General features: G+C 46.6%; 1 protein-coding gene across 3 annotated transcripts; it reads left to right on the forward strand.

Moving 5' to 3' along the window:
- Positions 1-239: 239 nt before the first annotated feature.
- LOC310669535 (gamma-aminobutyric acid receptor subunit alpha-3-like) lies at positions 240-43,495 on the forward strand. Of its 3 annotated transcripts, none has more exons than XM_083423816.1 (10): positions 240-631; positions 11,726-11,856; positions 15,111-15,235; positions 19,457-19,524; positions 30,225-30,445; positions 31,343-31,425; positions 33,251-33,385; positions 34,480-34,632; positions 35,330-35,541; positions 36,852-43,495. In XM_083423816.1, exons 2-10 carry the CDS (start codon positions 11,768-11,770, stop codon positions 37,209-37,211), a joined length of 1,446 nt encoding a protein of 481 aa, XP_083279942.1. In that variant the 5' UTR covers positions 240-631; positions 11,726-11,767; the 3' UTR covers positions 37,212-43,495. The 3 variants fall into 3 exon arrangements, with proteins under 3 accessions (XP_083279942.1, XP_083279943.1, XP_083279944.1); XM_083423817.1 differs by lacking the exon at positions 240-631 and adding an exon at positions 2,554-2,818; XM_083423818.1 differs by lacking the exon at positions 240-631 and adding an exon at positions 2,862-3,073.
- The last annotated feature ends 23,900 nt before the right edge of the window (positions 43,496-67,395 follow it).

A 67,395-nucleotide genomic window follows, 5' to 3' on the forward strand; every position in this document is an offset into this window, starting at 1 on the left:
AGGGTCTACCAGTGGGCATTGTGAAATGGTGAAGGAACCTGTTGGAAGGACTGGCTCAGACACCCCTGCTGATCTCTCTCGTCTACGGAGGTCCCAGGTGGGCCATGCAGTACCCACCATGAGGCTAGCCGCCTGCCTCTAGCGGTGTGGGCAGAAAAGAGAGCGGTTGGAAAGAAGACCCTCCCCAATCTTTGCTTCTAGTCAGTAGATGGTGCGCCATTGATGCGCCTTTTCTGTTTGTTGCTTTTGGGGAAGACGGGAGGGAGATACAGTATTGCTAAACCCTCCTCCAAGGAGGAGGAGGGGAGGGAGGAGGCTGCCTTGCTTTCCTTCATATTGTCAGTCTCAGGGTAACAGCGAGCAGAGAGTGGCGATAGAAGGCTGATCTTGCAACCCTCTGGAAGACGGAGAGACCACGAGGTTCGCGCGTCAGCCGAAACACCCAAGGTTTAAATGCGTTCATCTCCTCCTCTGGGTCTGTCCACCGCTGGATCAGCCGCTGCCACAGTCTGCTCCTCGTCACCCGAGACAGAAGCGCCAGACTCTCGGGGGCGCAAAGGCAGGACTGAGAGAGAGCAGCCGCGAGTGCCGCCCCAGTAGGTTTCTGGATCCAGCAGCAGCTCCGCAGGAGGTAAGGACCTGGCCCTCGGCTGTTTGCTCTTCGGGGTTGGGATGGGGCTGGCGTCGAGGGTCGCGGGGGATAAGCCACCCGCTTGCAAGCAGCCGTCGGAGCTCTTCCTAGCCTCGCCACCGAGCGGGAGCGCCTTTATTTGCTCCTCCTCGAAAAAATTGAATATGGGGCCACATTGGCCTAAATATTCTGAAATTATAGTACAGGATGGTGAACAACTGAAACTGAAAAGTTTTGAGGAGTTGAAAGACAAGGTGAGAGATTGGCTACATTATAGACAAATAAATGAAGCATTTAAACAGGACAGAAAGATAGGCTTCCAGATGGAGAGATCCAAACTAGAAACAGAATTGTTAGAACCCAATACTAAAAACCTATCAAGGATGTATAATTTGTTGCTGAAGTGGAATACTCAAGATGAAATGGTGAAGTCTAGTATGATTAAATGGGCACAAGATATTGGACATGATATTGAGCTTGCTGACTGGGAGCAGTTGTGCACCACTGGTGTTAAATTTACGGCATGTAATGCCTTAAGAGAAAACATTATGAAAATGATCTACAGGTGGTACATGACTCCTGCTAAGTTAGCGAAGATTTATCATTTGCCCAGTAACAAATGCTGGAAATGTAATGAAACTGAGGGAACCTTCTTTCACCTTTGGTGGACCTGCCCGAAGATTAAGGCATTCTGGGAAATGATCTATAATGAAATTAAGAAAGTTCTCAAGAGAACCTTTTTCAAGAAACCAGAAGCTTTTCTCTTGGGCATGGTGGGCCAAATGGTGTCAAGGAAGGACAAGACATTTTTTATGTACGCCACAACAGCAGCAAGAATTCTCCTAGCAAAGTATTGGAAAACGCAAGAACTACCCACGCTGGAAGAATGGCAGTCGAAGGTGATCGATTATATGGGATTGGCGGAGATGACTGGCAGAATTCGAGACCGGGGGAAGGAGGCGGTGGAAGAAGATTGGAGTAAATTTAAAGAATATCTTAAAAATCGTTGTAATTTGGATGAAAACTAAGGTTCAGGGCAATAAGAGGTAAAGAGCTACAGCTGTTAATACTAAGTTAAAGAAAATTTAATTGATGGAAAAAAAGGTATACATTGTTTGACTAAAAAGTTGCTGAAAAATCTGAAATAAGGATGCAGAAAAGGGGTGGTATGGGGAGGTCCATTTTATATGTTTGTTATTGTTTTTGTTTATGTTATTGTTATGTTTGTTTTTTATGTGGAAAAATAAAAATTACTTAAAAAAAAAAAAAAAATATTTGCTCCTCCTCTGCGTGGGAGTGGGCTCGTGGGTTCCTCGGCAGAGCTAAGGGGTGGCCCTGAGAGAAGCGATCGAGTGCGGTGACTATCTGGCTCTCGCGGTCCCGAAGCCAAAAGGCGAGCAAAATCCTGGCTTGCGGCCCCTCTCTGCTCTCCCGCTGTGCAGCGCAAGCAGCAAACGCCCAGCAAAGTTGCAAAGGAGGAGATCAATCTAGGAACTGGGGAGGGGTCGGGGAAAGAGAGGTTGTGTGTGGCAGGGGCGCGGGGGGACACACAAAGGCCGGCTCTTCCCCTGCTCCTGCGGGCGGCCCTGCAAATATTCTGGAGCTTGACGTGGCCCCAGCTCAGCCTGCAAAACGCACATTGCCGGCTTCTTGCTAAAACGAGTTAGCCCAGAGGACAAAGGCGCGCGGCAGCCGCTTTATCCGTTCCTTTCCTTGGTTGGCATATGAGGCGTAGCGCTACAAGCCTTGGATTTACGCGCGTCGGCTAGTCTGGGGGTCGAGCTGCTGAGGGTTTCTAGCAAAAAGCAGGGGCCCCGCCAGTTCTGCAAGGGAGACTGGGAGGGTCTCTGCGCGTGTGGCGCGGCGCTGTCCACGGTCCTGAATGGGAGGCGCGTCTTTATCTTCCTGGCTGACGCTTTTTCCAAGGGCCCGGTGGACCTGCCTTTGCGCCCCCGAGCGTCTGGCGCTTCTGTCTCAGGTGGCGGGAAGCTGACTGTGGCGGCAGTGGCTTATCCAGGGAGGAGATGAACGCATGCAGTGGGGCTTGCCCGCCCCTCATTCCAAAGGCAGGCCCGCTGGCTGGTGAGGGGGACTGTCTGGATTGCCCAGGAGTGGAGCCCACCCCCTCGCCTGCCCGCCCGCAGCTTCCAGGACGCTCTGCGTCTCCCCAGCCGGACAGCCCTCTGGGTACGGCTGATTAATGTGTTGCTGCAAAGGACGGGGAGGGAGTGTTTCTCGGTTCTTCTCAGTCAGTATAGCCCCGGGCTGCATGGAGGAAGGAGCCGCCTCGCAGGGAGGACGACTCTGGAGGGCTACGCCGAACAGGCAAAGGCAGGAAGTGGATGACGCCACTGAGCCCACCGCCTGCCGTGGCGCTTTCCGCCCCCTCCCCAGTCCAGAAACGTTCCCTGTCTTGGGATTCGGAGACCGCTGAGATTTGGGGTGAGAACTGTGAGGGCCGCAGGCTCCCCGGACCATTGCGCCCTGCCAGAGAAGGAACGGCTTAGCCTTAGGTGGGAGCTGTGGTGAGCAGAGGCTGAAGGGCAGGGGGTGGTGGGTGGGCGAGGCTGGTTAGGATACAGACAGAGTGGGTGGGAGAGGAAAGGAGCAGCAGCTCTGCAGGTGGGGGGGGGGAGAGGGGGACAAGAGAGCCAGGCCTCTGGAGGCTGCATTTGGGGGCGGGGGCGGGAGAGACGGGAAGGGGGGTGTGTGAAAGTCCAGGGATGAATGTGCCCATGACCTTAAGCTTTAGCACAGACAGGTTCCAAGGGAATTAAAAATAGCTCTGGGTCACCCAGGATGGAGTAGAGAACAGCACCAGCAGCAGCAGCCCAGACTTCACAGCTTCACACAGGTGACTGATGAGAGAGTTGGATGGCTGGGCTCTCAAGTGTGCCAGCTGAGGTTGCTCCTGCTGCTCCAGTAGCAAACTGGAAAAGGCTGAGCAGAAACAGATGAACTTTCCAGCAGCATTTTGCTCCATTCAGTTTTCTTATAAGGATTCTGGAGGCTTTGCATTCAGCAGCAAACACAGAAGAGCCTAGTGACTTCAAGCGGTTCTGCATGGATGCCTGGGCAAAGGTCTGTACCTTCACCATGGAAGTTCCAAAGCAGGTGCAAATCTCAGGAAGTCCCAGGCCCCTTCTGGCTTTGCCATGGGCAGTGTGGTAAATGAGCCAGCAACCCAGGATTCAGTTGCCCTGTCCTCTGGCAGCTCCAGGGCCAAATGAACAGCAAGAGCAGTGGTGTGTCTACCGAGAGTCCAGACTTTGGAGAGATGGGCACTGGGTGGTGGGGCTGGTGCAGGCTGCTAGCCCTTAGATAGTACCAGGAAGTACATGATTCAGAAAGCAGGGGCTTGCTGGTGTGTTATTTGGTGATGAAATAAGCAAGGGGGGTTAGCCAGAAAGTGATCATTTTGTACAATGACTTTGATTTATCATCACAAATAGGATAGTAGGGGGGTCCCCCATGTGTGACTACCTGTGCTCTCTCTCACATATACTCACTAACATACTGCTTCTCACTTTGTGCCTTTGCATGAGGCTGCTGTTCTTTGCAGAGGACACATTCTTCTCTTCCCCTCTTGCCATTGAGCACCATAGGCACATCAGGCCACCCAGAATGCCTGCCCATCCATCTGGAGGATATGACCTTTCCCCTCCCTGCAGAGGGTAGCGTACATAGGATTGTTCCTTATATCTGAGGAGCACACAAAATAGCAACCTGCCTTGGAGGACTGTGGCTGGCCTGGCCACGGGGGTGGGGGTGGGCGGCTCTTGCTGCATCCAGTGCTTTCTGCTTTTTGTCTGCTGATGCATTTCTTCCCTGAAGCTGCTCTTTCTGCTGCCTTTATTCACCTTCCCATTGCTGTGTGTTGGCTGCCTTTGCCTACCTTCCCATTCAGTCATTTATCCAACTCACTCTCTCTCACACACATAAACACACACACAGCTCTTTTCCTCTCGAGCCAGCTTCTCTCTCTCTTTCTCTCTCCATTCCACCCTGCATGCCCCTGGCTGTCCTCTTGAATCCCCTCAACCTCATCCTTTTGCTGTGTCTCCAGCAAGAAAACCCGTCCTACTCTCTCTGTGGGTATATCCCTGCCAAATGTTTACAACAAGTAGTTCGATGTACAGACTGAATCCTGGCATAATTATACACACAGACGGAGACCGCATAGTAAATAAGCCAGCTGCTGAAGACGCCCACTTTCCTCCTCACTTGCTTTCTTATTAGAGCTGTTGCTGCCACCGCTGCCACTCTCACCTCTTTTGCCTCTCTGCCAAACCCCATTTCCAGGGCATCAGTGAATGCTCGTCTGGAAAAGAGCTCCTGGACAACCCCCACATCTGGGGAATGAATCGGAGTCGGGAGCAGAACCCCAGTTCAAATGGGTGCTTCTTGTCTTGTCAAGCACCCACTTGCCTGGCTCAGCTTCAGGGAAGGTGCTTCACCTCCCCTGCCCCCCACAGAGCTGGCAGAGGACCCCTGGAGTTGGAGAGGTGGGGGAGTTGGAGGCTATGGCTCCCCCTCCCCTCCCCACCACCCCACCCAACTGACCTCCTTATTTTACTGCTCCAACCGCAAGAGGGGCAGGATTACCCACAAGTCCACCATGTGCCCTTTCCCTTCTATTAAGCAGCCTTCCTAAGGAAGGACGGCCAAGAGCAAAAATGGAGGGGCTGGTGGGATGGGCAAAACATCTGGTAGCTCAGCACTATCTGTGAGCATGAGCTATGACTGCTATGTGTGCAGCAGCATGGTGGTGAGTGGGGTGGTTTTTTTTTTTGGCCAGAGCTGCTTATCTTCAGTGGCAGGGGTTGTGAGTCTGGCTGGCTTGTGTTTGCCTCCCTCACCCAACCCCCTGGTGTCCTGGACCAGCGGTTGCACTCTGGGACCTGTGCAGAGTTGCTGTTGCTTTGCTGTCAGTGGGCCCAGGTGGAGATTGATCCACTGACTTGGCTGGGAATCAATGTCCTCTCCTGGAGGAAGAAAAGGACACACACTGGTGTCTTATTTTTGTTTGGTGAAAATGCTGTTTGCTCAGCCTCTGGCTTGCACATCGGCCTCACCTTCAGGCAGGTGTCACCAGATAAAGGCTCTGTTTGGGCATCCAATTCCCACTAAAGGCATTAGAGTCACAATGTGCCTTGCCTGCTTTTATTTTTGGGACCGGATTCTATGCTTGATGCAATGAAAAGATTTCAAGGTGCATGGTGGCTTCAGCATAGATACAGTTGCTACCTTTCAAGAGATGTTTTTGAGCTGGATGCAAGATGTAACAAAGCCAGATGGTTCTGATCTATTTCCATTTCTGCTCATGGGTGACTTTAAGTGCCAGAAGGCCAGGGATATATCCAGTTGCTGGATGCTCTTTAATTCTTGTGTGGAACATCCCTTGGGATCTGTGGCAAGGGAAGGGAAGCTGCAGACTGCTTGGTCACCACCAGCAACTGCAGTGGGGGCGGCTCCATTAGGGCAGATAGGGCATTGCCTCACTAGTCTCAGTTAACCCTCCAGTCCAGAGGATGACACCTCCTTTTCCACCTTCTCCTCTGTCTCAGCGTTACCCTTGTAGAACTCAGCAGGGAGGAGGAAAATGGGAACAAAACTAGATTTAGGACTTGTCTACACTTCTGCTTTCCCCATGCCCAGAAAGCAGGAGTATGAGCTATTTTCCCCTTTACCCCACTGCTTTCCAAAGGAAAACCCACTCTTTCGTGATAGAACAAATGGCAATCATGGGGAAACCCAGATTTCTGTTTGCTCCAGAGCAATTTTCCTTGGGGAGAAAGTAGCAGGACAAGATGAAGTGTGGACAAACCCTTAGTTGACTCTGCCTGCCATTGGCTCTGGCTCCACCTGTGGTTGGTCTCCTTGCCTTCCACCATACCAGCCACCACTTCCTATGTATAGAGTCAATAGGCACATCATCTCAAAGACTTTAAGGATAGCATGATGCTCCAGTATCTGGTTCTTCTTGTTCTGCTTGGCCCAAAACTAAAACAAACTGAAATATGTAAGAGTGAGGAAGCATAGGAAAAAAGAACTGTTGTCATACTTCTTACTTGGTTGTATGACAAACAGCATCTGCTAAATGCACCCACATAGTCAGAGGTCTGCATTATCCACAAACAGAAGTAAACTCATTCATCTAATTGTGTTTGCCAAGGTAGCACGTAATGGGAATAAACTGGGGGACCTCATTCAGCTGGATTCCTGAGTCAGACAAAGCCCTCCTTCCCCTGATCAGGTGGCTATTAAGACTAATTACCATGAGTACCAAAACTCACTTTTCATGGAACATAAGGCTGTCATTGGCTGCTAGCCATGATGGCTCTGCTCTGCCTCCACCATCAGAGGCAGTCATGCTTCTGGGCTTGGGTCCTGTTTGAGGGTTTCTCATGGGTGTCCACTGTGAGAACAGGATGCTGGACTAGGTGGCCTTGTGCAGCAGGGCTCTTTTTTTTGCTCTATTGCATTCACTTGTCACAAATTCCAGGTAATGCTACTCCCTCCAAATCTCATTTCCTACTAGAGAGGCTGAGAAAGGAACTAAGAGGGCAGCCTCATAATCTTCCCACTACAGGTCCTCCTGCTGAAGGAAAGCTGGACCTTGGTGGGCTTGGAGGAAAGCTCTGCTCCTCCCCAGCTCGCCTTACAGATTCCCTTGAAGTGTGATGATGAGCGTTTGCAATTCATCACCTCTTGATACAGCTTTGCATCTGGCTCAGCTAACTAGATTTGTTAGACAAGAAAAGGCACTAATAGTGTGGGGTTTTTTAATATTCAGGGGGTATGCAGAGGCGGATTTAGGGCAGCATGACTGGTTCCTCACACACAAGGTGCCGAACAGAGAGGGCACCTTCCTGCCTCCTTCCCAAAGCCTTGTAAGCACTTACTTTGGGAAGGAGGTGTGAGGGCTTTGACAGGGTCCTAGAGTCCTCCTTTATCCTTCCCAAAGCATAGTTAACACTTGCCCAGCTTTGGGAAGGATACAGGAAAGTTGGATGTGTGTGTTAAATGTTGGCCTTGTACAGGGTATCATATTACCAAAGTCGACCCCTGGGGAGTGGTTGGGACTTGTGGGGAAATCGCAAAATTATAGGCTGCAAATATTATCCACTTGGGTGCATGATTTCGGCTTCCTCAGCATTTAGCATTTCTTAACAGCATTCCCCAAATTTTGTTCTACAGCTTTTCAGGGCTCAGCATAAACTACAAGTGTTGAAGTTCTTGGGGACCTGCATTATTGATGCTCTTCTGAATGGGCCGGTCCTGAGTGACATTCTTTGTGGAGGATGTTCCTGTGTTGATGCTGTCAAGAATACTGCAGCTTTGCATGCCAGTATTCCCCAAATTGCCTTTCCTGTGGTGTCTATCCCTCCCTCCTTCACCCAACCCCATCCTAACCCATCACCAGAACAGATGCCCCCCCCCCCACTCCCCAGGAGATGAGCTCTGTGCGCCTGGGTTTCCAAATTCTGAGAATTTCAAAATGTTGCTTAGAAAATCTGGGCTTGTCCTTTTTGTTGTTCATTTACTTTAGTGCAAGGTTATGAGACATGGTGAATTGGTATACCGTATTTTTTGCACCATAACACTCACTTTTTTCCTCCTAAAAAGTAAGGGGAAATGTCTGTGCGTGTTATGGAGGGAATGCCTACGGGTGGCATGCCAACGGATTTTCCTCCTCTAAAAACTATGTGCGTGTTATGGTCGGGTGCGTGTTATAGAGCGAAAAATATGGTAAATTACCTACTTAGAGATAGGCACGCTAAAGAGTGCCTTCAGGAGAGTAACAGTGAGAAATCAGGTAGAGAAAAGAAAGGCAGAAATGAGAAGGAATTTAAAAAAAAAAGAAAAAGCAGCACAGCTTATTTCCTTAAAAAAACAAGAACAGCATTTGTCTTTCATATACCTGTCCCAGTTAAGGGCATCATCTGTGATATGGGTGCACTCAATCATGGGTGAGATACTCTGTCCCTTTTCCTTCTTCCAAAAGGCAGTCATGGCTTCCCTAGTTTGTCTTGGGAGGAGCTGCTGGTCCTTCTTGCTTAGGGACATCACTTTTTCCACCTATGAACAATTGAGCTTGGGTGGATGGGTGGGAGAAAGTGGCCACATTTAATTTCCCCAGTCCTTTCCCTTCTAGGATCTCAGTGTTGATGTTGGTTTGGGCAAACTCAAATGCCTCCTTTCAGCTGATCCCCAAACCATCTCAGTAATGAATTGTGGAGCACAGAGAGAGCTATGTTTTCGTATTGCCACAGATTTGCAAGGGCTCTCTAATGGGACATGTGCGGGGGGGGGGGGGGCATAGTGAAACACAGGCTTTACTGGTTTATTGTTGTTAATCTGCCTGCAACCAGTGTTGTGAATACATCTAAAATTTGTTTTTATGATGCACTGCTGTTTCATATGATGTATTATCCTCTTCCTCTTTTTTTGGGACACTGCTTGGATAGTTTGACTAGTTCAGCTTACTAAAAATTTTGCACACACACAAAAAAAAGAAAAAAGAAAAAAAATTCCCAAAGGGATCAACCGAAATGCCACAAAAGCAGTTTATTTACTGTATTTGATTTATACCCAGTATTTCAACAAGTTCCCAAGGCATATAATGAGGGATGATGATAGGGAAGCATAATTGAGGATGACTGTATAACCCAAACATACAAAACAGCAGCAAAGCTTCGGACAGAGTTTAAGAGATGCATCTGCAGCACTCTCTACAGCTGTACAATGAAGGTGCCAGATACATGTCTGTGGGGAGGGAGTTCCACAACTTAGGGGCTGCTGCAGAGAAGGCTTTCTCTCCAGGCTACACACACAACTCAAGTTTCTGGTGGCAATGGAGGAAGCAAGAGGACCACTCCCCTGCCAGTTTTAGCACCCAAGAGGGTCTGTAGGGAAGGAGGTGGCCTTTTAAATATTTATACACAGACAATGTCTCACTGGCACCCGCAAGCCTTTCAGGGAGGTTGGTTAGCTGGACACAAGCCTGAGACACACATTTCATTATGGTGTGTACCCAGGGGATTTTATTTAAAAAGGTGAATATTTGTTGAATACTCGCAGACATTAAATCATAAAGGACAATATTTAAATTCATCAAACGAAAGAAAATAAAACTTAACCAAACATATTGTTTTTTTAAATCAACTTAATTACTTTAAAAATGCAAATTTTAAAAATGAGGCACAAAAATCCCAATTTTATGCTTTAGTGATAACCAGAAGTATGGTCAGCTCGGAGGCATGGTGGAAAAAAAGAGTCTCTTCACAGGCAGAAGGAAATACAAAGGAAATACAAAGCAAGTGACCACACACAAAGGGTCCTCTCTGGAAGTTCCAGAACTCTTCATTTACTAGCCCTGTTCTTGTCTACATTTTGCTTGCAGACCCCACAAAACAGGTTTAACTTGGCTGGATCTCCCTTTTGCAAACCAAAATACCACCCTGCACTTAAAGAGAGCTTATTCTTCATTTTATTTTTAAAAAGAACTACTCATTAGTAGAAGGAAATTTCTTCCTAAATATTTCCTAAAGGAGAAATTCAAATGGGCCAAAATGGTTTTTAAAAATAAAGTAAGTGTTGATGTTTAGTCTCAGTCTTAGCAGTGTGCTTCTATCCATTAATACTTGTCCCCATCAAATACTTTAGCTGGTTAATTTGCTATTGGAAAGTTGCATCCATAATATACTAGTCACATTACCCTACTTCTGCTCCCCTATTTCAGTTGGTTCAGTCCATCAAAACCTTCACAACTTGTCTTCCACTTTGCACCTCACCCAGCAGCTTCTCCCTCACTTTCCTTCCCACCTGCCCTATTCCACACAGCAACTGCACATCCCACTGCCCTCATTCATCACCATAGACAGATGCAGGCAGAAACTGCAGATTGATTCCATAGTGCCAGTTGATTGGGAACACCTAGACCACAGACTGAGCAGTCACACAGTTCCCTGGATGTATTGAATTTCTATTTAAATTAATGTAATGAAATATTTCTAAATTTGCATCTGCACATTTATGTCCTCTTTTTAAATTGGTGGTGGTGGTGCATTTCCTCTTTTGGGGGGAAATGGACAAGTGCCCCCCCCCCGACCCCTGGGCAAAGCAGTCTTGCAAATGCTGCAGTATATGGCAAAGTCATGCCACATGGCCTGGTGCAGCCCAGCAGCAAAATGTCTACCAACACAGTATGAATTGTGGCCTTTTCACCAGCTGCATATTTACACACACAGGAAATAAAAATCTCCAAAACCCAACACTTCTTATCAAAACCAAACTGTGACCATCTACCATGGCAGCCCAGATCCCTCCCTCTCTCACCTTTGTTCCTTCCTCATAGTGGTTGCTGTCACTACTACCAGGAAAACCACATACCTTCTCATATGGCATGCTGACTATTTTCACTGATCAGGAGAGCAACAGCAGGAATGAACTGGACTAGAGCCACTGACTGTGAGCCCTTGACTGAAATGGAAGGAAACGAAGGGCCAGAATTTGCCTGGTTGTGAGGAGCTTCGGTGTACAGTCACCAGTTGGGCTGTGCATGTTATGCAGACTCCTACTGGGAGAATGCAGTGACAGTGTGCTAGAAGTATTGGGGTCATTGTTCTGATGAGATGTGGCCTTTGCTCTTATAAATACATGCATTTGCTTATGTGGCATTTCAAAACCTCTGTGGTTACTGAGATGCCTGAGTCATGTCATTTTGTAGGATGAGATGTCACAGATATTATTTAAGGAAAGACCTCTTTCATTTCCTGATCTAGACCAAAAAAGGCAGGCACGTTTTCTACAGAGGCTCCCGTAGGCTGAGATTAGTAAGCCACACTTCCTACCACAGGTGGCCATGGTGAAACTGGCTAGGCTAAACCCCTGTTGGGTCCTTCACCTCTTGGTGCTTTCCTTTCCCCTTGATGTTCTGAGCCTGCTGCAGCTATCAGCTGTTTAGTCAGAGGCCCATAAAGCACCTCAGGGACTTTCACCACAAGCTGGCCTTTGTGCACCCAATGCCTCCCTCATCAAAGAGAGTGGCTGGTCCCCTTGACCATTTTCTTTTCTCTTCCTCCTTGGCAGGTGTGGACGTTCTGCTGGCTAGCACTGCTGCACCCTGAAGTGATGGCATTGACAAGGGTCTGGGCCATACCTCCGCTCTGTGTGACTAGCCTTGGCATTCTGCTGCTGGTTTATGCTCTCCCTGCAGAAGGGTAAGGTGGCAAGAGGCTGGGATTTTATTATATAGCGCAGAGGGAGTGAGGAAGGGTCTGGGGCACTCATTCTCCCTCACTGTACCTGCAACACCCAATTGCAGTGAGGGAGGCTGTAAGGCAGACTTTGGGACCCTGGTTAGGTTTCACCTTCTGTCTCTCTAAGACTTGGTCATGGCTCTTTGGAACCAGGAAAATCCCCAGTTTGGTCCTGCTGCAAAGGCATCTAACAATAATCCCATTTTGCCCCACACAGCCACTCTCCATGCCAGCTTTTCTCCTGACTGTGCTAGAGAATGGTTGATCTGAGTAATTTGCCAAGGCGATCTTCCCCATGCCAGAATGGTCAGGACTTTTCCAGAGGCAGTTGAAGTGCCAGGGTCCAAAATGGAATCCTGCATACACAGCAGGCAGCTGCAGGCAACTGACTAACCAGGTACCTGGAAACCTCCAAGGAGCAAACCAAAAGCAGCTGGCAACCATGGAGACAGAGAGCAGTGGTTTGAAACACCTGGAGTTGCAAGTGCCCATTTCCTTCCATTTTGGGAGACCCCCCCAGAGAGTGTTTGCCTGACTTCCCTCCCCTCCCCTCTCCTCTTAAGGGGGAGGCAGAAACTTTCTATTCCTGTCTAAGTGATGACATTGGGAGACCCTTTGAGGAGTGGTACCTCTGGCCTAGAGTGCCCAGGACAACAGTCTTCCCCATCCCCAACCTGATGTCTTCCAGCTGCCAACAGCCCCAGCCATCATGGACCCCTGGATGGTGCCAGGTCAGAGAAGACTGTATGGTACCTCATTCACAAGAATTTTAGCTTCGTATCTCATTCAGCAAAAAAACACACACAAAACAAACAAAAAACAAAAGAACAGCACACACACATCTGCACCTCCAACTCAAGGCATTGGGCACCTTCTCTGTGCTCTCTTCAGCATCTGCTTAAAGCATGTAGATGTTGACCTTTTAAAATCTTTTTTTACTGCTAATTTTAAATATCTTTAAATGTTTTAAACTGTTTTTATTGCTGCTTTTCATTTTTCTAGGATATTAAATAAAATGATTAAACAGTGTTCCCATGCTATTGGTGCCTTCATGAAGATGGTAGCACAAACGTTATTTCTCGAGTACATTTCTGTGATACTTTTGTCTAAGAGAACAGATCCAAGTTGGGTTGCAAATAATAAAACCAGCTCATGATGTGCTGGAACAGAACTCCTTCAAACACACACGCACACATACACCCAAATACAAATAGAGAGTACAAATTGTACTTGCCCATGAGCTCAGGTGAGCTAGTTTTGTCTGGCAGCTGCTCTTGGGAGGCATAGTCCTTTCTACTGTCATTGGTAGGCAATGTACACAGAATTCTTAGGTTATTATTTCCCACCTGTTTGTTGATTTGATGGTTTGCTAATTTGTAATCAGTTTGTGTGATGATGGCATTTTAACACAGCAAGAAATGCAACTTAACAACTCTCAGTGAGACTTCTGTAATGTAAACATGTAAAAAGGCTGCCACTCCTATCTCTGGGGAAGAGCAAGTATGACAAATAAATAAATGAAAATCCCCATGCCTGGATGGGGGTGGGGGACAAGACAGAAAGATGAGCATGTGAGGAGGCTGCAGGCCAAGGCAAGAAATGAGTATGACAAGCACTCTTCTCCTATGTGAACAAACAGGTTTGGGCATCCTCTTCTGCCTAGAGAAGATTCCAGCATAAATGCAACACTCTGCACCTTCCTGCCTCTCTCTACCTGCACGCTTGGAGCAAGCAGAGGCATCCAAGAGTGATGGGACACATTAGCATTGCTCAAGACACAACTGCAAGAGTTATGGTTATGTCAGCACTTTTGTAGGAAACCCAATCCTCTTCCCAGCTGGCCCAGCATAGCAAAGACTTGGCAGCTACAGCTCATAGCCTGGTAGCAATGATTTCATCTGCTTTTCCTTCCCATTTATCACAAATCTCCTAGTAACAGTGGTCAGCAAGCAATAAAATTCTGGAAATAGGAAGCTTTTGATTAAAGGCACAGTTTGCCCTTGGAAGCCTCAGTTGTTCTTTGCCAGTCCATGCAGGACAGGCAATTGCCACTGCCATTTATTGCAAATGATAGATTAGCCACCAATCAGGTGTAAACACAGGGTGGTATTCAACTAAGTTTTATTCGGGATTGACCTGCGAAAATCAATGGACCCAACTCAGTTATGCTCATTCATGTCAATGGGTCTACACTAAGTAAATAACAGTCAGAACATAGTTGAAGGCAATCATTTGACAAAGTGGTTGGTTGACAGATCTAACATCTTAGGGTAGGCAACCTAAGGCCCGTGGGCTGGATGTGGCCCAATAGCCTTCTCAATCTGGCCCATGGACATTCCAGGAATCAGCATGTTTTTACATGAGTAGAATGTGTCCTTTTATTTAAAATGCATCTCTGGGTTTTTTGTGGGGCATAGGAATTTGTTCAATTTTTTTCTTCAAAATATAGTCTGGTCCACCACATGGTCTGAGGGACGGTGGCCTGGCCCACAGCTGAAAAAGATTACTGACCCCTGATCCAAGTGAATTAATGAAAAGTGGTGGTGGTGGTGGTGGTTATGGTTACCCATGTTCTTCTCTCCCTCCAAATATCCAACCCAGAGAAAAATGGAAGGGGTGGAGGAAGGAGTAACAGCTGCCCCATCTTGTGAGGTGGCCTTAGACTGATTCACTATGCCTTCCCAAAGCAACCTCTAACTTTGGGCCCCTCAAGGCTACTGTTTTGTTGCCATAGGTCTGGTCTCTGCCACATGCTCTTGGCACATTAGTGGTGAATTTATTCCGCCTTATCAGTTGCTCTGCAATGCTTGCTTGGCGCTAACACGTTATTGGTGTCCAGAGGGGCTATAGAGCAAGAAAAGCGAGAGGGAAATAAACCAGAGCATTTGTGGTGTAAAAAAAGTTATAAGGTTTCAGTTATGGGAAAGGCACTGACTGGAATGTGAAGCAGTGTGAATGTGCAATTAAAAAGGATGCCTGGAGGGGCCTCTCGTGACTAACAGCTACTCTGTGTCCAGTTGGAGTTAACATAAGGACATGTGGAGGCAGGGCCACGTCCATTAAAGGTAAAAAAGCAGAAAAATCCAGAGAAGGCCTAAAATCAGCGCAGGCCAGAGTTGGGATTTTTTGTGTGTGTTTTTGTGTGTGAGCACAAAACAGAGCATCATTGGAGAAGTGACAGACCTTAACCCTCCTGTTCTCCCTTGATATGGCAGACTCGCTCAAAAGCATGGCCCAGATATTATCGATGATGACAACAAAGACAACATCACCATCTTCACACGCATCCTGGACCGTCTGCTGGATGGATATGACAACCGACTGAGACCTGGGCTTGGAGGTCAGTCTACTTCAGCTAATTGCCTGTGCAAGCTTGATGGCATTTCCTGATGTCACAGCAGGGGGAAAGGTGTGGGGGGTACAAAAAACAAACAAACAAACAAACAAACAAACAAACAATATATGGACCATCCCTCCAATCTAACTGCATTTCCACTTAAAGCTGCCTGCCCCACAGCCTCCTTGGACTGCTTGCATAAGGGAAGGCCCCTCCCCCAGTTTGGCAGAAGCAACTCCTCCTTGGGAGGGGCTATTAATTCTAGGGCTCCCTGGAGTCTCTTGCTGGGGATTTGTGGTTTCTTGGGATCCTCTCCAGCCGATTACTTGAAGTCCTTCGGCCCAACAGTTAAGATAATGAAATGTCGCTTTCTGATCCAACAGAGGCTGCTTCATGTGGCTGCCTCATCCTTACACTCACATTCATGCACACTCTCTGCTGGCTTGCTCTCCCTACAGAGCCCTTGAATGGGGTAGGGGTGGACTTTTCAAATTTCAGCAGTGCCCTGTGTGAGACCAAAATTCAGCACCCCTGCCCCTTGCCTTCCGTTCTGCTCAATTTGGTACGTCATAGTTGCGACGCCCTGCAACATCCCCTAGGCTTGGCACCCAGTGCAGTGCAAGCAGTCACACTGCTCTAAATCTGCCTCTGAATGGGGGAAGGAGATAAAGGTATGCAAGAAGAGAGAGATGATCAGCCCTCCTGCAGCAAGACCAGACGTTTCAGTTCAGTCATTGGCATTTTGCTTCCTGCTCACAGAGTCATAGGAAGCTGCCTTGAACCAAGTCAGACAATTGGTCCATCTAGCTCAGCATTGTCTACAATGACCGCCAGTACACCTGTGGTTTCAGACAGGGTGCCTTCTGCCCTACCTGGAGATGCCATTGCAGAATGAACCTGGGACCTTCTGCATGGAAACCAGATGCTCTGCCACTGAGCTTTAATTGTAGCACATGCTCATTCGCTTAGGCAGACCAGGAAGATGCTCCTGTCTCCCCACCTCCAGTAGCAGGTGGCAGTAAGGTGTGGGTCCCACTGGCAGAGGAAGAGGAGTGCGGGGGGAGCGAACCACCCCTGGCAGCATGATCCTGGTGCTATGCCCCTGCAGGCAGCGTGCCACACCCCCAGAATGAGTGCCACGCTCCTGTGGGCACATTGCCACACCCCCGGGATGCGTGCCAGCCCCGCCCCATCTACTCTCCACCCCCTGGTGCTGGAACATGAAGCTCCGCCACTGGTGGGTGCTTCAGGGAACTTGGAAGCAAGGTGCCACCTGCTACAACTGACCTGTCAGCATCTCATTACCACATCTAGCATCCGTGCGGGTTGGGTACTTCCTATCTGGTTTGTGCTGAAATGGGGATCAATGAGGATGTAAAACCAGCTACGGGCAAGAGTGTCTGTCCCATGTGCTCTTTGCATTCTGTGCCACGGCAGCAGCAGCTAGACTAGGAATAAATGGCTCGGAGTGTGATGCTGGTCCCTGAACTCATGAAATGAGCACTCAGAGCTCCCAGAAGACAAAATGCAAGTCCACCAAATGACAATACATGAGACACACTAGGGCATTACAGAACTGTGGCCAAGAGGAGCCCCCAGGGCCTTGTGGGAACCTATCACGAAATCACAGTATTGTAGATTTGCAAGGACCTTCCACAATTTCTTTTTGGATCAATCTAACAAACTAACTCCCCCCCCCCCAGGAGGTAATCAAGGGTACGCAGCACTGGCACCTCTTTGTTTTTTTGGGTTAAAAAGTGTGACATTTTTCTTTAACAACTTCATGAGTACCAGCACATATTTTTCTAGAAAAAAGCACTGTTCTCTCTCTGTGTCTGTCTGTCTGTCTGTCTCTCTCTCTCTCTCTCTCTCTCTCTCTCTCTCTCTCACACACACACCTTATAAAGTTGTAAAGATGGAAGGGACACCGAGGGTCATCTAGTCTAACCCCCAGCAATACAGGAATCTCAATTAAAGCATCCATGGCAGATGGCCATCCAACCTCTGCTTAAACACCTCCGAGAGTCCACAACCTCCTAAGGGAGTCCATTCCACTGTTGGACAGGGCCTCTCCTGCTCCCGGAGCGGAGAGGTTTTGAGCGGGGGGGGGGAGGAGGCGTATTCGGCTCCCTGCTCCTGATTGCTTCTGCTGCCATGGCCAAGCCTTCCAGCCGACCAATAGGGATGGCTGATGGGCAGGGCTAAACACCTTTAAACAGCCGCGGCAGCGCTCTGCTCCCAGTCTGTTCCTGCTTTCTTCGGATCTCCCACCCTCCTTACCTCTTAGGTCAGCTTCTTTTTGCGTATTGACCTTGCTGTAACCAATAAAAGTTGTGGCCTAATTTTGCCCATTAACCTAAAATAATGTGTCTGTGTGTCTTATTATAATCCTATGCGGGTGGAGGGTCCTCAATTCAAAACTCCTACTGTTAGAAAGCCCTGTTTCACACCACTCTATAGGGAAGGCATCCAAGGATGAACCCTCATGCTGGATACTGCTGTGTATTTTCTTGTGGAAGGACATGATCACACTGCAAAGATTAGGTGGGGATCCTATCTTACTGATTTCTGTGAAGAGACCTTTTCAGCTGATGAAGCTAAGGGCCTTAATCAGGTCTATGAAGGCAATGTAGAAGGGGCACCTCTGCCCTTGGCATTTCTCCTGCAGCTGGTGCAGTAAGAAAATCATGTTCACTGTTGACCTCATGGTAGTACAGCATATTATATGTAAATCATCTATGACATTAAAAAAAAAGTCTTCCTTTAGATTTGGTTCCTGGTTGTCTAGTGTTGGTTCTTCCACTTATACTAGAGGTGCAGTTCACATTAATTTGCTTCCTGGGGCCCATAAGATCTATCTGCAGAACTAGTTCCCCACCTCTCTCTGTCCCCAGAGGTCTTCCAAAGCACCTGATTATGACAGTGCTGCAATTTTGATAGTGCTGCAATTCTTGCATTTCAGTGAATTGGACTATATGTTGCTTTGGTTCCTTCTAGCACTGCAGTTCTATGATTCTATGCTCTCCTCTGCCCTCCTCACTATGTGCACTGACATTCAGTTGTGCTTCCAGACAGAAGCTCTGCTTGTTGCTCTTCAGCTCTGCATGCCTTGATCCTTCTTGATCCTCTGCACCTAGCCTTGATTTGTCCTTTCCTTAGCATGGGGTAAGTTAATTCCTAGGCAGGCAAGTAGCTTTGAGAGGAGACTAGGCACTGATATAATGGCCCCTGACATCATAAAAGCATCAGTGTCTACCCTGAGCAGAGAAGGGTGGTGCAGTGGGCCCCTTCTCAGCTCTATGTGGGATGTGCACCTGGAGACCTCTTTTCTTCATGATCTTCATGTGCCACCTGTCCAGGCAGCTCAGTATTCCCACCCCACCCACCATGCAGGCTAGTCATCCTTGTTCACAAAGGAGCCCATACAGACTCAGATGTTCCCAGTCTGAGCCCTCTCAGCTCCAGACAGGCAGGCAGCCCTGACAGGGCTGTGCGGCTTTGGTTATTTCAATTGAACTATGGCTTGGCAACAGATTAGCCCATGTCAACAAACAGCTCTAAGCCTTTAAATCAAGTGGTGCTAACTTCATTTCTCACTGTAGGGGTGGGTGTTCGGGAGACTTCAAAACTCACTAGCGTCTTGAGATATCATGGGGCTAGAGGTGTCCTTTTCTGTGAATGAGAGCAACAAGAGGAGAGGAGAAGGGATGGAGGGAGGAAAGCATCTGTTGGGAGGACTTGCCCATTGCATCAGGATTTGCAAATATGTCCACCTCACCCGAGAGAGAAGCCTGTGAAGAAAACCACTACTTGCATTTACAAACAAATCCAAAGCATTAATAAAATCACTGTTTTGTGAATTGAGTGAGTGTTTCATTTAAATGCTTCTCCAAAGGCCCTATTGAGCTCATGGAGTATAAGCTCAAAATGACTCTATTTCTGCAGAAGGCATTATGTGCTGTTTAAAGGCACTTGTAGGAAGTCATCCCTGATGAATGCCAGAGGGCACTGATTAGAGGCCCACAAACCCCATTTGTGTTTGTTTATGGAATTGGTCATTGTTCAGTGTCCACCACAACTAAGCACAAAAGTGGATCATTTGACTGTAATCCAGGGAAGGAGCAAGCCTGGAGATTTCAAACAAAGCTAAGGCAGAAATTACACAGGGAAACATTCACCATGCGAATCACCCCTAATTACTTTCTTCCTTTTTGCTTCTTCCAGATACAGTAACTGAAGTCAAGACCAACATTTATGTAACAAGTTTTGGGCCCGTCTCGGACACAGACATGGTAGGTGCTGTTGGGATAGATTTGGAAGGTAGGATAGGATTGATTATTTATTAATTATCCTTCCTCTTACATGCTTGAGTAATATTAGCATCTAGTTTAGCAGAGTTAAAAATCCCATCCTTCGCAGTATTAACACGGAAACTAGGGGGAAAAGACTGTGTAGCTTTCTATCGTTATCCAGGATGTCTTGGGCAGACTGCATCTTCCCCTTTATTTATTCTTCTGAACAAAATAACAACATAAAAATCTGTTATTTTAGAGTATAAAAATATTGTTTAGTTACAAAAAAGTTGCAGACTTGATTCAAGCAGAAAATAGCAGTGAAATAAGTCCAGAAAAATATACTCCTATATTGCAAAATACATGATTTTTAGGAGCACACAGACCCTGCGTCCTATCCCTACAGTTGCATGATGAGAAAAAGAACGTTCTCCGAGCAGGAAGGAAGGAATAAGAATCATATTGCTACTGCTACCTTTCCTGCCTCTCCAAGCAGAGGATGTGACCTCACAGACTGATCTCTAGGAGTTTACAGGGAACTCTATGTGCCTTAGCCTTTTGGTCACCTAGCAAACATGGAATTTTATATTTTGACTGGAGCATCATTTTCCCACATTTGTGGAGGTAGAACATAGCGATCATGGCTAGTAGTCATTGATAGCCTTATCCTGCATGAATCCTTATCCTTCCAGACCTTTGCATCTGGTCGTGGCAGGCAAGGTCCCTTTGTGAGGGTGAATGGACATGTACCAGCTGCTGATGGCAAAGTGTAAGTATCAGCTCTTCCCAGGTCAGTGCGGCTGGTGTGTCCCCTCAGCCTCTCCAAATAGCCATCCTCACCCCTGTTCCCTCCCAAAGTGGGTAGCAAGGGAAATGAAGGACAAGCTGTCATGGGAGCTAAGCACCTTTTTATGCTTGGGCAGGTAGGCAGCTCCCGCTTTCTCTACCAGGCATGCCCACTAGAAGAGCCACCTGTTTGCAGCTGATCCTTATTCTATTGGCAGCAAAGAAGAAAAGGTCAGAAGGAGATTCAAAGTGTTCGCTATCACAAGGAAAATGTGAAGGGAGGGATGGCTGGAAGGTTGAGGGGACACAGCTGGCAGAAGTCCTAAGGACTGAATTGAGGCCTCTCTTCCCACAACTGCATGCCTAAATGAAATAGCCTAAATCATTGTCAGAAAGCAGCACACAGAGTTGCTTCTGTGCCCAAAAATCCCAAACCACAGAAAATGCTGATGAGGAATTAGTTCTTCCTGGGATTCCCCAATTAATAAAGGATGATGCAAGTTTTGTGGGTGGGGACCCTCCTCGCCAGGAGAGGTGCTTTTTATGGGCTCCATGCCCTGTTTTCCTTTCGTGTTCTGAATGTGACCATGCTAGTCTCCAAGCACGTTGAACCGGGGGAGGGGGAGGGGAGAGACACTATAGGGAGTGGCTGTTCCTTCCTTGGCAACTGGATTTGTCTTCCACAGGAAGATCAAAACAGAGCCACCAGTCTATGGTGGTGAGACTTGTGCCTAATGGAGTCAGTCTAGGCCATTCTTATGGTAGCCCGGTAGAACTGAGTGTCCTATTCTGCTTGTGCTCTCCACAACCCATGCATATTGCCATTTAGGACAAGGGATGCCATTTCCATAGCCCTTCTGGTGGGCTGCTCAGGAAGAGGAAGACAAGCAGCAGAATTCCAAGACCCAGCTACTGATTTAAGACTATATAAAATAGGGAAAGGAGAGTGAGAATGAGTGTGCACAATCAAATTGAATATAAAATGCTAAATCAGAATTTTAAAACTGGGCATATACTAAGTCGAGGGACCCGGGTGGCGCTGTGGGTAAAAGCCTCAGCGCCTAGGACTTGCCAATCGAAAGGTCGGCGGTTCAAATCCCCGCGGCGGGGTGCGCTCCCGCCGCTCGGTCCCAAACGTATTAAAACTTGATTAGATTTGCTTCTGCCCTCAACCACCTTTAAACAAATGTTCCCCATGAAAATATTTATGGCTAGAAGACACTTGGCTTTGCAAATAAGTGAAGTGTTTTATGCACAGAGTTTCAGGAGTTACAGCAAATAAGCTTCCATCCTTTGGCAGTAAAATAAAGAAGAATACCCCCATGACTTAAAAATAAAGAATTTGGTTTCTTTACAAAAGGATCATGTAAGATGTAAGCAGTAAAAATCTCTTTGAGAGAGATTCATTCGTTTTTTCTACAGCTGTGGGTATTCCTGGATCCTTTGCTGTCGCTTGAGGCTCATGTGGCCTCAGTGGCATGGAGTGCCTTCCATCAGCATCAGTTGGTGGCCCAGCTGCACCCATATCTGGACAAGGATAGTCTAACTTTGGTGGTCTATGTTTTGGCAATGTGTTATATGTGGGGCTGCCTCTGAAGACAGTTTGGAAAATTCAGCTGGTTCAGCAGCCAGGTTGCTCACCAAGGCAAGACGGGTTGAACATATAATGCCATTCCTGGCCCAACTTCACTGGCTGCCAATTAGTTTCCAGGCCCAATTCAATGTGCTGGTTTTGACCTATAAAATGCTAAACACAATACTTCAAGGACCACTTTGCCCCATATGAACCAACCTGGACCCTGTGATCATCATTTGTAGCCCTTCATTGCGTGTCCCCTCCATGGGAGGTCTGGAGGTTGGCAAGATAAGGACAGGTTTTTTCTGCAGTAGATTCCTGCTTGTGGAATGTTCTCCCCAGGAAGGCTCATCTGGTGCCCTGCTTACATACCTTTAGGTGCCAGGTAAAAGCATTCCTCTTCTCCCAGGCCTTAGGCGACTTAAACAATCTACGGGCTTTTAAATGGGGATATTGTTTTTGTTTGTTACTATGGTTTGTATTTTGTGTTTTTATATTGCAAGCCACTCCGTGATCCTTGGGTAAAAGGTGGTATAGAAACTAACAACAAACCTTTTAGCTTAGAGAAAAGGCAAGTAAGACGTTACCTGATGGAAGTTTATGAAATCAGGCATGGCATGGAAAGAGTGGATAGAGAGGTTTTTCTCCCTCTTTCATAACACTGGAACTCTTAGATATCCCATGAAGTTGAATGTTGGAAGGTTCAGGATAGAATAAAGGAAGTCCTCCTACATATAGCACAGAGTTAAACCATGAAACTCCTTCCCCCAGGAGGCAGTGATTTCCCCCCAATTTGGGTGGCTTTAGAAGAGGATTAGGCAAATTAATGGAGGATAAGACTACCAATGGTACTAGCCATGATGACTATGCTGCATCTTCAGATTTGGAGACAGTGATGCTTCTGAATACCAGTTGCTGGAAACTGCAGGAGGGGAGAGTGTTTTTGTGCTCAATAGGCAACTGTTTTGGTGACTCTGAGAACAGGATTCTGTGTGAGATGGGCCTACTTTGACCTAATACAGCAAGCTCTTCTTATGATCTTCCATGGATATAGACTGTGAAGCTGCTCAGTCATGGGAGCTGGACTCCAAAGGATCAGGCAGAAATTGGAGTGACTGGCCCAGCAGGGCTGGAAAATAATGTATTATAATATCCCATTTTGAGGAGTTCCCCATCAATAGGCTCTTTCTGGCTTTAGAAGGCCCTCTTCCTCTGGGGCAAGGAGTTAATTCAGTGTTACTGGAGCTGCTACTTTCCCACTTGGTCCGGCTTCTGACTCTTTCTCTGTCACACTCGCTTTTCTCTCTTCACACCAAAGCAAAGAGCCATAATATATTCACTCATCCAAGCCTCAGGGAGTCTCTCATAATTACTTCTAAGGTGGAGCATATTTGAATAAGGAAGCTTGTATAATGAACTGTGGAGAACAGGGAAATGGGAGGTATTGAAGAACGGGGTCCCCCCCCCCCCGCTGTGTGATTTTGAAAAAGGGGCTCAGAACAAGGCGGGCTGGTAAAGAATAATATGGTCACATCCACACAAGCTTGTTTTGGTTCTACAGATGCCATCCATGCATGGGAAATGTGATGCCCCTTTGGGTATTTTCTTTTTTTGTGGGGGTTGGCATCTGAACTGAAGAAATGCTGCCGACACTATTCCCTCTCTAGATAGAAGGGCACAGGGCTGACTCAAGGCATGTTGTTGCCTGAGGAGGGCCAGCAAATGCCCCTTCCCCAACCAAGGTGCACAGAAGTAGTACCAGTCAAGTTATTTTGCCACCTGAGATCCGACAAATGCATTTTCCCTTCCCTGGCAGTCAACACCCAATAGTAAAAAGAGGGATAAGAATGTGATACCTTTTGCTGACAACCCAAATCAGCTAAGTGAGCCAGTCACATCACCCCGTCCCACGGCACTCCTGCACACAAAAACACCCACTCACACAGCCCTTTAGTACAGGGGTTATTGATCAGCTACCCTGGCCAAGCCGTGGGGAAACTTTGTTTGTGCCTTGTTGTTTTGGTTGAACTGGACATATCATTACTATTATTATTTTCATTTAGGCTTGGGTGACTGAATATATTATGGCTCTTTGCTTTGGTGTGAAGCGAGAAATGAGATTGTGACAGAGAAAGAAAGAATCGGAAGCCAGAGGAAGTGGAAAAGTAGCAGCTCCAGTAACACTAAATTTAACTCTTTTAAGAAGGATGTTGACAAACTGGAACGTGTGCATAGGAAGGCAACCAAGATGATTAAGGGTCTTGAAACTAACCCGTATGAGGAGTGCTTGAGGGAGCTGGGTGTGTTTAGCCTGGATGAGATTGAGAGGAGATATGATAACAATCTTCAAATATCTCAAGGGCTGTCACATGGTAGAGGGAACATGCTTGTTTTCTCCTGCTATGGAAGGTGGACTCAAACCCATGGCTTCAAGTTACAAGAATTGAAATTCTGACCAAGCATTCAAAAAAACGTTTTGACAGTAAGAGCTGTTCAACAGTGGAATGGACTCCGTTGGGAGGTTGTGGACTCCTCTTCCTTGGAGGTTTTTAAGCAGATGTTGGATGGCCATCTGTCATGGATGCTTTAGCTGAGATTCCTGCATTGCAGGGGTTGGATTAGATGACCCTTGGGTCCCTTCCAGTTCTAAGATTCTATGATTCTATGATTTGTATAAGGACATTATGATAATGGCAGTTTTATTTTAAACCCCTTTCCTAACAATCCCCAGCATGGAATTTGCCTTATTCATCTCTGCCACGCATTGGCTGACATCTTCATCAAGCTATCTACTATAACCCCAGGTTCTTGCTCCTGGTCCATCACCTGCTGTTGAGGAGGAGAGGGGAGGGAGAAGAACTGCTGGATATTGGTGTGACAGAGACTTTGAGTGGATGAGTGGGTGAGTGGGTGGCTGGAACACTGGAGCAAGAAGGCTCAGATCTAGAAGTCATGCTGTCTTCCTTGGCTGGAGAACAGGGAGTCAGTCTGTCCATGACTCCTCACATGAAGCTGCTTGCTGGGATAGCCTTGGTCCTGAATGCTCCAATTGGGGTCAGCAAGTTTTAGTTACAGGAAGGAGGCTTCAAAAGCAGCTGTACTGGTTCAAGGCTCACCATAGCAGGGGGCATCAGAGATGAAGAAGTACTGACTTGTTGCTCGTTGGGGTGTTTCTATTCTTCCAAAGGGGAAGGAACTGGGGGGTGGGCAGATTGCCCAGTATCTGTCAAGAGGAAGAGTAGGGCAGCACTGGATCGGGAGGAGGAGGAAGCAGCAACAGCAGCAGCAACAGCAACAACAACTGGTCATGTCTTGGGCACCATCTGCACTTACCAGCTGCACCAGCGTTGCCACAGAAACTGCTGCTGAAGGTTTTGTTTGCCTGAACTTGTTGCTGGGTCCTTGATACCACTGATGAATCATTGGGGGGGGGGAGTGCTTGGAGTGCTTGGAAAGAACTTTGCTGCCCTTCCTATTCAGTTTCAGTGTTTGTGTAACTGAGAGGAGGAGTAGGGCAAGAGTATAAAATTCAGAGGAGAGTTGGGATCAACTCTCTCACGCTCACACATAGAATCATAGAATTGCAGAGTTGCAAGGACCCATGAGGGTCATCTAGTCCAACCCCCGCAATGCAGGAATCTTTTGCTCAACATTGGGCTTGAACTCATGACTCTGAGATTAAGAGTCTCATGCTCTACCAACTGAAAACATTTTATTGGGGGGTATTTTTTTTAAAAAAATGTGCATTCTAGTAATTAAAATAATATGCACAAAAAAGAATGGCATTCAGTTAACTGCTTTCTGCCGGTCGTGGGGCCTTGATACAACTTTGTGTATACACATGTGTTACTAGATTACTGTATCCCAGGATCTTCTTTTGAGATACAAGCAGGCCACCAGGACCAAAGCTGGACAGGCACAGGGAAAGGACAGTGCCTTTGTATACAGTAGTTTTCTATATTCTTTTTGATTTGAGGAGATGTGAATGGGAAAATACAATCATTTAAACTTTATACAACCTCTTTAATTCATATACAGTCATACCTCATGTTACGTCTGCTTCATGATATGTTTTTTCAGGTCGCATCCCGCAGCGACCCAGAAGTACCAGAAAGGGTTACTTCCGGGTTTCGCTGCTTGCGCATATGCAGAAGCGCAAAATGACATCACGCGCATGCGCAGAAGCAGCGAATCGCGTCCCGCGTGTGCGCAGATGCGCCGCTGCGGGTTGCGTTCTATTCATGTGGCGAACGCTCCTCTAGAACGGATCCCGTTCGCAACCAGAGGTGCCACTGTAAAGTAAAAACACCTAAAATAAGTAAAATCATAGAATCATACAACTGTAGAGTTGGAAGGGACCTTGAGGGTCATCTAATCCAACCCCCTGCAATGCAGCAATCTTAACTGAAGTATCCATGACTGATGGCCATCCAACCTCTGCTTAGAAACCTCAGTAGAAGGAGAATCCACAATCTCCCAATGGAATCCAGTCAACTGTCGAACAGCTCTTACTGTCAGAAAGTTCTTCCTGATTTTTAGCCCGAATCTCCTTTCTTGTGACTTGAAGCCATTGGTTTGAACCCTCCAGAGCAGGAGAAAACAAGCTTGCTGCATCTTCCATAGGAAAGCCCTTTAGATATTTGACGAGCGCTATCTTATTTTCTCTCAGACTCCTCTTTTCCAGGCTAAACATGCCCAGCTCCCTCAACCATTCCTCATGAGACTTGGTTTCCAGACCCTTGATCACCTTGGTCACCCTCCTCTGCACATTTTCTACCTTGTCCATATCTTTCTTAAATTGTGGCACTCAGAACTTGACTCAGTATTTCAGGTCTGGTCCAACCAAGGCAGAATAGACTGGTACTATTTCTTCCCTTGATCAACACTTCTGTTGATATAGCCTAGAATAGCATTAGTTCCCTACCCCACCCCTCTGCATCGCACTATTGACTCATGTTACCCTTGGGGTCTACTGAGACCCCTAGGTCCTTTTCACAACTGGCAAGCCTGGTGTCTTGCATCTTATATTTATGCAGCTCGTTCTTTCTGGCTAAATGTAGAAGCGGACATTTGTCCCAACTGAAATTCATTTTGTTAGTTTGGGCCCAGTTCTCTAATCTGTTAAGGTCATATTGGATCCCATTTCTGTCTTCTGTGGCATTAGCTAGCCCTCCCATTTGGTGTCATCTGCAAAGTTGATGAGCTTCCCTTCAATTCCTTTGTCCAAGACATTTATAAAAACATTGAACTACTGTGGGCCCGGGTCAGAACTCTGCGATACCCCTCTTGTCACTTTTTTCCAGGATGATGAGGAACCAATAATGAACACTTAGGGTTCTGTCAGTCAGCCTTTTACAAATCTACCTCATCCAGCCCACATTTTATCAGCTTCTGCGCAAGAATATCATGGAAGACTTCATCAAAAGCCTTACCGAAATTGAGATACCCTATGTCCACCACATTCCCCTGATCTACTAAACTTGTAACTCTATCAAAGAAAGAATGAAATTCATCTGGCATGATTTCTTTTTGACAAACCCATGCTGAGCCTTAGTAATCACAACATCCTTTTCTAAGTGGTCACAGACTGACGGTTGAATTATCTGTTCTTGGACCTTTCCTGGAACTGATGTTAAGCTGACCTGTCAGTAGTTTTCTGGGTCCTCTCCCTCTGCTTTCAAGATGGAGACAACATTTGCTTGCCTCCAGTTTGCAAGGACCTCACTTGTTCTCCAATAATTCTCAAATATTATAGACAGAGGCTCTGAGATTACAGTACATCTGCAAGCTCATCAGGCCCTGGAGATTCAAATTCATTTTAAGTAGCTGGGTGTTCCCTTACCTCCTATTTTGGGTTGCAGCTCAAGAAGGCAATGCTTGTGGAATGTACAGTTCCAGTTTCAGGGCCAATTTTTATTATGATTCATCCACGTACTTCTCCTGTTCAAGTGTGTGTGAGTGTGCTTAAGCTGTGTGTTTTCCACTTTCAGCTGTATCTGGTTTATCAGACATATTTGCCTATTAATCAGTGGTGCAGATTACAACTCCAATCTTTATAGAAGGTGCTCTGGACCATAGTACCAAAGACCTTAGTTCTAACTAAAGAGCTCATCCACTCTTACGTTCTTGCCCATGCTTTCTAGGCATAGGTCCGCACCTTCCTGGTCTGTGTCCGAGTGCTTGGGTTTTTTGCCGCACCACTTCCCCCAGGAAAACCCACTCTTTAATGCTGAATCAGATCAAATGGCAATTCGGGTTCCCCACAGATTGCTGTTTGCTCTGATTCAGTGGTAAAGAGTGGGTTTTCTTGGGGAAAGCACCATGACCCAAAAGAGAGAAAAAGCAGTAGGAAAGGGAGTTTTAAAGCACAGATATGTGCTTAAAAATGAAGAGCACAGGCAAGTGCGGATGAGCCCTGATTTGAAAAGAGGAATTGCAATCACCCTTCCTCCTCTATATGTAGCTGTGTAAAAGGCAGATTCCTTGCTATGGTTCATTAGAAAAGGAACTGGAAATAAAACTGCAAATACCATAACTCCATTTTGCATATCTATGGTGTGGCCACATTTGCACAGATTTGGTTGCTTTACCACTAAAAGGATATTATGGAGTTGGAAAAGGTTCAGAAAAGGGCCACCAGAATGGTCAAGGGGATGGTGCAATTCCCCTAAGAAGAAAGAAGACTTTTTAGTTTAGGGAAAAGACAAATAAGAGGCAACATGATGGGAGTTTATAAAATGATGCATGTCATGGAGAAAATGCACAGAGAAATTTCTCTCTCTCTCATAACTCCTTCTTTGGAGTCTCCTTCTTTGGAGGTCTTTAAGCAGGGGCTTGACAACCATATGTCAGGAGTGCTCTGATGGTGTTTCTTGCTTGGCAGGGGGTTGGACTCGATGGCCCTTGTGGTCTCTTCCAACTCTATGATTCTATGAACTCTAGAACTCCTGGACATCCAACGAAACTGAAAATTAGAAGATTTAGGATGGATAAAAGAAAGTCCTTCACATAACTATGAAACTCATTCTCACAGGAGACAGTGATGGTCACTAACCTGGATGGCTTTAAAAAGAAGATTAGACACTTTCATGAAGGTGGAGAGAGCTATCAATGGCTACTAGCCATGATGGCTGTGCTTTCATGTTCAGAGGCAGTAATGCTTCTGAATACCAATGGCTGGAAACCACAGAGGGGAAGTGTGTTGCCCTTGTTCATGGCATCTGGGTGGCCACTGTGAGAACAGGATACCGGACTTGATGGGCCTGATCCATCAGGCTCTTCTTAAGTTATTTCTGAGTCCACACCTGCCCTCAGTAGATGACCCTTCTACAGTACTGTGTTGTGTCACTTTTATCTGCCACTATTTCCTCCAGAGGAGAATTGTCTTTTTGGATATCTATGGCACCCCCTTCCCTCATCTGCATTCCAGGCTCCTGGGTAGAAGGGAGGGCTGTGAAAGCAGCTTAATCTGTAGATCTGACTAAATTCTACTAGCAGATCTATGTCATCCTCCTGGAGGCAGGCTAGGGCATTGCTGAGAAGGCAAAAAAGGAAGAGCCAAGATTAGCAGCAGGGAGGAAAGGTGGCTGCCAGGAGCAGATTAGAGACAGACACAGCAGCAGCAGGGAAGCAGGCAGGCAGGCAGGCAGAGCTTGGCAGGGTGGGAATGAATGCATGTTGGAGGAGAGGTACAGAGGGGAGAAGACTATGGGGCAAATGGAAGAAGTAGTGGAAATGCTGAGGGCAGACCTCACCACACATCTGGTTCCCATGTCGGTGGGAAGAGGAGGATGTGAGCACATTAGTGGGCTCAGAATGCCCAGGACTATCCCAATTCCCCTCCAGGCTCTCTGGCAGAAAGTGGCCCCACAACAATTATGCTGGAAAGGAATCTCTCTGTCTCTCTCCCTCTCCCCCTCTCCCTGGAAACCCCAGGCAGGGAGAGGGCTCTTGTGCTTGGATCCCACTTGCATAATCGGCATCTGGTTGGTCACTGTGAGAACAGGATGCTGGACTAGGTGGGACCCCCTTTGGCCTGATCCAGCAGAGTTCTTCTCATATTTTCGTGTCCTTATGTTCTTATATCTTTCACCTGTGGATCTAAGGCTGCTGTGGGTAAGTATATAAGATAGAGAACTCCCCTGCCCCATAGACAGATGGAACAAGAATCTGCCTGGCTGAAAACATTCAAGACCAAAGTATTTTAACTTTGTGAAGTCCACTGGAACAAGGATTTATTTTATTTTATTTTATTTTATTAGAAATATTTCTGCATATGTAGTGAACCATCTGCAAAATAACTATTTAAAATCTAAACCTGCATCTTATCTTCTGGCAGGAGTACACAATTGATGTATTCTTCCGGCAGTCCTGGCGAGATGAGAGGCTAAAGTTTGATGGCCCCATGAAGATCCTCCCCCTCAACAACCTGCTGGCCAGCAAGATCTGGACACCTGACACCTTTTTCCACAATGGCAAGAAATCGGTGGCTCACAACATGACCACACCCAACAAGCTTCTTCGACTGGTGGACAATGGTACCCTCCTCTACACCATGAGGTAGGTGGTGGTTTTGCTTCCCAAAGGCATGTCTTCCTTACTCAGCACCCGCCATCACCTCCTGGAAGGGATTGAGCCTCTCAGCTGAAATGGGCACCAGAGGGTTCACCTTGGGCATCTTCCTCTGGCCTTCCTGCAGCTTGACTAGCATCTCCTGCTGCCCAAGCATCTTCACAGCCCTACAACCAACCTGAGTGTGTCACAGACACTGCAGGTTAGGCTCCACTGGGAAGAGTCAGCTGCCATGCAACTTTTCTGGAGACCACAGCTCAGGGGTAGTAGGAGGATATGATAAAGTATGCAGCCACTGGATCAATCCCGACAGCTTAGAGGAACCTGAAGTGCAGAATGGGGTGGGGGTGGGGATCTCTGCCTTTCCCTGTCTGAGCTGTCAGCATAATCATATCACATGAGCCGTTGGCCTGACTTAGTAGGCACTTTCTCATTTTACTGACGGTCTTAATGATTTGCAGGATGTTGTTCAAAATCCCTGGTTCAGTCCATCTCCTCCTCCCTTGGTCTTGTAGAAGACTTGTCACTCCAACTCACAAGGAATAAAGCTTCAGCAGAATGTTCTTGGTATTTTTTTTGCAGTTTAATGACTCCCAATCCCGGAGTGCCTTTGTGTCCCTTTGTACTGGGAGAAGCATGTGCTGCTTATGCAGCTTTAAGAGTATGCATTGCAATCCCCCATAGAAATGTGTGGATGTGAGCATTTGGATTACAGTGATCATGTCAGAAAGCAGTGGGCTACAGGAGCACAACCCGCTCTCAGGAAATGTCCATTTGGCCAACAGTTTGCCTGGGAAACTCCTTGCTTGCAATAGAAGAACAGGGTTGGCAACAGTGGGTTTAACACCTGGATATTCCATTGGCAGTGGTCATTGTTTCTTGTAGATTGACCATTCATGCGGAGTGTCCGATGCACCTGGAGGACTTCCCAATGGATGTGCATGCCTGTCCACTGAAGTTTGGGAGCTGTAAGTACTTTCCCGACAGCACAAGCAAAGTGTCCTTGCATTCTTGGCTTGAAGGCAGCAGGTATGGGTCCTTGGCAGGCTAGCTATCAAGCGAGCAAACATCCCTGAGAGTGTGAGCTTATGCGACATCCTGCATTGCTATGAACCTCTATTTTCAAAGTGGCCTTCCAAAGTGAAGCTGTCATTTTAAGGTAATTTTTCCCTCACAGATAAATTAATTTTGAGGTTTACACCTTATACAGAATTGGGTGAAAATTGATTGTAGGACAGCAGTCTCTAGAAAAACCCCTTCCTGTAGAATACCATGCTCCCCTTAATTGTCTTAATTCTTTCTAATATTGTATTTTTGAATTATTGTAATCCACTCATCATCAACTAAAACAATTATTTCACATGTAAGGTAAGGTAAAGGTAAAGGACCCCTGGATGGTTAAGTCCAGTCAAAGGTGATTATGAGGTGCGGTGCTCATCTTGCTTCAGGCTGAGGGAGCCGGCATTTGTCCACAGACAGTTTTCCGGGTCGTGTGGCCAGCATGACTGAACCACTTCTGGTATGACGGTACACTGTGACGGAAACCAGAGCGTACAGAAACACCATTTACCTTCCCACCGCAGCGGTACCTATTTATTTACTTGCACTGGTATGCTTTTGAACTGCTAGGTTGGCAGTAGCTGGGACAGAGCATTGGGAGCTCACCCCATCTCTTGGATTCGAGTTGCTGACCTTCCGATTGGCAAGCCCAAGACACTCAGTGGTTTAGACCACAGTGCCTCCCACTCCCTATTATTTCACATGTCTCTCTATGCACTGCAGTATAAGAAATCACAAGCTCACATGCATACAGACCAGTCTAAAGGAAAGCATCAAATAACTGCAAATGTTGTGCTTTGTTTAATAATGATAATGATAATAATAAATTGAACCCAAATCAATATTTGATCAATCGGCTAGTGGAAGATTTCCTTGGAACATGATATGGAAATGGGATCAATGTTGCTTTGCCATACTGGATCTGAGAGCTCCTGGACCTGGTGGCCCTATGACCCCCCCCCCACTCCCCTCTGCTCAACCAGTGGAAATATATTTAGTAGACAGAGGTGCCCCACTGCCAGCTGGTGTGTCAAGCCAAGAGTCTGGTTCCCACAGGTGTGGCCAGCCTGGCAAACATCTGGTATCTCTTTGACATGGCGCCTTAGATGCCTCTCCTTGGGTCTCCATTTGGCCACAGACTTGGCTGCTTTTGTGGCCTCTGTTTGTCTGCCATGAGCAGCCAGGTCTAATTGGAGCAACACATGAGCAGCACAACTGAACCTCCCAAGTCAACAGGTCCTATCCAATTGCTGCTTCTGCTGCTTCAGAGCCTGATGGAAAGGAGGTGCTGCCACAGCGCCTGCAGGCCCCCACTGAGGTTGCCTTCTGGGACAAGCCTCTGAGTGTGGGCTTAATATTTTCCACCTGCTTTGGCTAACTTGAGTACCCACTGATGCTTCAGCTGGGATGCAGTCCAGAAATATCTCCAGTGGTCCAGTAGCCTGGTTATCGGAGAGGCCAATGGAAGCCGCTGGAACCACCACTAGTCTTTTGCAGGACGTGGAAGATCTCAGGTGGCAGCCTCCTTCCCTCCCACACCTTGAGGGAGTGCAGGGTTTCAGTCAGGCGTCTCTGTGTCAGATACAGCTTTCTAATGGGTGTCTCTTTTCCTGGAGTTGGGGTTGACCTTTGGAAGCCATTCTGGGCACCATTTTGGAGATGTTCCTCATTGGGCAGGAGCTGCCAGGGTGTAGCTAAACCTCCTCCATCCCATCCTTTCTGCTTTCTCCACAGATGCTTACACCAAGACAGAGGTGATCTACACCTGGACCCATGGGAAAGTGGAAGTGGCCGAAGAAGGCTCCCGCCTGAATCAGTACGACCTCCTTGGCCACAATGTGGGGAGAGACTCCATTGAATCCAGCACAGGTAATGGAGAGCCTCCTTGGATGGTTTCCTGCAGGGTGTCGGACTACATGACCCTTGGGCATCCCTTCCAACTCTACAATTCTATGATTCTCCATGATGAGCAGGAACCACAAAGGCAGGACTAAACGTCTCACTTGTTTAACGAGGCTTACAATACTAAAAAGCCCAAGCCCTGGTAAAAGAGGAATTGGGGCTTTTTTGCCTAGCGCCTAAAGCTATGTAGTGATGGCACCAGGTAATCCTCCCTGGGGATAGCATTGCACAGGTGGGGGGGGGGCACCTACAACTGAAAACACCCAGTTCTTCTGTCCCTACCTCCCACAGATGGGACACTCAGAGATTGGTCTCAGGTGAAAACTGCAGGGTCAGTTGTTTTGTAGCCCCTCCTTTTCACAAATAGGCCACTATAGAGGTGGCATTGGCAAAGGTGTTGCCAAGGAGGAAGCAGATCCAGCTTCCAAGGAGCATGCCACAGCCATTGGTGCCACAGTGGCAGAGGCAGTGGTGGTGGTGGCAGCAGCAGCAGTTGGTGATGCATTCCTTGGAGGTCAGATCTGTAGATCCCCTCAAGGTGGCCCCCTTACCTTGCCTCCTGGGTAGGCCAACCCTGAGGAGGGTGGCAGTGCAAGAACGGGCCTTTTCAGTGGTGGCTCCCTGCTTGTGCAGTACTCTCCCCAGGGAGGCTCACCTTCCTCCTTCCTTACATATCTTCAGGTGCCAGGCAAAAACTTTCCTCTTTAATCAGGTCTTTGGCCTTTAACTATCTGTGACCTTTTAGAAGTGGGTGGGATGCTTTAAACGTATTCCCTCCCCTTGCCTTTAATGTATGTGGGGTTTAATCTATATGGAGTGTGTGTTTGTTTGTTTGTTGTTTGTTTGTTTGTTTGGCTGGCTGTAAGTTGCCTTGGGTTGCCCTGGGCAAGATAAAGTGACTGACAAATTTAATAAATAAAAACAAAAACGATTGCTTTCCACTGCAGGCTGTATCTCAACAATCATGTTTACTGGCAAGGATGCAAAAAAAGAAAAGAAAAAAGGCAAATAAAAACCCCTTGTATCCCTCTCTACCCCCCCACCCCTCCATATCACTGCAGGAACCTACATTGTGATGACCACTTACTTCCACCTTAAGCGTAAGATTGGGTATTTTGTGATCCAGACCTACTTACCCTGCATCATGACAGTCATCCTCTCCCAAGTCTCTTTCTGGCTCAACAGAGAGAGTGTTCCAGCACGGACAGTGTTTGGTGAGCTTCTGATGGAGGATGGTCTGAGGGCTGGCTGGAGGAAACAGGGAGACGGGGACAGCATCAAGACTGGTGCTGGAGAGAAGCAGCAGCAGCAGGGACCTTCCTGCCTGTCAGCCACATTCCCTTCATGTTGATGACAGACATTTGCATAAGGCTTAAACTCTGAGGTTTCCCCCAGGAATATCTGCTAGCCATGATGGCTATGTCCTCCCTCCACTGTCAGAGGCAGTAGTGCTTTTGATTATCAGTTGCTGCGAACTGCAGGTAGGGATCCAGTTGGCTGCTGTGACCACAAGGTGCTGAACCAGCTCTTTAAATCAGGGGTGGCTAACCAATGCTGCTGCACTCCAACTCCCAGCAGCCAGAGTGGCTAATGGTCAGGGATAGTGATGATGATGGGATTTGTAGTCCAACATCACCTTGAGGGCTCCTACAGGTTCCCTATTTTAAGTGTCTTGCTAATTTAATCCTGCAACATAATTGTATAATTAGACACAGCTTCCCTGGTGTTGACAATGGGACTGTGCTCAGGTACGGCACTGGCTCCTTCCACCTTTTCTTGGGGCATCTAGGGCAGTGGCCGCTGTGACAAAGCAGCCCAAGGAGGCTCAATGGATCCCCTACTGCCCTCAAGAGGGAGAAAACCTCCTGTGGCCCCATGTCAGCAGTGCCTTTTCTGGTTTTGTTCCCACAGGAGTCACCACGGTCCTGACCATGACCACCCTGAGCATCAGTGCAAGAAACTCCTTGCCCAAAGTGGCATACGCAACGGCCATGGACTGGTTCATGGCTGTCTGTTATGCCTTTGTGTTCTCTGCACTGATTGAGTTTGCTGCCGTCAACTACTTCACTAAACGCAGCTGGTCCTGGGATGGCAAGAAGGTTCTGGAGGCCCAGGAATTGAAGGTGAGAGAGGGAGTCATTGGAGGGAGCAGAAGAGAAACAAAGAGGGAGAGCAATCAGAACTTGACGTACAAGAAGAGGCATTGAAACCTTACTTTGGTTGATCCCAAAGTGGGTGGTAGCACACCCTGGGGGGTGGGATTCCCTAGGGGGTAGCAGGGGGTGCAGGAGGAGTAAATGACTATCAGATTTTGGAAAGCTGCTATCACTGGATCAAATTCATCAGTTTTGTTGAATTAATTAAATGGAAGGGTTTTAATTGGATTTTGAATAAATGTGCAATTAATTGTCACTGTTTTGACTTATATGGTGTTGTTATCTCCCTTAGTGTGTTAGGCAAACTGCTATTCTGAATAGTGCTTTTGTAGGGTATGGGGCACTGGGGGTGAGTTCATGGAACCAAGGGGGGATTCGCCCTCAAAAGTTTGAGAACCTCTGCCTTACTCCAAACAGAGCTAAACATCAATGTTTTGCAGCCCAGGGAGGGAGGGAGGGAGGGAGGGAGGGAGGGAAAGAAAGAAAGAAAGAAAGAAAGAAAGAAAGAAAGAAAGAGTCCATTGCTGCTGCTGCCCTTAATCCCCCCCTTTGCTTATCCTGTATGGCTTTTACGCATCACCAAAGTAGCTCTGAGAATAACTATAACCCAGAAGCATTTTTTCACCTGTGAAAGGCCAGTTGGCTTCCCACATCAGTGGAGATGATCTCAAGCCCTGCAATGTGTTAAATGTCACCTGGAATTACACAGATGACCTGCTGTATAAAGGGGTTGAGAAATCACATAGATACTGCTCCTGTTCTAAAAGGGGGGAGGGGGAGAGAAGAGAAGAGCCCTACCTGCAGATTCCCTGTGGTGTGAGGCAGCACACGTACATGATTTGAGATCTCACTGGCCATAAATTTCCTGTTGGAGATGCCATGTTTGGCAAGGACTTGTAGCATTTGCAGCTCACAACATGGTTTACTCCGGGAACATTGGAAGCTGCTTTATACTGAGTCAGACAGTTGGTTCATCTGACTCAGCATTGTATACACTGACAATACTCTTCAAGGTATCAGGCCGGGGATCTCTCCCATCCCTGCCTGGAGATGCCATTGGGGATTGAACCTGATACCTTCTGCATGCAAAGCAGATGCTCCCCTTCCCTCTGATCCAGGTTTGACGGGGTGCATTTTTGAATTGCACCAAGTTCATCTGGTTGGGGTTTTTTTTTTTTTTTTTGGTTTTTTTTGCAAGCCTTTTATTTCTGCAGTAGCGAGTGTTTCTGGGAGCTGTTTCTGGGCTGGTTTCCAAAGACTTTTTCATTCCTCCTCAGAAAAAAGAGCCCGTCATGCTGGCAAAGAAGACCAATAACACCTACAACATTGTTGGCACAACGTATGCCCTCAATATCACCAAGGAGCCAGGCCTGCCCACCATTGCCAAGAGCGCATCAGCAACTACAGCCACACCTGTCACGGCTGCTGCTGCTGCCGCCGCTGCTGCTGCACCCCCAAAGGTGGCCCGGTTGGAAGAGAAGCCCCCTGAGAACAAGAAGACCTACAACAGTGTCAGCAAGGTAGACAAAATGTCCCGCATCGTCTTTCCGGTCTTGTTCACCATTTTCAACATGGTGTACTGGGCGACGTACGTCAACCGGGAGTCGGCTATCAAGGGCATGATCCCCAAGGAATGAAGCAAGCCCCTCGCCCCTCTTCCATCTGTCCATGTGGCCCAGGCAGAGGAGTCTCTATGGGGGCTCCTTTGTCCCCCGGCTGGTTCTATATTAATTTTATCTTCTTATTAATTTTATCAGCTGACTTATTCCTTCTCCCCATGCAAATCAAACTGTGATTTTTTACAAGGATAACCCCAAGAACTTTTCATTTGTTACTTGTTTGGTCTCTTCTATTTTGTTGTTGTTGTGGAGGTGTGTGGAGGTATGTGTTGAGAGGACGTATAATAGAAAAGTGGTGCCTCCCGCGTGGTGAGTCTGACATCCTTCTCCCCAGAGTCCCCTGCTTGCCCCACACCAATGGGAGCTGGCTTCATTCCCAGTTCATTTCATGCTAAATTCTGCTGAGGAATGCAGGGCAGTTTCTTCTTCCCTTCTAGTGACATCTGATGGTCTGCCCTGGTGTCTCCAGTGGTCACCTTTCTCATCCCTTGGTGAGTTTGTCTTGGTGGTTCCTCTTCTGCTGTGCTTCTTTCCTCCAATGATGGGGGTGGGAAATTGTGGCCCTTCAGATGTTGCTGAACTGCAACTCCTATCAGCTCCAGCAAGCAGGGATGTTGGGAGTTGTAGCTTGGAAATATTGGGTGCATTTGGGGGATAGGGGACAGTGCACCCCATCCTCTGATGATGAGGCCTCCCAGAACCACACAGATCCCTCCTACCCTGGGTGTCTCCTTCCCTCTGCAGTTTTTAAGCAGGGAAAAGCAACCAGACCCTCTTTCCTTTTCCACACCCCACGCAAATGAGAGGTGACCCAGTTCTCCGTGCCTACCAGTGGGGAGGGGACTGGTGGCACCACAAATTATGGGTGGCTAGTTTGCTGAGTCAAACTTTATAACCCCCTGAACAAAAGTAAGCCTGTGGGATGTTAGATGGCTTTGGAGCATAGGATAGGATATTCTTCATTATTTATCCTTCCTCATGCTCACTTGTGTGAGTTTATCGTCTGGTTAGCAAAGTTTAAAATTACCATCCCTTTGTGGTATAAAATGTGGAAACTTCTAGGACAAGGTTGCTTAACCTTAATAATTATCCAGGGTGTTCTAGCTGACTGGACCTTCCCCCTTTTATTCCTAGAAACGAAAGAATAACACAGAAGTCTGTCATGTAAGAATAAAAATATTGTTTACTTTCATAATGTCTCAGTAAGCAGCAGTGAAATAAGACAGGCAGAATATATTTTTTCAATTACAAAATAAATGGTTGAGATAAAAAATGGAATCTGTCCAGGAAAGCACAGAGAAGCATTCCTCTCTTTAGTTACATGGTAAAGGAAAACAACAACCTGAACTTTTAGGAGGGAGTAAGTAATAAGGATTATTTTCCTTTTGTTACTTTCCCCCACCTAGAAAAGCAGGGGATATGACTTCACAGAATGCCCCATCTCCATGTGTCTTAACCCTTTGTTTGTCTAGCAACCCATGAATTTTTATTTTGGCTGCAATGCTATTTACCACAGACTCCTCATACCTGCTCAAGGAGAAAGATGTTCCTGTTCTGGAGAGCAATGCCATGGGGTGGTGATGGCCACCTTGGGCAGCAGAAAAGAGAGATGCAAGGTGATGCAAATTTGGCCTGCAAACAGCTAGGACAGCCATGGAGTTTGTGCAGGTTCTGTTCTCAGAAACTGGCAAGTTTAAATAACCTTGTTTAAGAGTGAGCCTGAACTACAGGTGCTGACAGCAGTAGGCATAGGTTTATCTCACTCTCTGCACTGTCTTGGCATCCCTTGGTTTCCTTGGAGATGCTTTCAAAACCTCTCTTTCCAAACAATGGATTTTGTAGTTCTGCACTGCCTGATTCAGAGGCACCAGTGTGTTAGTTATCTGCCATTTTGCTGGACTTGGATTTCTAGATTTTGTTTTAAAAGGGAGGTGGGGCAAAGTTGACCCTTCCTGCAGTTTTCATTCTTTCATCTCCCCCCCCCCCCGCTTCCCTCTTTGGTTGCTTTTGGGGTGAGATGCTAGGACAAATGTTCACACTGTGCCCTAAATGGTTTCTAGCCCCCTCAATGGTTTGTGTGAAGGAGTGGATTATCATCTGCATTTCTACTTTCATTCTTTGTGAATATAATGCTCCCTGTGGATTGTTACAATATCTTGACATTTGGGAGCATGAGAAATGCTTCTTTTAAAATGTTGTTGGGATATTACTTCAACCACCTCATGAAAATGGGCCTAGTTTGGAGGAAGCCAGAAGGCTAGTTAGCCTCTTCCGTCTTGGCACGCCAAGGTTTGGGAGGGGACGGAAATTTCTCAGCTACTTGTCCCTCTAAGGAACTGAACTGTTGTACAAAGAGGAGAAATAGGAAGTCGGAGTGCTGGTCTTTGCTTGGCAGCAGTGGGCAAAGACACTGGGGGTGTTGTGTTCATTTGCATGTTCGTTCAGGGGGGAAGATATAGGTAGGAAAAGTAGAATTCCTGGATGCCATGATCCAAGTTTGGGGCTAGTACTCTTTGGTGAGAGACCCCCAGCAGAGATTTTAAAAACATAAGGGTTGTAGACCTTTAACATATGCCCTTGTGAGTTCCAAAACTTCTCTCTTTCCCTAGCTTCTCACACATTTGAGAAGCTAAAAATGGTTTACTTACACACTCTCTAAAGGTCACATTCATGTGCTTTTCCACAAGGGCCAGGAGACTTGGCTTACTTACTAAGTGGTAAAAGTTCCTAAATTAATCAAGAGTGGCTTGTAAGAGCCATGCAGTCTGAGTTGCAACAACCAGCTCAGATCTCCTCACATGTTGAGCTTTCCTGATAGACAGTTTACTCTATGGCCTTAACCCCTTCATGCAATAATTAGACTTAATCATGTTGGGTATATGAGGCTGGTTATCTCACATTGCACACACACATATGCACATACCATTGGCCTCCACAAGACTTCATACATCTCAGGAAGAGAGCAGCCACTCACTCACTCACTCACTCATTCACATCCTTGCCATGATGGGTATCTGCTGCTGGGTGTCCTTTGTGGCATTCATGGAAGCAAGCCTTCTCTCCCCGCCTGGGCCTGTGTGCCATTGTAGTTGGGATTCCTTAAAGAGAGAAAAAATGGGAATGGACAGAAGGGAGCTGCACACAGCAAATTCCCAAATGCTACCACCACCTTCTTTACTGTCTCTGAGAGGAGCTGTCGAAGGCAACCAGAGTCTCTCACTTCCCCTGGAAGCTCCAGCCCAATTTAGAGTAGAATGAGCAATTTCTCTCCTTATAAGAAGAACGTTGGTCTTGAAAAGGGTTTTGTTTTTGTTTTGAATCAATATGCATCAAGCAACTCTCAGGGAAATCCTGGTGCTTTTCAATTTCCCTTTGTTGGGGCTTAAAATGTTCAGCTTGTCACGTCTTGTGTGATGTATTGTGGTGCAACTATTGAAAGTTTTTTTGAAAATTTGAAAAGCCATTTTATTTTATTATTATTTTCTTTTTTATACAAAATAATATCAAGTCTTTACAAAATCGTATCACTGTGAAAATCCTTGAGAATAGTAGGGGGGGAATTGTTTTTGAAGCCACTACTTATAAATCTAAATATCAGGACAAGGATGCTATTTTCTTCCCCGAACCCCGTGTCACTTTCCCCCATTTTTTCCTGCTACTCAGAGTGGCTACAGAGCTTTGTGCAGCCCAGTCAAGCCTTGGCTTAACACCAGCCAAGGGCTTGTAGTGGAGCATCAAAGCTGGGTAAGCCTGATTCTATAATCAGCCTCCCTTTACCCAACTGCAGAATGGCCATAATAACCATGGCCTGTCTCATAGGACAAGCACAAAGAAAGGCCTGCATTTTGCATAATTTACTGGTGTGGCAGTGACTAGACTAACCCTCTCCTTGCTACACTTCTCTTTTCTTCCATGGCTCTTTCCTTTTGGGTTCACATTGTCCTGCCAGAACTGCATGCTTGAACTGTGTTTTTTTAAAGAAACTCTAATCTTGAACCCACACCTCTCGATGTGCCGAACTTAATCAGATGTAGAGAGCAAAATAGAATGTCAAGGAAGAGCATCTTGAGGCAGCAGGTTTAGTGGAGTTAAAAGAGCCTGGAAGAAGTTGTCCTTGGGAATGGCATAAATTCATAACTGATTTATTTTCAAAACTGCACAGTTGATGCAGGCAGGGTGTGCGCCTGCCCAAGGCAATGACTGAGTAGGACAAAAGCTTGAGAGACCTCACCTAGACCTCTCATGGGAAGTTTTGGGTCTTAAAATATCTGGAAATAATGTTTGCCACAAACTCAGACTGGTGGCTTGCAGATAGACCAGAGTCTCCTTCATCCTGTGCAGAAAGCTCCATAGATGAAAGGTGTTCTCTGCACCTGCAGTGTTTGCTGGATTAGGAAGCACAGGTGTTAATCAGACACAACATTGGCACGTTCTTTCAAATGGGAGTCCTGCTTCTCATCCATACTACAATCATTATTTTCACCCTTAAATGTGCATCCACAATCTGGCACTAAATAGAATGGATTAGAATTTAGGGCTTGTGCCAGCATCCTTATTCTCCTCTCCCTCTCTCTCTGATTGTAGAATGATTCAATTAGAGGAAGGCACATGGGATATGCATTCTAGTTTAATAGATCATCTAGATCAGGGTGGTCCAAAATGTGGCCCTTGAGGCCTTTTTGTGTGTGGCCCTCAGCAACATTTGACCCCTTCCCCCTCAGCCCTCCCAAAGTCAGGTAAGCAAGGTGAGGTGCTGGGCTTTGGGAAGAAGGCATGAGGGCTCTGACAGAGTCCTCCTCCTCCCTTCCCAGAGCCTACTTAGCACTTTCCCAGCTTTGGGAAGAAGGTGGACAGGATCTGGTACCCTGCTAGAGCCTCATGCCTCCTCCCCAAAGCCCAGCACCTCACTTAGCCAGTTTTGGGAAGGCAGGCTTGTGGGTGTTAAATTTTGACTTCATTCCCCCCCCCCCCACACAAGGCAGTGTGTGGCCTGCAGGTTTTGTGTTGAAGTATTTTTGTGGCCCACTTAGTATGAAAAGTTGGACCGCCCTGATCGAGATGGATATTGCTCCCCACCCCCAAAGGAGGCCACTGGATTCCAACTAAGTCCTGGTGAAAAGCCTATTTCATGAAAATACCAGGGAAATAGAGACCCAGTCCTTGGGGGGAAGTCTTCCTCAGTGGAAAAGGGCTGTCCAGCCCAGCAAGGCTGGTTTGCATATACAAAACCTAATAAATATCATCCCATAAAAGCAACCCACCTTCAGAAACCTCATTGGAACAAAGAAACTGTAATGCAAAATGAAATCTCTATGGAGAAGGCATTACATAAAGAAGTCTTAGATCACCAGCAACCTGCCTGGAGGGTTGATAAGCAACAGGTTCTGCTTGGATGCAGATGGACATCCTTGTGATCCATTCTGAGGCAGGATATGTGAATGCCTGAGCCTCTTCACTCTCTTAGCCATGTAACTGCCACCTACAGATCTGACTGCCATACATTTCCTTTGATGTCTGCTTAATGTATCACCATTCTAAATTATTGTGCAAACATATGAGATAAACAACCAAAGGCATTCAGGAAATCTCATTAGGCATCACAGTGCATAAGCTGAAATGGCAAATGTGATCCTCAGGTTGGAGTTTTGCTTTGCTTCAGAGGCCCAGTGAGTCAGCTGCTCTGCATCCAGTGTAGAGCTTAGAGCGTGGCAGGGGGAAGGAAAAGCCCCAGTCTCTTCTGTCTCTTTGATGCAGCACCCCAAGGTACATTTTTGGGGAAGCTCCTGAGAGTGACAAGGAGAGGTTGGAGTCACTGAGAACGCTAAGCCTGAGGTGCCCCCTAAAGCCTTGCATGTCTTCTTCTGTAACAGCAGTTCCTGGATTGTGCTTTGTTGGGGGGGGGGCAGCAACTCAGATGAGCCAGTTGGGTAGGGTTGGCAAATGCTCTTTGGAGTTCTAGCTTTTTGAGAGCAATCCAGCAAAGACAGCAGCTCAGGCAGCTGCTGCCTGGCCTGGCTTTCTTGGAGCAGTTTCTTTGCCTATCATGAAAGAGAGAGAAGTGGGAAGAGATGGAATGCTCCAGCTTGACTTCCATTTCTGCAAAGAGATTACTTCAGTAACCCACTGGACTTCCTTATGTTTGCTGCCCAATCAGTTATCGGGCTGATGAAGGGGATCAGCCTATCTTTGCAAGAAGCATAAGAGGGAATGGAATGGAATGACAGGGAGGGGTATGATTGATGATATGGTCAGAAAAACAAGAAGACTTAGAAGAGCAGAGAGGGGGATGAGGAGGACACAGAGTGAAGAAAGACAAAAAGGAAGCTGGGGTACCACCACAACATTTGGGTCACTCCAACATAAAGCAAGCCAGGAGGAGCCACGGGTTGGTGTGCAGAGCGAGGAGAAGGTTCTCTGCTTCCTGCTACTTTACCAATTCCTGATCCACAAGAGGACCTCTCCTCTTATTCCTTATTCCTGTTATGAAGATGTCAAATCATTAAGAGAACTCTGGTTTACACACACTCACATGAAGATGGAGTGTATATGTAAGAGGCCCATGAAAGAGAGCTCTGAGTGTAGAATGTGCCATAAATTCCAAGCCACTTCTTCATAAAAACAGCTAAAATCAAAGTTAAAAGAGAGGGAGGAAGGACAGCTTATTTATAAGATTGCAAGAATTAGAAGTGAGGCTCTATTGTGACATGGAAGCAACAGAAGGGCAGAGCGGTGAGGAAGGGGCAAGGGGCAAGAAAGAGGGCCAGGAATAGACTGTAGATCAAATGAAAAAGACAAAAACAAGGAGGCTTAAAGAAAGGAATATGTAAATGCTGGAATCCTGGCAGCTAAGACTCAAGTTTGAGGCAAGTACTCTTTGGTGAGAGAACTCCAGCAGAGATTTAGCATTGCAAAACATGCAGCAAAGAAAATCATGGAAATATAGGCTGTAAAACCTTTTAAATGTGCTAATCCAGTGAACCCCCAAATTGTCCCCTTTTAAAAGTTTCAAAAGTAAGTTTTATGTGCTTTTCCATACAGCAGTCAGGAAAAGATTCACGGGCAGTAAAACATTGTATGGGAGGACTGGTCTGAAGCAAAAGAGGCTTGTAAAAGACCAGCTCAGACCTAGGAGCTTGCAACCAGACCTTGCAATCAAGGACAAGGTTTGCTGGGGGAGACTGAAGAGAGTGAGCGTGTGTCTTTTGGAGCCTGAGGGCGTGTGTGGTTGATTGCTCTGTGGGGACACAGGATCTGATGGGGAGGAGTTACAGCTGAGAGAAAGCCAGGCTGAGGGAGGAGTTAGCAACCAGCAGCAGTCAAACTTAGCTCAGTGCAGATCCTGGGAGCTTGTGACCAGACCTTACAAAGAGGTCTGATAATCTTGTGAGGTAAAATGTGTGTTGAACAAGGTAGGTTAGGTGGATTTGTAGCTGTTGACTAACTGAACCCAAAGAGTACTATTCATGGTTCCTCACCATCCTGGAAAAAAGGGACAAGTGGGGTGCTGCAGGGTTCTGTCCTGGGACCGTTGTTGTTCAATGTCTGTATAAACAAATTGGATGAAATAATTGAGGGGATGCTCATCAAATTCACAGATGATACCAAGCTGGGAGGGGTAGCTAATGCCATAGAAGACAGAATCAGAATTCAAAATGACCTTAACAGATTGGAGAACTGGGTGCAAGCTAAGAAAATGAATTTCAATAAGGACAAATGTAAGGCTACTGTATTTTTCGCTCTATAAGACACACCAGACCACAAGACGCACCTGGTTTTTAGAGGAGGAAAACAAGAAAAAAATATTCTGAATCTCAGAAGCCAGAACAGCAAGAGGGATTGCTGGGCAGTGAAAGCAGCAATCCCTCTTGCTTTTCTGGCTTCTGGGATAGCTGCACAGCCTGCATTCACTCCATAAGACGCACACACATTTCCCCTTACTTTTTAGGAGGTAAAAAGTGAGTCTTATAGAGCAAAAAATACGGTATGCCCTTAGGCAGAAAGAACCAGATGCACAAATATAGGATGGGGGACACCTGGCTTACTAGCAGTACATGTTAAAAAGATCTCAGGGTCTTGATGGACCACAAGCTTAACATGAGTCAACAGTGTGATGTAGCGGCAAAACACACACACACCTAATGCTATTCTAGGCTGCATCATCATAAGTACAGTGTCCAGATCAAGGAAAATAATAGTATCACTCTATTTTGCCTTAGTCAGACCACACTTAGAATACTGTGTTCAATTCTGGGCACCACAATTTAAGAAGGATGTTGACAAGCTGGAATGTGTGCAGAGGAGGGCAACCAAGATGATCTGGAAACTGAGCCTTATGAGGAGTGCTTGAAGGAGCTGGGTATGTTTAGCCTAGAAAAGAGGAGACTGAGAGGAGATATGATAGCCATCTTCAAATATCTTAAGGGCTGTCACATGGAGGAGGGAGCATACTTAGCCTGAATGGCCATCTGTCATGGACGCTTTAGTTGAGATTCCTGCATTGCAGGGGGCTGAACTAGATGATCCTTGGGATCCCTTCAAACTCTAAGATTCTATCATTCTATGATTTTATGACCTCTAGAACTGAATTCCAGAGGGGGGGGGAGGGAGAGAGAGAGAGAGAGAGAGAGAGAGAGAGAGAGAGAGAGCGCAAAGGACTTGGTTAATTATTTCTTCCCAGGGTGTATGGAAATGTCATTGGTTAAGCCTGGCAGGACAGCTTACTTTATGGTTTTAACCCCTTCATGCACTAATTTGACTGGTTATATGAAGCTGGTTACCCTACAGTAAAGAGTAGCCCACCTTCCAAAGCAAGTAAATTTTTGCTGGGAGAGCCAGTTATAGCATCAGGCCACCTATACCCATTCAGCATAAAGACTAAGAGTCCATGTTGAGGTGGCCTTTCTAGTGGCTGCTGCCTCTAAGGTAACAAAGATATCTTAATTCTTGCCTCTGGCCTGGGGTGCTGGCAACGGCAGCAGCAACATTCATGAAAGCTTATACACCCGCTCTGTGAATGTGAAGCTAAATGGTGACAGGTGGTGTTCTGGAAGGAGGCCATGACTTGGTATGATATTGATAACTGCAAGGTATAAATATTTAATGTTTGACCTTGTTATTTCTCAGGCAGCCAAATGCTACCAGCTGGCTTGGGGGTGGTGCAGGCAGGGGGAAAGAAAGTGCTTTGTCTTTGTGGCTGGGGAAATGTCAGGCTTTTTGGAATGCTTTCCCTGTGTGTTTGTGTAGTAAATCTACAAAATCTGAAATTAGAATGGAGCAATGAGAACACAGGGCCCTACTTTTGGCAGCAGGAAAAGCAGAGGAGAAAAGAACCATATTTGCAGTCATGGTTCAATAGCGGTTTGCTTCCTGGGCCAACGACATGGTGGGGTAGGGTTGGGTGGAGCAGCTGGCACCTGTCAAGAAAATCTGGTGCCTGGGAGGGTCACCCTTTCCACTGATGCTGCCCTCTGGTAGTCCTGGCTGGGAACACAACGTGATTTTCAAAAACCCTCAAGGCACAGCAGAAATCCTAGCAGGTGAAAATTGCTGCCTAAGTATTCTACGCTTCACATCTAAGAAGGGTAGGAAGTGGTTGTTTGGCCATAAAAGGGTATTCTCTCATTCCCCAAGCCTTCAAAATCTTACCTGGGTTGGAGGTTCAGAAACTTCAGCTGGTGCAGAATTCAGCAGTCAGGTTGCTCACTGGGGCAAGGCAGTTTGAGCATATAACGCCAACCCTGGCCCGACTGCACTGGCTGCCAATTAGTTTCCAGGCTCAATGCAAAGTGCTGTTTTTGGCCTATAAAGCCTTAAATGGCTCAGGACCACAATGCCTCCAGGACTGCCTCTCCCTATATCATGGGTAGGCAAACTAAGGCCCAGGGGCCAGATCCAGCCCAATCGCCTTCTTAATCTGGCCCACGGACGGTCTGGGCTTTTACATGAGTAGAATGTGTCCTTTTATTTAAAATGCATCTCTAGGTTATTTGCTGGGCATAGGAATTCATTCATTTTTTCCCTTCAAAATATAGTCCAGCCCCCCACAAGGTCTGAGGGACAGTGGACCAGCCCCCTGCTGAAAAAGTTTGCTGACCCCTGCCCTATATGAACCAAAACAAACCCTGTGACCATCAACTAAGGTCCTTCTTTGTGTGCCCCCACCATAAGGTATCCGGAGGGCAGCAAGGTGAGAGAGGGCCTTTTCTGCAGTGGCTCCCCGTTTGGGGAATGCTCGCCCCAGGGAGGCTTGCCAGGCATCCTCATTGCCTATCATTAGACACAGGATAAAAAATGTTTCTCTATAACCAGGTCTTCAGCTGATTAACAACTTATGGCCTTTTAAATGTGTTTGTCAGAGGGGAGTTATTGATTTGTTTTGGTTTCTATTCCATTTCTGTGTTTTGTGTTCTTGTCTTGTATTTTTATGTTGTGCACAACCCTGTGATCGTTGGATGAAGGGTGGTATAGAAACTTAACAAACTCCTCCCATAAAGTGCTACATTACAAGAAAATTCTGGAAACCAGTCTGTTTGATTTCTGAATTATTCTTACCATAGCCTGTGTTCATCCCATACTTGTGGCACCCTCTGACCCAGGTGCAAGTGTGGTGAGTTCATGGGGCAGTTCATAAAGATCATGTCTCATGGGGGGGGGGGGGGGGAGGCAGTGGGATGGGCTAGACAACCGTGTTCGAATGTAGCCTTGTTTCTGTGTTCCTTTCTTTCTCTGATCAGAAGCGTTTCATGCTAGGATTTTCAGAGGATCAGCTTCTCATGCCCCAAAATCCATGTCAAGTTTCTTCTCATCATGGGCCGAGGTTCATATTCTTCCTCTTTGGTTGTATGTAGGGCTGCCTTACCCATAGGTGCTAGGGGTGCGAGGCACCCAGGCGCAGGCTCTCAGGGGCACCAGGCCGAGAGTCGAGTCCAGGGAAGAGCCTGCCCATCGGTCGGAGCGCCACAGTGGGCTCTTCTGCTGTGGGCGTCTCTGTGCCGCAAGTTCAGGATGACCGAGCCAGCGAGACGCTGAGGCGGCCAGCTGGCTCCGCCCTCCTGCGAACCTGGGACTGGGCAACCGGAGGGGGGCGCCAGGTGGATCTTACCACCCCGCTGCCGCGTATGTTTAAGACAGCCCTTGTTGTGTGCTATGGAACACCCTTTCACAGGAGGCAGGGATGGCCACCAACTTGGATGGCTGTAAAAGAGGATAAGAAGAATTCATGGAGGATGAGGCTATTAGTGGTTACTAGCTATGCTCTGCCTTTCCAGTCTGAGGCAGTAATCCTTCGTACTACCAGTTGCTGGAAACTCCAAGAGTGGAGAGATGTGTTGCAATCAGGCAGGGGCATTGTATTTCACCCCTTGAGGTGAAATGATAATGTTGGGCCATGCCACCCCACTGCCCTTACCTGGGAAGCAGAAGAGCTTCCCACCCAACCACCGTCAGAGATGCGGCACTAGCAGCAGCAAAAGTTTCTGGTGAATTCTTAGAATCATATTGTAGAGTTGGAAGGGCCCACAAGTGTCATCTAGCCCAACCTCCTGCAATACAGGAATCTTTTGCCCAACATGGAGCTCAAACCCACAGCCCTGAGATTAAGAGTCTCAGCTATCCCAGAGTTGTTGCAAGATCTCACAAGATTTTGGTGGGATCTTGCCATAAGCCAGTGTAGCTACCAGTGCTGCTTCTCCACTGGTGGGAGGGACACCATTTATTCAGCTTCTGCTCATGGGCTGGCTGGCCCTGTGTTCATGTCCTGCTTACAGATTTCCTGTTGGCTGCTCATTGTGAGAACAGCATGCTGGACTAGATGGGCTGCCTTTGGCCTGGTCGAACAGGCTTACCTTGTGTTTTTATAGTCTAAGCATCCTTGGAAGGCTCCGCTTGCAGCATCCAGCTTCCTCCCTTTTATCATGTTCTGCTCCCATTATTCTGACCCAGCCAACAATTTATGGAGCCCATAAAACTGATAGGTAGAATGTATGCCTGGATAGAGCAAGCTCTGTTATTCTTCCTAGGGAGCGTTTGATCTCCAGTACCCTGCCACCTTGAAATCAGTATTCTCCCTCAATAAGAATCTGCTTTTGGACCTTGCCTTTGTCACTCTTTCCACCTCTTCTTAGGCTTTCTCACAATAGTAGTAGTAGTAGTAGTAGTAGTAGTAGTAGTAGTAGATTGCAGTGCACTGACTGTGGGTTATATCCAGCATAACTCCTTCTTAGTGAAGGTGTATTCAGATCAATGGACTTTATTTAGCTATTCCCATCTACAGAGTAGTGGGTCTACTCTGAGTAGGAGTTAGTTGGATTCTCACAGTGTACTAGATTCTCACAGGTAGACCTACCTTTTTTCTTTTATATGGAAGACGGATGGTGTAACCTTGGACGATGCCATCTTAAAAATAAAATAAATCCCTAAGTGAGCATGGAAGGTTACAAATTCAAAGTGAAGAGTCTGATCTTGTGAAAACCAATTTTTAAAATGAACATGTTAAGCGTCAGAAACAGATCAGGCCTTGGTGGTTGTGCTCAACTAAGGCTCTTACCTGAGCTAGCCAGTGGCAACTTACTCCTCCTCCTCACACTGTGTGACTAAAATATTCCAAGAAAAGGGGGCAGAGTCCAAGGGAGCGAAAAGGTATTGTGGGGTGGACATTAGTAACATGGCACCTTGAGCAAGGACAACGCCCCCCCCCCATTTCTTATTTTCACAATAATTCCTTTTGGTGCAGTTGCTTCTTTATGGATCTTCTCAGTAGGTCCCTGTATAAATGCAGGCATTATTAATATTAACCTCCTCAGCTCAGCACCCTGTGCAGGGGAAACTGCCTGCACTGGCCTAAATCTGGCGGTGAGATCTTGGCATGCTGAATGCAGCCCATGGGCCTTAAGCAACTCCCACCCCACCCTTGTATCCAGTGTAGTATACTGGCGTTGGCAGTCCTTTAGCACAGCCTTCGGAAGAGGAATTATTGGGGAAAGAGGAGCCGCCATTGCAGGCTCATCAGAGGCAATGCACAGTGCAGCCTTTTGCCAGCTGATGAGCTGCAGTTTTGAAGGTGCCCAGCAAGGAAACACCAAGGCAATCCATATCAACATGGCAGCCAGGACATCCTGGAGGTCCCGATCCAACTCTGCCTTATGTTGCACCTGCTCCCTTCTGGCCTCCTCTTGTTTCCTCTCTCATCTTATGGGACTGTCTTTCCTCAGCTAAGAGAGAGAAGCGAGCCAGCAGCAGTTGAATGCATGACAATCCTCTGACTACTCCTCAGACCACATCTGTAAATAATTTGTGACTAGGGGGAAAAAAAAGATACATTTCCTTAATTTTGTTGTATTTTCTTTACTGAACTGGCTGTTAGCTGCCGTCTTAAGGGATGTACTCATGAAAACTGTGATTTCTTTCTCTCCTGTCTGAGATTGGTGTTCTGAGCACTTTTGGTGCCCACATTTAAATGCCTGTTTGTATTTATGAATTGTATTTTTCAGCATTTGCTGTTGACTTGTACAGTTGGTTTTAACTGGCAGGATTTGCAGTCTTGCATCCCCCCTCCCCACCAGCTACTAGCTTTTTCAATAAGTTAAAGCAATTAAAATGTTAAAAAAAATATGCAGGAGGGGATGAAATACTACTGCTACTAATGATGACAACCCAATGGAATGCTTGAGGTGAATCAGGAAAGGTGGATGAAGATCTTTCCAACTGGAGCCTTCTCCTCCTCATCCTCTGCTCCCCAAAGAACACGTGACTTCAGATGATCGTGCAGCCCCTCCTTTGCCCAAAAACATCACTCTGGCACTCACTCCACACACACTCAAAACCCAACTGAAGCAAACAAATAAAATTCATATTTTAACAGAAACTGGCCTGTTATTTTCTTTCTTGGACTGTACAGTACTGAATTGAAGAGTGATTTCGCCTGGTAGGGAATTGGGGTTGGACAAGGCAGCCTGAGCTGGAAGGACCTAATCCTTAGCAGGAAATAAATGTTGCCATTCCCAGCGAGCAGTAGCAAACAATTTATGTTTGCAAATTAATGCCCCCCAAAGGAATGAAAGCCAGCTGAAAACCCTTGTGGTTTTTCTCTCCAGCCATTGTGGCACTAAGAAGTGGAAACAGCATTTTTAAACGAGCATAGCTTACCTCTCTGGTTGCTTGGGAGAAGGGGGGTGGCCCATTTGCTTGGCAAGGATAAAGGGCCAGGCTCAGTCCCCAATGGCAACTCTGGGTGGGGGTGGGGAGGATGGGAACACCCCCTGCTCCTTATTGAGAACAGCTCAGTGGTGTCTCCTTCTGCATGAATGTGTTGATGTTCAGGTCTCTACTTGCATTCCTGCTCCTTATCTGCCCACAACATTCCTTGGTTGTTTGGCTTGAGGAATGAGCTCCATCAAGGCCAGCCAGTGCCAAGGACAAGTCCCCTGTGAATCTCAGTCTCAAGGTGGAACAGAGGAAGCTGCCTCAGTCAGACCACAGGTCCATCTAGCTCAGTACTGTCTACACCAGTGTTTCCCAAACTTGGGTCTCCAGCTGTTTTTGGACTGTAACTCCCATTATCCCTAGCTAGCAGGACCAGTGGTCAGGGATGATGGGAACTGTATTCCAAAAAAACACATACCTGGAGACCCAAATTTGGTAAACACTGGTCTACAATTTCCAGCAGTGGCTCTCCAGGGTTGCAGGCAGGGTTTCTCTCACCCCTGCCAGGAGATTCTAGGGGTTGGCTTTCTGCATGTAAAGCAGGTGCGCTGCCACCTGAGCCATGGCACCATTCCTTTCCATGGAGATTACTGCAGACAAATTGAATTAGTCTCTGCTAGCTGCTGGAGGTGTCAGGTCACAGCTAAGATTCTGGGGCACAGAAGTCATATCTGATCCCCATTTCTGAGAACATTAAGTGCAGCTTTTCCTAGAATAGTCTCCAATCTTAAGGGAAAAACACAGATGTACCTCATTAGACAGCGATCAGAAATAAAAAGAAATATATGGTTTAAGGGAGATATTTCCCCACCTTCAACTTCTTGCTTATTCATGTCATTGAAACTTTTAAAGAGATCTTATAATTAGGAAAGTTCCATAGCTCAGCGGTAGATCGTATGACTTTGCAAGTAATGGGTCTTGGGTTCAATCGCTGGCATCTCCAGGTCATAGCTGTCAACTTTTCCCTTTTCTTGCGAGGAATCCTATTCAGAATAAGGGAACTTCCCTTTTAAAAAGGGAAACATTGACAGCTATGTTCCAGGTAGAATTGGGGAAGATTCTTGTCCCTGGAGAGATGGTGCTGTTCAGTGTAAAATAGACAATACTTGATGAATCAATGGTCTGGCTGAATACAAGTCAGCTTCCTATATTTCCTAGGCAGTTAAACAAATATGTGGGGTTTGGGGGAACAGCACTTTGGAGAAATTACTTGCTCCTTCTTTTGTATCCAGTTTAATAAAATTGGGAGTATGTACTACATACAGAAGGACAATTCTCTTATAAACCACACACACACACACACACACACACACACACACACACACTATTCTGTCTATGATAGCAGAGCTGCATGGAGGATGAAGCTATCTGTGGCCACTAGTCATGATGGCTATGCTCTACTTCCGCAATTGGCAGTAGTCATGCTTCTGAATGCCAGTTGCTGGAAACCAAAGGAGGAAAGAGTGTTGCTCTTGTGCTCAGGTCCTGCTTGCTGGTTTCCCATTGGGACATCTGGTTGGCCACTGTGAATACAGGGTGCTGGACTAGATGGGCACCCTTTGACCTGACCCAGGAGGCTCTTTTTATGGAGAATGGGCAGTATCTCTGTTTGTTTAACCTGCAATTAGCCACCTGAACATGACTTTTGACACAACTAAATTGGCACATCAGCAAGTGGTTCAAACTGGTGGATCCATGCAGAAGATAGTGTTGTATCACCTTTTTACTCAGTGAGATTTCAATAGCTTTTATAGCAAGGTAGGAGCTATGGGCTGAATTGCTGAGCAGATGGGGGGGGGGGAATCATGGGTCTTCTTTACCAAACTACAAACTCCCCCCAGCCCTGATGTTGCTACTGTTGCTGTTCTCCTGCTCTGTGTGAACTGCCCCTTGGGTGATGGGCTCAATGCTGTCCCATTTATCCTGGCAGCTGGTTGGGTTGTGCACAACACCAAAATGCCTGGCATTTACTCTATTGTCATGTGTTGCTTTATATAACCAACCAAGTAGGTTAACACAAAACTTTTAACATCATTAAAAATGATGTATAAATCAAGGACTTTTCCTATAAGGCATCAGACATATTTTTATGTTGCAGATCACACACAGCTTCCCGTCCTTTACCTTATACTTTGGAACTCATCACCTTCAGATGTCATCCTTGCCAAGAGTATAAATGAATCAGTTCACAAAAGGCAAGAGTGGGCGCCTGAGGTTATTCATTAATGAGAGTGGCAGGTGCAATGCATGAAAACTAACCAGGCAGTCGTGCCTATGAAATGGAACACTTAAATTCACATGCAGTTTAAAATTTTCTGGAAATGCAAATTTTGGAAGGCAAAGCCAGCTTATTCAGTCTCAGCAGTGAAATTCAGGTGAGTGAGACCTGGATTTGGGGGTTGAAGACTAACAGAGTGCCTAACATTTTGCAAATGCAGTCATTGCGAGGCAGTTAAATCACCCGCTCGCACCCCACTCCAGGAACTTCTTCCAGCTAGCAAGGAGGTCCCAGAAGCCATGAGCCCCAACTGGCCCCAACCAGAGCTCAGTTCATGCATGAAGGTACTAGAAATAGGGCAAGCGATGGGCCACAACACACTGTGTTGTGTGTGTTGTGTAGATCTTCTGTTAACTGAGGTGTACATGTAATCCATTTTCATGTAAGCTTTAGGGGAAATGTTGCTGACAGCCTTTCTGATATTGTGAGGTTAAGCGTATTTCTTTGTTTGCTTGATTTTTGCCTTGCTCCATCTTCCTGACCTGCCCCTTTCATCTGCTCTATTCATGGCTGCTCTGTGGGGACAAAGCCTGTTCTTTGGTTAGGCTGAAGCCACTTGATGATGTCATTTAAACATTGTTTGATCTGACTTGGTTTGTTGCCATGGTAACTTCCCTGGCAGGAAGGTGAAGCAGGAAGAGCACAGGTCAATGTCTGAAAGGACGCCACCCTTTCACCCTTCCGCAATGAGTAAAATTTCAAGAGCCTCTTTGCTGTTTCTGGCGGAGGAAAACGCTTCCTTTTATCGGGAGGAACAGATTGGAAGTGGGATCTGATTTTTGTGCTCAAGGGATCCAGAAAGCACTTCACAGCGCTGCAAATGGAGTGAAGTGGGCACTTGCCGTGTGGACTCCTCAGCCCACATGAACAGCAGCCCCAAACAATAGTGTGCTTCAAATACCCTGACATCCGGAACAAAACAACTCCCTTGCTGGCAACTTAACTAAAGAGCTTTTTGTCGCTTTTCATTCCTGAATGTTAATTTAAAGATGGTACAGCATGTTCTCTTTGTTATTCATTTTGAATATTTACACCCCAACACTGAAGCCAAGTTCTTGAGGTGGTGCTTACAATGCATAGTGTGATAAAATAGGCAAAAGAAATGAGGGGGGTTTTAAATCGGAAAACCAAAATGGGCAAATAATTGGTGCAACTCTAGTGATGACAATTCAACAAAAAGGGGAAATAACCGAAGAACCTTGTTGGTGGGGATTAAGTACAGCACACCTTAGCCCTCGAAGAGGAAGTTCCCCCGCACAAGATGGGTGAATTTGTCACTTCTACTTCTTTTAGGCGTTAGAGAGTTTCCTTTCAGGAATTCAGACTTCAGATTGCAAAGAGCTCATGCCCCAGGTGGTGGTTAAGACACCCACCCACCCACACCACTTTGAGGAGTTGAAGGATGACTGATGGCATGACACCCTCCTGGAGTGTCAGCCCAGAAGCAGAGACAGTGTTATATTTAGAAGGGATGAGGGGATGGGCAAGGGGAGGATGCCTCTTGAAAGGGGAAGTGTGTGGGGGGTGGTGGGGCAAACAGCACTGTAGCTGTTGTTTTGACTAGGAAGCTGCAGGGAAGATGAGAGGGAATTCTGAAAAATGTGGAAGTTCCTCATCTCTCTGTTCCCCTGCCCTCCATCCCACAAGCCCGGTTGTTGGAGACAAACTTCTGAATGGCAGCCAACTTTACGAGCTTGTTCCTATTCCAGGGGCAGGGCAGAACTGGAATTGCCTGCCAGGCCTTTCTCTCTCCTTAAATACCAGCACTCCAGAGGCCTGGCTCAACAGTGGAACAAATTGATCACCTCGGTGTGGCACCAGTGCTTTGCTAATTGCAAGGCAGTGATGAGCCGCTCTGTGTATTGGCCAGGCCAAGTCAGGAGGCTCCGATAAATGTGCTGCTTGCATCCCACAACATCCTTTCCCCCTTGGAGCAGAGAGTGGCATCCTTCCAGACTCACAGGCACGTGGAGAGATGTGCAAGGTGGAGAGCAAGCCATTTGCTCAGAGAGGGAGGCCCAGAACATTTAAGAGCTTAAGAAGAGCCTGCTGGAGTAGGTCAATAGTTCCATCCTGTTCTCACAGCGGCCTACCAGTTGCTTCTTCTAGGAAACCCTCAAGTAGGATTAAAGCATGAGAGCACTCTTCCCTCCAGTGGCTTCCAGCAACTGCTGCCTCCAACCATGATTTCATGACCAGGTGAGGATTTTGCGGGATAACCAGCCTCATATAACCAACATGCTTATGTGGGAATGTTCTGGGGTGCAGGAGAGGATATATTGACTAATTATATCCTTATCCAACTTGTGCTAACAAGTTCCCAAAATATCAGCAGAGTTTATAGACATTCCCCTTTAAGTTCGCAACGGTAACGCTTGCACAGGTTCGCTAGAACCTCTATAATAATTACTCTGGTAATTTCCCCTTTGTTCCCTCTTAAAATACAAGACACAACACAGTCTTCATAAAAGTATAAAAGAGTTTACTCACGTTCTGTTCACAATATGATCCCAGAAGGCACACAGACTTAAAAAGGTAAAATACACTCAGAATCTATCTTATGGAAGATAGTCCCTTAGTCCTCTCTTGGCTGAGAGCCAAGAGAGCATCCTTAGATGTTTCCTCATCGAAGGAAGATGGCAGAGAGAGAGAGATGCTGCCTGCCCTGTGCTTTTGTCATTACCTGCACAGGTGAGGCCACACCCACCTCTGGTCACATGCGGAGGAAGTCCATCCCCAGGAAGCTTACCTGCTTGCTGTACAGACATCCCTCCCCATGTTCTAACATGCACACTCTAGGAATGTTGTCATTGACTGCTCCTGTGTATACATCCCACAGCTTAAGTCTAATTGATTTATGAAGGGGTCAATGCCATAGACTGTCCTGCTGGCTTAGCTAAGTCACTCCCCCTCATCTTGGGAGGAAGATTATCAAGCCTATTGTTCTCCTTCATTCAACCTGAGAAGCTCAGTGTGGAAAGATGTATGAGCTGGCTGCTCCAAGCTCCAAGACATTCTGGTGTTCATATAACAATAATTTAGGAACCTTCACCACTGTACCTAAGGCAAGTTGTACTGCCTGTGTTTTCTGACTGATGTATGGAAAAACACATGAAACTGATCTTTGAAAAGTTTGTAAGTAAACCATTTTTAACTTACCCAACGTGGACTTTTTCTATGCTAGGGGAAGATGGAAGTTTTTGGAACTCACAAGGCCATATTTTAAAAGTCTAACAACCTATAATTCAATGCTTTACTTTGCTGCATATTTTGTGACTTTAAATATCTGTGGGAGCTCTGCCCAAAGATTACTTGCTCCAAACCTGGATCTTGCCATCCAGGGAGTTCTCCTTTTTATACGTATCATATTTTTTCCTTGCCAGCCAACATATTTGAGCCTGGCATTTCTCACCCTATAAGCTGAGGGATGTTGCACAAAGAGGCTGAGTGTGAAAAGCCTGGAGGGGAGTGAAAAGCGGGGATGCCAGACTCGAGGAGTCTTGCAAAACAACATCAAACCTTGCATTATGTATAATACATTCGACAAACACACAAGACGTAACCGGCTGTGCATTCACATAAACAATACTCTTCTATATATTCTTATCACAACATCAGATGTTTATCATGTGCATAAACAACAAATAAAGTGCAATAATATAGACAGAAGTCTCAGTTCATTCATAAATAAATCAGTTCATTCATAAAGACCAAATGTCTGCTAGTTTCTGTTCCACATATGTTCATAAAGTCCAAATTGGAGCCTACTACAGTTCCACAGTGTTGACAAGGATTTCCGGAATAATGCCTTGTTTTGCTCTCATGTGCTTCATCAGTGGTACATGTTCATATGTAGTATATCAAAGTCATAGGACTCGCCCTCCTGGTCTTCGTGTGTTGTACATATTCTAAGTAATATAAATGAATATAATGTCGTAATTCAACATATTTTGACAAAATTATATAAACAATTGAGCTATAGAAGTACATACCATATACGAAGTATCAAGATAATAGAACTTACAACATAGTGGTTTCTGCAATGAACAATAACTGTTACAATGTAAGATTATATAGACAAGGTGGCTCCCCATAGCTTTGACGTATTTACTAATCTCACTCATCTATACTTCTCCTCCTGTGCTGTAAATGGCAAGTTCTTTGAAACAGCACCGGGGTCAGGACTTGGCCACTAAAAGCCCTTCCCTTGGATAATTAGCCCCCCCCCCCCGGCTGCCTTCTTTGGACTAGTGGGGACCTGATGGTCCAGTTGGCTTGCTCCAATCAGCTGGGCTGCCAGCACATCCCCTCCCTGACCTCCAGGACTCCCATCCTTCAGTGACAGCAAACCACTCCTTCATGAATGAAGTTGTCCATTCCCCCTCCCCAGCCCCTTGGCAAGCAAAGGAGGGAAGGCAGGACACCACCAAGGAGCAGGAGCACCTCCAAAAGAGCTTTCTTTAGCGCATGTTGTTTTTAGTAAAAGCAGTTCTCTGCCCTCTTCCCCATTCTGCTTGCATCCAATCCCTTGTTTTTTCCATGGGGAGTAAGGGGGGGGGCTCTCCCTGCTTCCCACAGGTTGGCAGTTCCATAGTAGGAGGGTGTGTGTGTTTGTGGGTGGGGGTATGGATTAGAAGTGAGTAACAACGTTGGGAAGCCAATGGAAATGCCACTTATATTTAGCATCTAGAGGAAGTTTCTGCATCAGATTATGACACCGTTAAGTAGGTCAGAGCAAAGACACACAGTCGCGGAGGCAGCACTAGAGTCCCCTTCAAAGACGCCCGTCCCTCACTTGCTATTCCAGTCACTTCCCTCCTTCTGAAAGCCCTGTTCGTTTTGTCGGCCTCACAGTCCCTCCAGCCCAGAGCTTCCCACGACACTCCTTGTCCCTCAAGGGCTTCATTAGAGACGCCCCAGTTTCTCTCCTTTCCCCAGGGCCTGGAAGCAGGCACCTCCACTATTATTACTATTACTATTAATTATTACTATTAATCATCATTACCATTCTGTGGGAGAAGTGCAGTGGTGGTGCAGTGGGGAAGACAAAAGGCAAGGGCCATAGCTTAGAGGTAGAGGATCTGTCTTGCAAGCAAAAGGTCCCAGGTTCAATCCCTGGCATCTCTAGGTAGGGCTTGACAAGATCCCCCTGCCAGAAATCCTCAACAGCTTCTGCCAGTCAATACTGAGCTAGATAGAGCAATGGTCTGACTCAGTATAAGGCAGCTTCCTATGTTCCTATGAGCCATTCATCTTCTGGTTTCAAGTAGAAACGCTGGACAGGTAGGGGACCTTCCCTGCCAAGGAGGAGGAGATGGCAGCTGCTGGCAGGAGGTCCACACCAGCCTCCTCTTCTGCAAAATGATTTGGCAATTGCTGCTTCAGCCTGGGGAGGCACGACACAGAACTCGCCCACCCTGGGGCTGGAAAAGGATGTGCTGCAGGCAAAACAGGGTGCCAGAAATCTGCTGGTTGCATGTCTGAGTGAGTAATGGATGAATTCCAGAGCTGAAGCAGACGACTGGTGAGCTGAAGGTGGCAGCATCAGCCTCTTGACAGCTGCAGGAGGGAGGGACACTGGTGGGTATCTCCTGTGAAGATGGCAGAACAACAACTTACTGCACATGGGTTTATGCGCTCCCTCTTCCCAAATCTGTGAGAGCCTTTCACGAGGTCAGATGGATTGAGGAAAGAGAGCTCTAGAGATTTATGGGCCACTGTCCAGAGATTCACACTAGAGTGACACCATTATGCAGGCAACCAAAATGTCAGAAAAAGACATGGCAAAGAAATCAAAAGTGAGTTTGTGGGGGTGATTTGGCAGGTGGTGATTCAGCTTGCGGAAGCACAACAGTTGCATTGAGCTCTATGCCTGTTGATTAAGCTGTCTCTGTCTGAATCTAATATGGACCAAGGGAGTCTTGAGGACTTGAAAGCTGGCACACAGTCTTGTGAAAGGTTGGTTGCTCACATAAAGGTATTGCTGTAATGCAGATTTATTTAATTTTATTTGTAGGATAACACACGTGCCTGTTGCTTTCTGTTCAAAGGCAGTTGCATGTCATGTGCTATTAAGAGCAGCTGACTATGAGAATATAAGCAGAACCTGCTGGAACAAGACAAAGGGGCCCATCTAATCTAGCATCCTGTTCTCACAGTGGCAAACCAGATGCCCTCCAAGGAAGCCTGTTAAGGACATGAGTGTGAAAGCAAACTGGTATTCAAAGGTATACTGCTTCTGACAGTGGAAGCAGAGCATAGCCATCAAGGCTAGTAGCCACCGATAGCCCATCCTCCATGTATTTGTGTAATTTATTTTAAAGCCAAGTTGGTGGCATCACTGCCTTCTAAATGAGTGAGTTCTATACTTTCACTCTGCACTCTGCATGAAGAAGTGATGTCTTTGATCTGTCCTGAATCTTCCAACATCTAGCTTCACTGGATGCCCATGAGTTCTAGTGTTGGAGGAGGGGGCAGGGGGAACTGCTGTGGCTGCCTTGAGAAGGTGGCCAGTGACTTGAGGCAGAGATATGTGCTGCACTGTGGATGTGCCTGAAGTGGGGGTTATTTGCTTGCACAGCTCCCAACCCAGCAAAAGAACCAGCAAGTGGAAGCTCGATTATCTCAGTTGCTGGATCTGGGGCAGCCTCGCTGGTTTTTGCACCAGCCCACATACAGATATGTCATTAATCAGGTTTGCAAAGGTGCATTAACACACACACACTTTAGGCTACTTCTGCCAGCTGGCACCAGACTCAACACCTCTAAGGATGCATTTTTTAGATATTTGTTCTCCCCCCTCCCCTTCTTGTCCATTGCTGAAAATTTCAACAAATAAACTTTTTGTTAAAACGAAAGATGCTGCTTCTTTTCTCATCTCTCTTTGGCAATTGTGCTACCCAGGTTCCAACTGACTGGCGCCCTCCATGCTGCAATTCTGGGAGTTTGGAGCATCATTCGCCCAGCAGGTTACAACAAGGTCCAAAGGGCTGGCTGCCATTTCGCTTTGCATAACTAATAGAGCGTCATTGCCACAGCCGTCATGTCTGTGTAAAAAGTGCCCTAGGACTCCACCTTCCTGTATTCCAGCCTGCTGTCAATTGCAAAGAATTGTGGGGGGCAGGGGCTGTCAGTTTCCAGCCCATTTCCTTAGAAAGTCCACAAAGTGTGTGTCAGGTTGTGGAAGAATCAGAGGGTTCTTGACATGATGCCTGCCTCTACAAGTCTCTGGGCAGGCCAGGATCCATGTGTCTGGGGGAAGCAGGCAGGCTCAAGTGGCAGCTATCACCACTAGGCAGGTCAGGAATCAGAGTCCATTTGCAAACACAGAAGGCAGGCCCACTCAGCTGTGCTGCAAAGTCTTCCACTTGTCAGATACTGTTAATCTTCCCAGTGGTTCCCTTCTTGAGGCTGTCACTGCTATGAAAGAAGTGGGAGGAAGGAGAAGGGGCATGGGCGCCACCTGGCCAGGGCTGCATTTGTTAAAGGAATTGTGAGTCCAGAAAGCTTGGGGCAATATCACTAGAGCAGAAGCCACATGATAAAACCCAGCTCCTTCCCTGCTGCACAGGGAGGCTCAGCACTGCTTGCTTTGGACTCAAGACAGCCCTTCTACTGCATGGGAAAAGAGAAGAATTGTGGTGGAGGTGGCAGCAATCTCTTCCCCATGCCAAGCAATATTGCAGAGGATGCCATCCTGCAGCTAATGCCGAGGGGAATTGCTGTGGAACAGTCTCCCCGTGAGTCATGTTCTGCAATGCCAAAGTTCTATACTAACTGTTCCAGGAAGGCAGGAAGAGTAATTCCCTTCAGTGAGCAAGAGCAGGAGCCTTTTTAGACTAACCTTCAGGTGTAGGAGCCATGAGATGGGCTTTAGTAAGGTAGGAGAGGATATATTATTTACAATTTATTCCTCCAGTCTCCCATGTTTGAGGGTTTATACAGTGTTTTAAAATCCTATCCGTGGCAGCAAAAATAGAAGCTTTGGAAAATTAGCTTGCAAAGCCTTCTGTTTTGAGCAATTGCAGCTTAGGAATTAAGCTGGCTTCGCCTTGGTTTCCCCACATAACAAAGAATCAGGCAATGACTTGTAAAGTAAGCTTTAAAAATATTGTTTACTTACTTAACAGTCTTGCATTGATTCACAGCAAAGGTAGCAGTAAAACTATGCAGGTAAAATACTTATATTTATAGCACAACCACTATCAGGATTCTGCCTGAGCTAGATCAAGCATGTGTGCATTCGTTGCAGCTTGAAGAAGAGAGAGTGTGAGAGAGAGAGTAGAAGAGAGAGAGAACGACAGAAAGGAGAAGAGTTTATATCTCTTGTTTCTTCCTGCCATTGGAAACAGGGGGAATGACACCACACAGAGCTCTCTTTCCACCAATTACATTCCTATGGTCTGAGTCTGCCTACCTAGAAATTTACAGCACCTAGACTTACTCAGGAACGCGGGTGGCGCTGTGGGTTAAACCACAGAGCCTAGGACTTGCCGATCAGAAGGTTAGTGGTTCGAATGGGGTGACCTCCCGTTGCTTGGTCCCTGCTCCTGCCAACCTAGCAGTTCGAAAGCACGTCAAAGTGCAAGTAGATAAATAGGTACCACTCCGGCGGGAAGGTAAATGGCGTTTCCGTGCGCTGCTCTGGTTCGCCAGAAGCGGCTTAGTCATGCTGGCCACATGACCCGGAAGCTGTACACTGGCTCTCTCGGCCAATAAAGCGAGATGGGCGCCACAACCCCAGAGTCGGTCACAACTGGACCTAATGGTCAGGGGTCCCTTTACCTTTAGACTTCCTCATCAACAAGAATACACATTTGTTGAATTTGACTGCAGTCTGCCACAGCAGGTACACTCATGTCCTGCTTATAGGCTTCTCTTTGGGGTTTCTGGTTGACCAGTGTAAGAAGATGCCCAACAAAATAGGCCAGCTGCATGGCTCTTCTTATGTTTTTAACTTCTCTGCACTATCAAAGAGCAACCCACTTACAAGGTTGCCAAGCTAGACTAGGGGCTCCAGGGAATGTTGTCCAGAACTTAGACTGAACTTAGAGGAAGGGCTGTTTTGTCAGGGTTAATGAAAGGTGGTGCCTCAGCATCAGGGCTGAGCACTGGCCAGACTGATACCTCAACAAGGTAGGGCCTTTTCCTCCACACTCCACATAAGAGCTCCACACTGAGAGCCTCCTGCCCTGACCAACCCTTTCCAGGCACTAGTGGACCTAGTAGCAGAAGAGATTCAGAGTAGAGTCAACTCGCATGACACGAGGGTGAGAACTAGAGTTGAGACAATGATGCTTTTGACACAGAACTGTGTTTCAAGTGAAATAATTATCATTACATAATAATGCATTATTTGTAGCTTGCCATCCTATTAAATGTAAAGTAGTGAACCACAGAGGCCCCGTTTGCCTGTTCTGAGGGGGACCCTGTTTGCCTGCTCCTGAGAGGGTTCTCTGCAAGGTTCTCCTTTGCATCCCTTTCATTCTTCTTGTTTCTGCTTTTCATGTTGCTGGGGCTTCCTGAGGCCTCCTTCCTTCCTCTCCTTGGAAGGGTTTTCCTCTTTGTGGTGCATCTCCCCTTCATCTCTTCTAAGCATCTCAGGCTGTGGGATATCAACCCTCATATAACTAGCATGCCTAAGTCTAATTAGTGCATGAAGGGGTTAATACTATAGAGCCTGTTCTGCCAGGCTTAGCTAGGTCACTTTCCCTCACCTTGGGAGGAAGGTATTCAAGCCTATTGTTCCCCTTCAGTCTACAAGAGAAGCTCAACATGTGATGAGGTTTTGAGCTGGTTGCTGCAGCTCAGACTGCATGGCTCTTATAAGCCGTTGTTTTGTTCCTATGCCAATAATTTAGGAACTTTCACCACTGTTAACTAAGCCAAGCTTTACTGCCTGTGTAATGTTTCTGGAGAGTTTGTAAGTAAACCGTTTTTAACTTACCATGCATGTGGTCCTTTTACTATGCTAGGGTAAGAGGGAAACTTTGGTAGGAACTCACAAGGGCATATTTTAAAGGTCTAACGGCATATATTTTCACACTTTACCTTGCTGGATATTTTGTGATTTTATATATCTGCAGGAGCTCTGACCAAAGAGTACTTGCTCCTAAGTTGTATTTTGCCATCCAGAGAGTTCTGTGTTCTGTGTTTAGTTTTTCTTTGCCACCAACAGATTTATTCTGTGTTTAAGAGGGACAAACAAGATTAGCAAACATTAGGAGAGAAGACACCCAAGTGACACAGCAATTTGCAGTTGTGTGTGCCGTCAAAAAGAGAGTGAATTGCATATGTGTGATCATTTGTGCAAAGAGGTGCACCACTATTTGCATTCTGAGCATTAGGGTATGTGCGATTTTAGTGTAAACCACAGTTTGCAGCACTAGCATTCCTATGTTTAAAAACCAAACTGAAATTCAGCAGAGAAGGAAGGACACACACACACACACAGAGAGAGAGAGAGAGAGAGAGAGAGAGAGAGAGAGAGAAATTAGCAAATCTGCACCACAAATAATAGGGTGTGGGCCCTACTAATAACACCTAGATATGCTGGGAAGAAGCACTCAGACACCAATTTTTCAGCCACACCACAGGAAATTTCAAAGTCACCAGAGGATACATTTGTTGACAACAGTGAAGGGAAGGAGTTTTTAGGCGGAGCTCCATGTATGCTTTTGTTTAATCTCACATGATGCCATCTGTTTCCTTATCTCTTTTCCACTTTGCCTGCTCTACTGGGAAATGGTTTTCTACACTGGGAGTTGGCCCTCTTGAAGAACAGAGGTGCTCAGATATATTGGGGAGGGGAGAGAGAGCAGGAGGGAAGCTACTTCTTTCCTCCCCTTTCCATCTCTTCTGAATTTCCATCTTGTCACAACTGCTCAACCTGCACTTCTAAAACACTTTCTGTTCCCTCTGTCAGCCCATGGAGCACAACCAGGCTCCTGGAAGCCAAATGAATCCTTCCTGCTTCATCCATGCAGCATCACTGGCTCTAATGATGCTGGAAGCAGAGACCAGCTGGAGGGCTGATCAATGATGTGCAAGACAGGACAGAGCATCTGCTCTGCGCTGGTTCTTCCCAGCTGGCTTGTCTGGTGTGGGACAACTGCCCTTGAAGAGGGACCATAGGACAGGAGAGATGCTTACATCATTGAGCATATTGCTCCACCCAGAGTCATCATCACCTCAGTGTGGCTGGGCTTCTCAAAGGTCCACAGGCCAGGTTACCCTTCAGTGAGTAGGGGCAGCAGTGCCACAACATGCCTTCCAATTATCATACAACAGAACAGGGCTGTAGGCTGGCACCCTTTGGAACAAGTAGGGCAGAAAGCCGAGAGACCAAATGAAGCCAAATTCAGTGACCAGGAAAGCCAGTTAATCCTAGTTTTCCTCCTCCTCCTCCTCCTCGCCAAATTCTACAAAGGGCAACAGTGAGCTTAAGGAGAAGGAAGCTGACAAGCAGCACCATCTTCTGCACTGGTTGGAAGTAAGAAAGCAGGCAGGTGAGGGCTGGCTAGTACCAGGTGGTGACTGATGCCCAAATACACCTGCCTCCTCTGGGGTTACATTTGCCAAGAGGCAAACAATGCAGAACCCTAATTTTGCCTCATCATTGCCCAATAAGAATGAGCCCATTGAGGACAAGCTGTGAGGGCAAGTTTGAGGGAGGGCACAGAGAGCAGGGGGCAATGGATGAAAAAGTTCATTTTGTTTGGGGCTTAGAACCTTGAGCTCCTCAAATAGAAGACTGTGACCTAAGCACAGAAAAGACACTCCTTAACAACAAACCACTTGGCCAGGAAGGGGTGGGAGATTCAGCCTTCCTGCACCAAGGACTGGAACTATCAGTGTGAATCTGAGCAGCATGACTGTCAACTGCCACTTGTACTGCAGAACTCAGCAGCGCAACAACTGTCCACATGAGGCCATTGCCAGGCCACCACGAGCTGCCTTCTCGAACTTCTTATCTCTGCTGTAGCCCCAGTCTACCTCTTGAGGAAAAGGCCTGAGTTTTCCTCCCTCTCTCATAACACTAGAACTCATGGGCATCCAATGCAGGTGAATTTTGGAAGACTGGGGATGGATAAAAGGAAGTACTACCATGCAGCACATAAGCTATGGAATTCTCTCCCATGAGAGGCAGTGATGGGCACCAAATCTGATGGATTTAAAACAGTATTGGAAAAAATTATGTAGTGGCTCTTCTCTGCCTCCATGATCTGTTGTTGGAAAGCACAAGTCTTTGCTTCTTTGAGGAAGACCTTCTTGTAAAAGATGAGTTGTACCTCACAGCAGTTGGCAAGAATGTGCTTGCTAAGAGTCATGTGAACCTGATTGGGAGAGCTTTAAACTAAATCCCGAGGGCGAGGGAAGCAACACTACAGATGACAGGGGAACACCTGGTCCTGGGGATAATAGCTTCATTGATGCACAGGAAACTGAGGTGGTACTCCAGAAACCTGCTAAAGGGCAAGGAACTACAAGAAGGAAGCAGGTGGATAGAATGACTTGTGGTATCATTGTCTCTACACAAATGCAGAGTATGGAAAACAAGGAAGACAAATCAGAGCTTTTAATGCAGGATGGCAAATATGACCTAGTAGGCATTACTGAAACCTGGTGGGATGAAACTAAGGACTAGAATGTAGAAATACAGGTGTATTAGAGGGAATAGACTAAACAGGAAGGGAGGAGTAGTAGCATTCTGCTTGTAAAGTGACCCATGACCCAGAAGGCATATTGAGAGTATATGGGTAAAAATTGTAGGAGAAGGAAACAGCAGTGACTTTACAGCGGGTGTCTGTCATAGATCGCCAAGCCAGACTTGGATAACGCCTTTCTAGAGCTGATTACCAAAGGTTCAGAAAGGAGAGATATAGTTGAAAAGGGAGACTAGACATTTGTTGGGACTCAAACTCTGCCATGAATGTAAGGTCCAACAAATTGCTCCATAGCCTCACTGACAATTTCATTTCCCAGAAGGTGGAAGAAGCAACAAAGGGATCATCTGTCTTGGACCTGGTCCTCACCAAAAGAGAAGAACTGATCACCAAAATGGAAGTACTAAAAAAACTTGGGAGGAAGTAATTGTTTTCTCCTGAGTTTCACTATATAGAGGTGAAAGAAAGCTGAGCGTAGTCAGGCATGCACTCTGGGCTTTAAGAAGGCTGATTTCCAAAAGCTGAAGGAACTACCAGGTGAAATCCCATGTCAGAAATAATCAAAAGAGAAGGGTGTCCAAGATGGATGGGAATTTCTTAGAGGTGAAATATTGAAGGCACAAATGCAGACAATTCTAACAAGAAAGAGAAGTGGGAGGCATCTAAAGAAAATGGTGGGGCTGCATAAGGAGCTTAGAGATGAGCTAAGATTTAAGAAGGGCATGTATAATAAATTGAAGAAAGAGGAAATCACAAAGGGAGAGTATGCATGAATAGCCAACAGCTGCAGGGTGAATGTCACTCAGGCCAAAGCTCAGAATGAGCTCAGGCTTGCGAGACAGGTTAAAAAGAATAAAAAAGGTTTCTTCAGCTATGTTTGAAGCAAGAGGAAGAACAAGCAAGTAGTACATCCTCTATATGGAGAAGGTGGAAAAATGCTATTGGGTGGCATAGACAAGGCAGAACTGCTGAACACCTACTTTGCCTCTGTCTACATCCAAAAGGAAAGCAGTGCCAAACCTAGTGATAACAGAATAAACAATGCCAGGAAGTAGCTGCA

Source organism: Podarcis tiliguerta, assembly GCF_965153285.1.
Source record: "Podarcis tiliguerta genome assembly, chromosome: Z".
Taxonomy (NCBI): Eukaryota; Metazoa; Chordata; class Lepidosauria; order Squamata; family Lacertidae; genus Podarcis; species Podarcis tiliguerta.

Bases quoted from the DNA above. Each gene is read 5' to 3' on its own strand.
- LOC310669535 (XM_083423816.1), top strand. From the start codon at position 11,768: ATGGCATTGACAAGGGTCTGGGCCATACCTCCGCTCTGTGTGACTAGC. The intron at 30,446-31,342 runs GTAGGTGGTGGT...TGTTTCTTGTAG, and splicing joins ACCCTCCTCTACACCATGAG to ATTGACCATTCATGCGGAGT. The intron at 33,386-34,479 runs GTAATGGAGAGC...ATATCACTGCAG, and splicing joins CTCCATTGAATCCAGCACAG to GAACCTACATTGTGATGACC.